General features: G+C 45.6%; 1 protein-coding gene across 1 annotated transcript; it reads right to left on the bottom strand.

Annotated features, from left to right (window-relative positions):
- Positions 1 to 19,751: 19,751 nt before the first annotated feature.
- Positions 19,752 to 55,725, bottom strand: LOC120835931 (methyltransferase-like protein 7B). Its single transcript, XM_040218030.1, has 2 exons — positions 55,201 to 55,725; positions 19,752 to 19,994 (listed from the first exon to the last, which is right to left on the bottom strand). The coding sequence occupies exons 1-2, from the start codon at positions 55,723 to 55,725 to the stop codon at positions 19,752 to 19,754; spliced, it is 768 nt and encodes a 255-aa protein (XP_040073964.1).
- Positions 55,726 to 72,089: the final 16,364 nt, after the last annotated feature.

The raw sequence follows: 72,089 nt of genomic DNA, 5'->3' as shown, positions 1-72,089 counted from the left end.
TAGAACACTATTGAGTCGGCTGAAAAAAATTCAATGGTCGCGATTTTATAGATTTAGGGACACACACCACTCTATAGTCGGCTAAAGCACATTGAATGGTCGGAGGCCTATAGCTTTGGTGACATAAAACACTATAGAGACGGCTAAAGAGAGTTTGATGGTCGCGAGTCTATAGATTTAGGGACATACACCACTCTATAGCCGGCTAAAGAACATTGAAAGGTGTGAGGCCTATATTTTTGGTGACATAAAACGCTATAGAATAGGCTAAAGAAAATTCAACGGTCGCGATTCTATAGATTCAGGGACATACACCAGTCTATAGCCGGCTAAGGCACATTCAATAGTCGCGAATCTATAGCAGCAGGGACATACATATTTCTATAGCTAGCTAAAGAATAATGAATAGTCGCGAGTCTATAGCTGTGTAGTCATAAATTATTCTATAGCCAGGTATAGAAATCGGAATGGTCGAGATTCTAAAGCTTTGAAGACATACATTTTTCTATAGGTGGCTATAGCGTGTTTTATGGTTTCTAATGGCTGACCATAGAGGGCCATAGAAGGTGATAGCTCACCATAGGATTTTCCATAGACGTCCATAGACCATTTTTGTATGGGATTACTGACGACCTCACCGCCGTAGAAACCATACTTAGCTGGATGGTCCAAGGAACGTACTTTCAAGCCATATTTCACCCTTCAAAAAGTGTTTCTACGTTTTTCTATAACATGCGAGCCCGTCTACCCATGTAGTGAATTATTTGATCCGTTAGAAAATAATGGCATTTAGATGCTATTAGGATCTCGGAAGGTACCAGGTCAAGCTTACTCGAACATCCAACAATGCTAGAATTCAACAACCAAATCACCAAGGTGAAAAACCGCTACGAATTCCCCTTCATGATGAAGCCTTCCGGCATCGGAACTGACAATGACAGCAAATCCACCGCACAAACCCGTCTCTTCGCATAGTTACGACCGTTTCGTGCGCATCTCGAAATGCTTGAGCAGCACGACCGCACTATTCGGGAGTATTTTTATGAAGGTCACACAGAACGAGTTGCACTGTCGAAGGAACCACCGGAAAACGTTAACTACCACATCACGCAGTTGTCTGCAAAAAAGCTGTGACGACGAAGCTCCGAATTGTATTTGACGCATTTTCATATCTTCCTGACAAGCCTTCTCTCTCCGGCGTGCTTGACATAGGTCCTAATATTCAGAATAACCTGCGTCAAATACTTCTGAAGTTTTGTTGCAGTCCTGTGGTCATGATCGCAGACATCCGCGAAGCGTTTCTACAGATTGGTATTCGTCCGCAGGACCACGATGCATTTCGTTTTCTGTGAGTGGACCAACTCCCATGCAACACGGAAGGCATATACAATGTGGTGGAATGGCAGATGACGCGTGTCCCCTTCGTAGCGTCTTCCAGTCCTTTCTTGGTATCGGCAACTCTGCAGCATCACCTTATGCCGATGAGAGAAAGTTACCCGGACATCATAGACCGCTTGTTGCAGCCTTTTCCGTGGACGACCTTGTCCATTGGATGCGCGTCCGAAGACGATGCTCTACACGCCTGCGAGCACGCAATGTCAATTATCACAGAAGAAGGGATGGACCTGCGAAAATGGTCTTCTAATTCCCCGCTTCTACAAAAACAATTTCTGTGTGAAGGAATTCCCTATTACAATGCTGCCGAAGACACAGTTTTTCTGAAAGTGCTAGGGGTCGTATGGGAGAGAGCCAAGGAAGAGATTGTACTGGACACACATAATGTAACTGCCTTCCTGACAACACGACCAACCACAAAACGAACAGTCCTTCAAGCATTCACCCGGCTGTTTGATCCTGTTGGCTACTTAGCACCATTTACTCTTCAAGCCCAAATGTTGTTTCAGGCACTCTGGTTACGCAAGCGCCCTTGGTACGAAGACCCCTCCCCTGAAGAACTTACAGTATGGAACTTTTGGTGTTCAGACTTAGCCTATCTTTCCTCCTTCCGCATCCGCCGCTACGTGCTTCCTCCTCATATTATTGGAGACCCAAAACCAACAGTGGACACCCCGAAACCAACAGTCGCTTCATAGACTGGAACTTCTGACTTCTCTCATAGGCGCACGACTACTTAATTTCGTACGTAAGGTCCCTGGTCTGGGGCAACTCCTAGCGCACCATTGGACTGACTCCGAGATTGCGCTGCACTGGATAGCCGGTGACCCGAGTCGATGGCAGACCTTTGTCAGCAACAGAACAGTCGAGATGAGACAATTAACGGAAGGGATTCCGGTGATTCCACTGCTGGAACAAGGACAATCCCGCCGATCTGTTGACATGCGGTGTGCTAGCACCCGCACTTCGACGTAGCGCACTGTAATAAAATGGTCCTGACTGACTCGCGCAAAGTGACGACAACTGGCCCTCTAAGTCACTAAAACCCTCTCCAAGCTGCAGACAACGGCGTGCCCATTGACGACGGTAGACCACGACACAATACACAACCTAGCGGAGCACAACAGATTAACACGTGCTCTACGCTTTACCGCATGGGTGCTGAGATTCAGCAATAACGCTTCTTTGAATCCATCAATATCTGGTCCCCTGACCGCTGCGGAAATTCATCAGGCTGAAATCTACTGGACACGAAGCATACAGACACGAGAATTTTCGGTAGACGTTGCAGCTCTGCAACAACACGAGAAGGTTACCATTTCTTCTAGCATTGCGATCCTTCACCCATTTCTTGACGCCAGCGAAACTCCACGTGTTGGAGGTCGGCTACAGCAACTTCGCGGTCCAGACGACGTGAAACATCCGATTATACTTACGAACAGCCAAAGATTCACGGAGTTGCTTGTACTGACAACTCATGTTTGACTTCTTTACGGAGGAGTACAAGACACTCTCACAGAACTACGACAGAGATTTCGGATCTTAAGGGGTCGTCAGACAGTAAAGAAAATTCTGCGCAACTGTCTTCCATGTCGACGTAGACGACTCCAGCCAGAGGAAGCAACGATGGCCCCCCTACCCCGAGAGAGTATAACAAACACAAGCCTGTTTGACGTTATCGGCATTGACTTCCGTTGACCACTGTAAGTGCGTTCAGCATCGTCAGACAATTCATGCGTCGTCATCTCTCCTTGCGCTGTAACACGTCCTGTACATCTCGAGCTAGTTTCCGACATGTTAGCAACAAGGTTCCTTCTCGCTATTCGATGTTCTATTTCCCGACGCGGGGTACCTTCCGTGGTTTACTCCGATAATGGTCAAACATTCCACCACGCCGCAAGAGTATTGAGAACGACTCAGGTTGATTAGGTCCAGAATAATTCCAGCGGACTCCGCATTCAGTGGAAGTTTAACATCCCATGAGCGCCCTGGTGGGGCGGTTGGTAGGAAAGGATATTACGTACAGTGAAAAGCGCACTGAAAATAACCCTCGGACGCAGGAGCCTCACCTTTGAAGAGCTTACGACCGTATTGTGTGAAGTAGAAGCGACCTAAACTGTCGTCCTTTTACCTACGTCAGTGACGACCCTCCAGAACTAGAGCCACTAACGCCATCATAGGTTATAGGGGTTCGCGTACCGCCACCGATTCGCCGTTTCCCGCGTTGTCCGTCAACAACCCGAGTCCAGCCTGGTTCTTTCACGGGAGCGGGAGTTTGCTCCCCGTTTATCGGTACACAAAAAACAACGCTACAAAACACTCAATCTAAACTACAAATACACGCGACATTACACAAATATTTACAAACGCACGTTAAGCCCAAATTTAAACAAAAAGAGGGGCCCCAGGCCTCGTGTCCCGCGATTACCCTAGATCCGGTCGCCACACACTTGCCTGGGTTCGGTAGTGTCCGTAGTTCTAAGACTCTTCGCCCCCTGTCTACCGAGTATATCTCGATCGATGGGCGAGGATGTTTCTCCTCGCCCGCCATGGCCTGCAGCGCCATCAAGTGGCTAGGTGAGAAAGCGGCACGTCGGGAGCCGAATTCGAGATCCCGATTGACCCCGCGGCGACACGACCATGTGATCGTGTCTGAGGCGAGGCAACTGCATAGCTGCCTCGCAGTCAAGATGACAGAGTGGTTTGATGGGCGCCCTCGTGAATGCACGGTGCGCCATAATGTATTTGTAGCCAAGCGCGTCGTAAGCCTGCCTCGTAACCTAGAATGAGTTCGACTGCTGCACACTTAAGGCGCCGTGTGCGGTATCGCCAGCGATTATCCGTAGAAATATGGAAACACTGGAGAAACGAATACCTATTTTATCTCCACTCCGCACATAAGAGTCAGCCAACGACGTCTCCGCGTATTCAAACGGGAGACATCTTTATCGTAAAGAACGACACGCCACCGCTCCTATGGAAACTTGGGAGAATAACAGCAACATTTTCTGTAAGAGATGGAATACCAAGAGTCTGCGCTGTTCGCCTTTCAAGCGCAAACAGAAATTCGGCGCCCTAGGCAAGGCCTTCTCCTTCTTGAAGGAAACATATTAAACTAAGAATTGGCAGAGAACGATGAACCTCTTGTTTGCTACAAGCATTGCGTTACCACGACTTCACTGGAACTGCGTAGGGATTTGGCAGAGTGTTTATTCAACTGGTTTTGTGTATTTCTGTATCCCCCATTGACCTTTCATGAGTTTGTGCTTTCTGCACTGCTCTGTACCGTCTTAAAGGGGTCCTCCGCCGATTTTTGAGCTACCTCAACTAACTATATTTTCTGACTCCCAGGCCTTTACCCTTTCTGGAATGCTATTTAATATCGTGAAATTCATAATAGTTATTACGAAATCGGCAAATGAAAATGATGCAAAAACAGACATTCAAATATACCCGCCCTTTTCAGGGCCGTGACGTCAGTGGAAGTTCAGCTTGCCAGTCGGGCGATCAGTCTAAAAAATAGAATATGCCAATTATTTGTTCCGTGCTGGAGCGCGGGGACTGGAGCGAGCTTCCATGGCATTCATTTGACACCATGAAACTGCTTCGAATCAGTTGGGAACAAATTCTACAGTCCAAAGAGTGAACCCCTGCACTTCCAATGACGTCACTTTTTCATTGTTGCCAGTAGACACTTTCAGTTTGAAAAACACGGTGAGGACCAAAATTGTAAATTCAATAACTTCGTGAAAAAAAATTATTTTGACCTAATATTTGGGATACTATTTTGGCGATGTTGTTTGGCGAGTTTAGCAAACTTTCAAGCAAATCGGGGACCATGAAGAAATCGGCGGAGTACCCCTTTAAGCTTCCTGATCTCGCGGTATATGAATGCAATGCCTCATCTCCAGGCCGGCGCGGGAAGTTGCTGTAGATTATGCGATCTGGTAGTAGGTAACGGGAGTAAAGGAGGTACAGGAGCGCAGAATCACGAGATCATGAACGGCACGAAAAATAGTGATAAACCGACACCACCGAGACGGACGTGCCCGGGATCTCTTCCTTAGCACCCCACCTTTTTTCTGGAGCTAGAGTGGTTCTGTCAGCGGAGGACTGTGGCGCCAACGCTCGGGACGACCACAATGAACCATTTTTGGAAATTGTAGGTTCGAGGGGTTCCAGTATCAAAGTGCGCGACCACATTTTCATGCGAGCACAGGAACTCCCTCTGCCAACGAAGCTGGACCCTGCTGGCTTTTTTAAGCTTCAGTGACTTAGAATGGGCTTCCCCGAAGCTCCTTCGTTCATCTCCTTCCAAATGCACCCATTGTTTTGTCCTCAAAATCCTCAAAATCCGTTTTCCGCCAGGTGGAGTCAGTTAAAATCTATAGTTCTGATTCTGGAATCCACACCATCTTAACCTCAGTGCGTCAAGAATGGTTTAAACTGGTGCAGAAGGAGGCAGGGAAAGGGGGCTTAAAAACGGTTTGTAGACACTTTTTTTTTTGTATTTCTGGTGTTTCCCTCTTGATCTTCCTATTTCTTTTTGTTTTAATTTAACAGTTTGAGGATACAGGTGTTCTTTCCCGCGTTTGACTAGGGGGATGGAATACTCGTTTTCGGTACTTAATGAGCGACAGAGGCTGATTAACTCCAGTATATTTTTCTCCTGAGGGTGCACGTGTGCCGTCCACTTCCACACTCATCAACAAGCCTGGCTGCCTGACCAACTTCTAGTTCGGGTGTTATAAAAGAAAAGAAACAATTGTCACCTGTATCCGTCTTCATCAATGCCACTTTATATACACATATATATATATATATATATATATATATATATATATACAGGGTGTCACAAAAGAAAATTTACAGTCTTTTTTACCGCAAAAATAAACTAGGCATCGCCGAACGCCCATTTTCCGCCCAAAGGTAGAGCGAAAGGCCACAACCGGATGCCAAAGTTTCAGCCCGATCTGATAACTTGTGGGAGCCGAGATTGAAGGACGAGGCAGAGAGCACGTGACAGGCGGCCGGCGGAGAAGACACGAGCTGGCACGAGACATTGCGAGCTGAGCGAGGCTGGAAGCTGGACAAAGAACGACGGAGCCGGGGCTGCCTAGCCTGGCCCATAACGAACCCCGGAGCGGTCCACCAGCGAGGTCTGGAGCAAGACCGGTGGAAACGGCGAGCCCGGGCCATATGACCTGGGCTATGACGATCCCGGGGTGGTTCCGCAGCGAGACTCGGGCATTGATAGCCCGGGACAGCCGGCCTACGCAGCGCTGGCGTGGGAAAGGCGATCCGCAGGCCTGGACACGGACCCCGACTGTGAGCTCTGATCGACGGGCGACAACAAAGGTCGGCGGGCCTGGACTACCGGCTCTCGACGACGGGCAACCGGGAGGTACAGTAAACCCACTCGCTGTCTTCTCGTTGCAGTGTGTAACTCCCTGGGTGACGGGCGGAACGCATACCGATCGGGCGACGATTATTAGTAGTAGAGGGATCCCCATAAAGAAACCCCACAAACTTAATCAAAAGTTATAACTGATTTTCTGAAAATTTCAATGGAAAATGGCGGCCGACAGAGTTTTCGAACATATGAGGCTCTATGGCACAAGAAACCGAAAACGGGCAAAAATGGGCTCCATTTTCCCATTGAAATTTTCAGAAAATCAGATAACTTTTGATTAGGTTATCGGATCGGGCTGAAATTTGGCATCTGATTGTGACCTCTAGCTCCTTTGGGCGGAGAATGAGCGTTCGGCGATGCCTAGTTTATTTTTACGGTAAAAAAGACGGTGTAAATTTTCTTTTGTGACACCCTGTATATATATATATATATATATATATACACAATCTGTAGTTTTTGCATTAATCCCCTAATGCTTTGAACTTTCTACACTGCTTATATAAAATGTCCCCATACTTTCGAAGTGTCAACGTCTTGATGTCTACAGACAATTTAAAAATTTAGAATAATCTAATAGATCTGTATATGTTCCCCGAGTGCAGCATATAAAGAAAAAGACTCTGCTATCCTAGTTATTTTTGTCCCATGAAGCGCAGCCGGCGTTGTCTGTGACCGCGAAAAACGGAAACTAAAGGGAGTTTGAATGGCTGCGCCGCCCATGGAGCGCAGCCGGCGCTGTCGGTGCGCTCAAAAAAACGGGAAACTAAAAATAACGGCAGTTAAAATGTCTACCACGCGTTATAGTTCCAAGGAACGCCACTCCACAGAGAAGCTCACTCCTCTGGCGCTGCGGACCGTGCGCCGGTAGACATGGGTGATGTTTCTTCCCGCGTTGCCAACCTCCGGGTTTACATTCAGTGTGTACGCGATTCCAGAAGGTTCAAGCAACGAACCTCATTATGTTCTATAGGTGATGGACATTCCCAGCTGTAGAGTTCGATTGACGCGTTTAGCTAAAGACGTTGCTATACTGTCATACTGTTTAGTTATTTTTTGAGTTGCCCATCTGCCTTTGTCGCAATAGACGCATACTCACGTGAGGATTAAAACGAGGCTGTTAAATATGTTGTGCAAATTACTCCTCAAAGGTAACGAAATGATGATACTCGTTACTTGGCCGGAAAAGTAACTAAATTCGTTGCTTGTTACTTTTCTAAAAAAAATAACTCAATAAGTTATTCGTTACCGAAAAAAGTAGCAAGGTAGAAGCAACTCGTTACTGTAAGACGTTACGTACATATCGACACCAGCTATCTAAATTCGCGTTCTGTGGTCAAAAGCTGCAAAGGTAAGGCACACAGGCGCACAAATGGATAACCACGTCGGTAGACTGGGGCATAAACAAGAAGCGGTCAAAAAACATATAGCGGTAGCGTTGGTGTCACCTGAAGGTCTCTGGCCGGTGTCGACAAAGGTGCGCAGCGATTCGTCGTCGCTTACGGCAAGCATACCTTGTGTTCAATGCAGTCGGCATTCCCATTGCTCGTGTAATTATTTCTTTTTTGAGCGTTCTCCGCCGGCGGTAAAAGTACGGCTCCTCTAGTGAGACGCCGTGGGAGCCAGTTGCGGAGATTCCGAGACACACACACACTGTCGTCCTTATTAGATATAGGTACGGTAATGGTGTCTGGAGACGGATGATTAGCGTGTCTGATGGCGCGTGGGAGTCGTCCAACAGGCATATGCGTCCTGTTTGCTCAATTGGCCGAAGAGCCGTGCTGTTTGCTTGGACTTACCCAGGGTCTTGCCAGTCACTTACTGGCCCCCTTTTTGTTTTGTGGGGTCGTTAGTTTTACCCACCGGCTGTCTCACTACGTGTGGGGTCGTCATTCGTACCCTAGGAGTCGTTACATCTGTGGCAACGTTTGACCACCCCAAAGGTAGTCGCATTCTTTTTACAGTGCATCGCGTTGGGTCATTTCAGCCTTCAGTTGCACGGTGTAAACATCCCCCGGTGTGCAGTGGCTTTACAAACACTAGAGGCAGAATTTTAGCTAATTAGCCGACTAATAGTTACAATTAGCCCCCTATACTATGTCCCCCTGGCCTTAAACCCCCCTGCGCAAACCGCATTAATGTAGCTTTCATGTTTTCTTTCTTTTTTTAAAAATTCTGTTAAGCTTAAAAAAAAAAAAAAAAAAAAAAAACACCGCGTACATTATACTATATTGCAGTATTCTCGTTCACCGCTTGTCCGGAGCAAGGAAATATAGTGCTCACATTGGGAAGCTCCACTCTGTCTAATGGTTAAACCCACTCATAGATCCGGAGTGCTTACCAAAACCCGCGAAGGAGGCAAAATTCCGCCCCTTGGGACCCGCTCCGAATCGCCGAGGGAAGATAGAATTGCATTTTTAAAGCGACCTCCCCCACACCTCTCCCCACCGCTTCCCCGCCGTTCAAAATAGCCGCTGCTCGAACTTGACTACACCGTGAACTTGGCAAGCCCACCAAGGCCTCAGCCGACTGATCTTTGCGACGACCAGTGACAACTGTCACTGCTTAGCTGCAGAAATAACGCGCGACACAGGCCGGGCGAAATTATACGTACCACGGCGCCCATGTCACACATAACGAAGACGTCCGCGTTCGGCACCGTCACATACTTTTCGGCCGCCTCGAAGCGGCGGGGGACGGACAGCGATTGCCAGCGGTGGAGTTAAGATTTCTGGTACGACTTTAATAAACAAAGAGGTAACAAACCATCACTTGCATGGTCGTTGCCTAATCTCTTGTTGCTTTACTGCACGGGAAAATGCCGGCTGAATGCAGTGTAAAAAGGTAAACAATCATTGCCTGCAGAAGGAGCAGGCCTAACCTTGCGTCTGCCTCCGTCTTTTCTGACGTTCTTTTTCTCGTTCTTCCTCTCAGATGTCAGCGCTTACGATTTACCACACTCAACAGTCCCGGCTTTGTATCCTCGAACGCCTCTACGCGAGGTAGAGGCGTTCGAGCCGTCACAATCCCGCGTAAACAACCTACGCACCCGAACAGATCCAACTCGACGACCCGACCGGCTCGCCGACCCCTTCAACCTCGCCGCGCATACGCACTGCCGATTTCGAAGGAAATCACGTGGGCCGCCCTGTTAACTTCCGGAAAGATCTGCGAAATCCCGCAGAGCGAGCTCGGCGGGGTTTGAGGCGCTCCGTGGAGCGGGCGCTGCCAGAGTTCTACGAGTGGAAGATGAGCAACTCGAGCCAGAAATCGGCAGCGCATGCGCACTGCCGATTTCGAAGGAAATCACGTGGGCCGCTCTGTCGACTTCCGGGAGTATCTGCGAAACCCCGCAGTGTAAGTTTGGCGGGGTTTGAGGCGCTCCGTGGAGCAGGCGCTGCCAGAGATCTACGAGCGGAAGATGACCAACTCGAGCCAGACCTGCGTGTAGAATATGCGCGCTCCAATGGAGTGCTTTTGGAGCACTCGAGATCTGCGAGCGGAATTCACCATAAGTTCTGCCGGTGCCACGAAACAGGAGAGCAGGAGCAAGGTGATAGAACGAGGCAACATTAAAGTCAACACTTTGACGAAGCACGTGATCTCTCGAAGTCATCCTACTTGCGCTCGCCTCTGACGAAGACTGCTCGGCGTTTTTTGTTCCCTCAGCATTAGTGTTGAACGTGCCCCCCAAGATGGCACAGCAGAACGGCATGTAATGCAATAATTCAGGTGTAATGCAATAATTCAGTGACTGCATCCGTTAACACCGCCCTATTGGAAAAACCAGCATGAAAATCAAACTGGTCAAGCTGGTAATTAAGGTGGTCAAGCTGGTAATCAAGGTGGTCAAACTGGTCAATGTGGTAATTAAACTGGTTTAGCTGGCAATCAAGCTGGTTTAAGCTGGGCAAGCTGGAATTTAAGCTGGTCAGTCTGGTCTAAGTAAAAACCAGCATGGTCTCACTCGAATCTGGTTTTAGATGCAATCTGGTGTAGCTGGGAGCCAGTCTGGTCTTAACTGGTCAAACTGGTTTTCCATGGAGCCAATGTGGTCAAGCTGGGAGACGAGCTGGTCATGCTGGGAGACAAGCTGGTGAATCTGGTCGAAATAATAATCGTGGTGGTCAAGCTGGTCATGCTGGGAGCGCGCACGCCAAGGTCGGCTAGAGATAGCCGAACTGGCATTGCTGGGAGCGCGCGCGACAAGGTCGGCTGCTGGAACGAGGCCACGTCCTGTTCTTTGTCCTCTCGTTTTTGGTAGACCACCGGGCGCGTCAGGCGCGCTGCAAGCTACCTTTGTGTGCGAGAAAAGAGAGAGAGAGAGAGAGAGTGGTAGAAACGGAGAATCGAAGACGCGTTTGGATAGCTTGGGCAGAGGGCAGATCGAAGGGACGGCTGTGTGCGCGTTGTTTGGAGACTAGTTGAACGACGGTGCAAGCGAAGCGGGTTTTGAGAAGACAGCGAGCGGCAGTCCGTTCAGTGCGGGAAGATGTCAGACGTCCCGACTGCGGCGTCGCTTCGTGTCTTCGAACGTGTGTGTGCCCAAGAATGACGGCGGTGCCGAGGAGTATCGCCAATATGCCATCCAAGCCACACGGATTTCCTCGCCTCTGCCGACCACGCAAGTTGCCGCTTCGCCCCCATCGCTGGCGGGACCCAGGTTCGCTTCTCTCGTCCGTGTAGTATTTTCGTCTGCTATTGCCTGTTTTTGGCCTGTGTCTAGTATTTTTTTCGTGTTGAGAGATAAGCAATCTGGTTTTATTAACATTGTAGACAATTTGCACCGAGAATCTGTGCGTCGGTTAGTACTGTGTCAGCGCCGAGGATGTGTAGCATTTGAGTTCATGTGAGGCTGCCGCAAGTACGAAAATAATAAATTGGATGCCGAGTTGGCTTTTCTGACGAGCTTGGCTTTTTTATTCTGTGTATTAATTTAAACAGGTTAAACTGGTTGGGAAGTTCACCAGCATGACCAGTTTAACAGCATGACCAGCATGCCAAACTGGGCATGCTGGGGCAATAACCCAGCTTGAAGCTGGGACCAGATCAACCATCATGACCAGTATGACCAGATCAACCAGCATGACCAGCATGCCAAGCTGGGCATGCTGGGGCAATAACCCAGCTTGAAGCTGGGACCAGCTTAAGCTGGTTTTTTCAATAGGGCGCTTAAATGATTTTAAGTTACAGTTGTGTAGCCGCGCCCGCATTGACTATTTCTGCCTAGATTTTACTGTGATCCGCTTTGCTGTGTCCAATCACAGCATATGTCGCCATTTTATGGAAGCAATTTTGTATAAAATATGTATTCCGACAGCAGTAATTGCTTGGCTCCATGTTTTGAACTTAAAACAATCACATTCTTTTAGACGTCTTACACGCATACCTCGTGCCGTTTCATACCGATTATTTAGCGGTGTAATATTTTGCCCGTGTAATAAAATGTTTTTAGCCCCATTTCTATGTGCAGCTTTCATTATAGCTAAGCGGACATGCATTCGGGACTAAAGGCCCGTTGTTACGACGGTTGATCCACGATTGTTGCCATCGTTTCGGCGCTTCGACGCGCGACATCGATGGCCCTCCTTTGCGACGTCACGAGAAGAGCGCTACGGCCTTAGCTTCTAGGAGGTGTTGGCTTTGCTTCCTGCTTTTTCGCGCCAACGGTTTTGACTGTTTTGACCGCTGGGAGGAAAAACAGGGACTCAGCGGAGAACGTGGGCCAGAGCTGCTTAGGAAATATGGTAAGTCTGTTCGCTTAATTACTTGGTTTAGTGATTTTAGTTGGATGCTTGTGGTTACAGTTGAACCAAGTATTATGTGTGTCCGAGGAAATCAGCGAGGGTCGCGAAACCTTTCTCCGTGGTCGCGCAGATACGATGGTAAGCGGAAGAGGTCTCGGTCTAATGAACCTGGCCTATCTGCTAGGCCGCTTGGCTGGCTGTTATGCTCAACTCAATCAACACATTAAATTAAATTTCTCAGTCCGGAACTGGAAAGAATGTTCCAACTCTCCGTAGAAATGAACTATCATGGATCCTCCACCCTTGGCCCCTCGTTCACCAATTTTAACTTTCATGGTTTTCCTCTCCCATTCATTCCTCTCTTTAGCACCCCCTTATCAGTGTGATCTCGGGCACAGCCGGAAATTTTGAATCCGTAATCAGACGTCGTTGCTAAATAAAAGTTGTATCGTCCACGTCCTTCGTGTCTTTTTTTTTAGTTTTAAGTATCAACATTTTAACACGCTCGCCTTATTCAGATCAACAAAAACTTTTTTTAAACATTAGCACTCCCCTTACAAAGGTCAGCCCTCTAAAAGGAACCCTTAAGGGTGCTTGCAATGGAAAAGAGGGGTCACAACGAAGGACAATACTCCCGTGTGGGATGGTAGGCTGTTTAGCAAACCAGATAAACAAAATAAGTCAGAAAGGTGATGAATGAAGTGAAAACGTTTGTCCCCTTTTCCAATGACGGAGGGTCGATGCGACCATATCTCCCTACCACGGGATCACCTAGAACGAGATGCCCTCTTTGACCAGTTCCCAAACGACCAGTTTTCCTATAACGAGTTGGCTGTGACGAGTGAACTAGAAAGTATTGTAACAGCAAATATGGCCGAAAAAGTTATTAGGGAATTTTAGTAGACCGTTCTTTCCTCTCCGCTAAGCCCTCCCCAACGAAGGAATCGTCACTGCGCCTTCGTGCCGATGGCCCTGGCTGTTGAGTTCCGGGTAGCGGAGGGGCTTAGCGGAGGGGGAAACACGGTCGACTAAAACTCCCTATTAGGCCTCATTCACACAGCCGTTTCTTCCCCCGGCCCGGAGAAAGCGCGTGCAAATACTGTACTAGGGGGGCAGCCTTTCCGCCGAGGGAGAGGGTGTTGGGACCGGTTTTTGACCGTAGTCGGGCCGCCGGACCCGAAATGAGCCCAACGAGGATGTTCAACGTCCCCCGACACCGGCTTTTTTTTTATATAATTTGGGGCATGCGGATGTCGGGTCTGTAATTTTAGAGGGTTTAAAAATGGTGCATGCAAATTGTCCGTTGTCAATCACTGTAAATAAGAACGTAAGTGAAAGTGTACAAGTCCGCTTTTCTGTAAGGCAAGGCTATAGACTTTTACCCTTGCGGCTTCCGATTTACTTGGAACCCTTACGTTTAAAACTTATTAACAATAGACAGTTTTAGTGGACCGTACGCTATAGCTTTGCGTACGCAAGGAGATTGCGGGTCGTGAGTGCGCACGCGCAGAACGCGATAGAAGGGCTAGCGTATTGCGTACGCACGCAACACTGGGGATTTTGCGTTGCTGGCTAGCGGGCCTTGCGGGACGTTCTCGAGAGATCTCGGACCCAACGAGAGCGCCAGTTTCAAGATTGCGGTTGCCTCGACTGGCGCAGCAAGGGCGACGTGGTATTTTCGAAGTTCTGTGTTACGTGAAACTGCGTGGTGTTCAGCTCGGCGATTCTTTCTGGGACCTACCGCGGTCGAATCAGATCGCCCTGCAGCTGAAGGAGTGCACAGTGGAAATGTTCGACGCTCGCAGTGAGCGTCGACGCTGCGATATGCTCAACGCTAAGCCTAATCCCACAGTTCATCGCCGACGGACGAACGACTCCATGGGCGTACCAACCGGGGGGGCAAGGGGGGCACTTGCCCCCCCAGTTCTCAGAGTGGGGGGGCAAGGCATGCTTTTTGCCCCCCCTGAAACGGCCGCCACTGGGCAGAGCAGACACCGGCCGGCGGCGCCCAAGGAATACCAAGGGCATTGCCCCCCGACCCGCGCGGGCATATTTTTAACGCGCAGGTGATACAAACCCTAGCAACGGTGCTCACGCACGCCGGGTTGGCTGGTTTGTGGAGCCTTGCCCCACGAACAAGGCTACACGGTAACCTAACGGAATCTATCCGCGAGACATCGGCCGGACGGGCCGTCCAGACCAGGACGTAGGCCCTTACACAAAATAAAGTTTTGCTTGCTTGCTTGGAGATAGGCGCTGCCGCCGTCAACATAGGCAGCGGATGCAATGCGAGTTTTCGAAGAGGTAGCGTAACTTAGTGGTGAGATGTCTGCCTCATACGTGTCAGACCCGGGTTCTATTTATGGTGTGGGCCGGCTTACTTCTTTTTTTTTTTTTTCTCGAACATTTTGTTTTGTCGAGGCATTTGGCGATATTTACATTTCTTTTTTACCATTAACACTAAAAAAACGAATGTTGTTGACGAAACATCGCTAAACTAAATCGTATCGACTCTATTTACGGAAGTGCATGGGGGGCACCGGGGCTTCGGTTGCCGACCGGACGCCGCAAAGCGGCGTGTACGGGGGGTGGGGGGGCTAGGTGGGTTAATAGATTTGTAATTAGCAGCCGCACACCGTCACCGCGAAGCGGCGTGAACGCAGGCGCGGGGGTGGGTTAACGCGCTTCGAGTGATACACGAGCAGCCCATCCGGCGTGAGCGTCGTTGTTAGGGGTTCTATCGCCTGGACCGTAAAAGGAGCAGTGTGTGCACCTCCTGTAGTGGGCAAGAATTCCTACATTGGAGAGAAGCGGGGACAAGCCCTTTCTTCAAATGCGTCAAGTCTCATTGAGCTTCGGAATACAAAGAAACGCCACTGTTCGGAGCTAATCCCACAGTTACTCGACCTCTCTTGCGTCGTGTCTGTTCGCTCCCCGCGCCTCGTAGCAGTGTTGTTGCAGTGGGGGGGCTCGTTAAAAATTTTGGGGTTTTTCGGACTATCTAAATCACTTTCTTCCTTCCCATCCCCCCCCTTTTCTACTCCGCATGCTTCCCCCTCTGCAAATATCAGCTGACCTTCCGACATCTTTTCTGTGTTGATAGGCAAAACAACCACTAAAATTAGAAAGTAATTTGTAATTTGAGTGGAAGTCACTCGGAAAAGTAGTTAAAGTAAACTACGAATTACTAGAATATAAATGTAATTAAAAGTTACTAAACTATCCAGAAAAGTAGTTAAACTACAGTAACTTGAGTAAAGTAGTTGAACTACGTACAAGTCTGGCCCGGCAGGCGCTCTGCGTAAGGGTTTTCACCTATCTGCCTAGCCCCGCACACCATCACATGGGCCAAGAAAGGTGTAGTTTTACTGCAGAGGAGAAATCAGCAGGGTCCAAGATGGTGACAATGGAGGATGGGGGACTGCTCCAGTGGCTGATGGCTTGAGAAAGGAATGACCAATTGAAAGCGTTAGTAGAGTCAGAAATGTGCTTGATGGTGCAGACGTTGTTGAGGCGAGAAGATGTTCGGTCGGGGAGTAATAACAAAGTGGTTTTGAGGTCGGGAATGTGGTAGTAGATTTTGTGAATAAAGCACAGCTGAGAGACTTTTCTGCGAAGCTGCAAAGAGGACATGGTTAGTTCAGTTTTTAGCGCTGAGACACTGAAAAAAAAAGTCATAAGTGGATGAAATGACTGAGTGACTCAAATCGAAAAACATGCATATTTACAATATTGTTATCTCTTCTGGTGAAGGCTCAGCAACCGTTGCACCCGTTTTCGCGCACGAAACGGCGACTACCAGAGAAAGTAAGAACGCAGTGATTGCCTTTATTTTAACAATGTAAACACACTTGCAGGCGTGCGCTGATGAAGCCTCAAAATCAAAGCTCTCGTAGTGTGATTCGTGACTGTGCCGGCTACTACCCAACCTCGTTGTCACGCCACTTTCTGGAAGCATACACCAAAATTACAAGTAAACACACAAAAGCGACATCGATACAATTATCTTCTAGAATATCACCTTATTTAGTCATAACTCTTTCAATAGGCACTACAAGTTGTATTTATTTTAAGAAGAAGCAAACTTTTTTTCGTGAGAAAAAACAAAATATCAATGTTAAGTCTGGTAACGTTGTAATTTTGCCGAATCATTGCCAAATCTTTAGAAAAGTTGGACAAACGTTGCGCCGAATTTTCGATTTGGGGGGGGGGGGGGGGGGAGGGTCTGGTTTGCCCCCCCACTCAAAAACAAGTTGGTACGCCACTGAACGACTCTAAAAGAAATCGCCGAAGTTCTCGCTATGCACTGGACATCAGGGTCATGAGTTTCATTCCGCGATAGCATTGATAAAAGGTGCCGTTTCCGCGGGACGACTGACGGAGGCTCCGTGATCGAATTTGGCTACGCACTCTTTACTCGTAGCCTCTGTAACCCGCAGAAAAGCGCGCTTGACGAGGCAGCTGTGGCTTGGTTTAATCTGAAATAAAATGATTGGACACTTTTTCTCTTTCAATATTTCTTTCCAGAAGCATGGTTGCACTATAAGCACGCGGAATTCTACGGCTCTAGCAAATTTAACCAAGATTATGCGCGGTGTTCACTCGAAAACGTAACGCACAACTAAATTCGGTCCGAGCAGGTCATTTTTAGCGTACGCTATACTATTGCGTATTGAGTACGTAAGATCCAGCAACGCTATACCAAAACTGTCTATTGACTGTATACGTCTTTTAGGGGCGAAGCTCCTTAAGGGGTATTCACACGAGGGAGAAATCCCCGGGATTTCTCCCCGGCACGCGCGCATCACGAGATGAAAACGCGGGGCTTTTGCACATCGCAAAGCACAACGTTTTCTTCCTGGTATGCGCGTGCCGGGGAGAAATCCCCGGGATTTCTCCCTCGTGTGAATACCCCTTTAGGGGCTAGACATGTCCGTATGTCCGTCCGATGTCCGGCGTCGGGTGCTCGTGCTCACGAGCACGTGAGCACGTGCTCCCGTGCTCGTGCAGGGCAAAAAAAACAACAACTGCATCTCCACGTGGTGAATGATGTTGATTGGGGCGAAGCTCTGGCGGTGCTTGTCTGCGTAGACGCTGAGCCGCAGCATGCCAAGCCTTTCGTTCGTTTTCATCCATGTCAGAAAGAGAATGTGTGGTATGGAACGTGGTTATGTACGCATTTGAGCATTTGACCGCAGCGTGACATGGATGAAAACGAACGAAAGGCTCGGCATGCTGCGGCTCAGCGTCTACGCAGACAAGCACCACCAGAGCTTCGCCCCAATCAACATCATTCACCACGTGGAGATGCGGTTGTTTTGATTTACTCTCTTGTGAAGTAATGGTTCTTTCTTATGCACACGACGTTTCTGTATTTTTTTGTCGACCAAGGACGCGTTCTTGAGGTAACCAGCATTGATCTCTCATTTTTAAAGTAAATGGGTATTGGTGTCAACTAGGGCAAATGCGTAGGTCTCTGTCATGGTAACTGGACCAGCACACACGAATAGTTTATGAATGTTCAGTGTACGGCCTTGCCTGCGAGGTATCTCGAGGTGCCACTCGATACAGTAAGCAACTATGGAGCGAAGATACGGAGAAGGTGAGGGCAAAAGCGGAAGTTTGGAGGGGTGGGAACTTGTCGACGTTTGAGCACGCTACTGTTTATAATATATTTTAACTGAAAAAACTTGGTATTAATCTGTATGCCGCGCTTCAACGTGCAGAAGCTGCAATAAGTTTTTTTTCTGCTTTCAAGAGGAATTCAAGCTAAAAGCGCTCGGCGCGTACAAATATATTCCGTTTTGTTCCTTATGGTTGTCTAGGATTGACCCATTTATATCTACGACAAATTGTGCCTAGGCTTGTGTTTTTACATGGGCAGAAAGAATTTTTGCGTGCTATTATGCAGGTGCAACTGGAGTATGCGCTTCATGGGTTTGTACTGTCCTTAGTGATCAAATATGTGCCAGTGTAAAAGGTTTTTGTGTGCAGTTGTGCGTTCTTTTGAATATTCAAGTGCGTCTTTCCTTTGAATATTGCAGTTAAATTTCCTGAAAACGATTTTATAAAGATTTAGTAGATGTGCGATGGCCGATACCTATCTATTGGTGAATGTACTGTATACCGATCAAACCTTCGGTGAAATCTTTTTTCTTTAAATTGCAGTGCGGCGCGCTGCCTGTTAAACCATGGCTATATTAGAAAGGTATATTTGTACCGTGGTCGGTGAATTCTAAGTGTTCTACTATGGCATTCTTCAACGCACGCTGAAAAAGGACCTACCTTTAACTGAGCACGGGTGCACCGCATTGATTTTTTACCCCTGGAAAACGAGGGGAGGTTCCTTACAATATGTTCATGGTTTTTCGCCTCCACAGTCCATGAAGGACAAAAATGAGTGTTAATAATACTGGTGTGAACATTCGAACAGTAAAAACATTTTAATTGAAACCGTAACGTTTATGCGCGAGGGTTACTGTGCGCTACATGATACCCCTGACTGGTTGCCAGTACTTGAGTAATTGGCGTGTTTAAAAAATATCGACTGTATTGCCGTCCGCCGCTAGGTGACCGGTTCGATATAAAATAGCCTGTACTTGTGTGTATGCCTATGCGCTTAGTCATTTCGTCTAAATTGGCAACGAAGAAAAAAAAAAAAAAGCTCTGGATTACCTGAGTTCGTAAAGCTTCCTTTTTTTTCTTAAGGATTTTACAACATCGACGGCGGATGCCCTACATCTCAAACTACAACAACTACAACTACTACATTAACAGCTGCAACTACTGCTACTACATCGACGACGGACGTCATATAAAGTGGTGGCAAGAGCCCATAGCAGCTATTGCTGTAAAAGAGAGGCAATGCTTTCAAGGTTTGTGGGATGAGTGCGAGAATACATGACTTGGCTCCTAAGTCAAGAAGTGTATTAATTTTGAAGTCTTGGCAAAAATATTAAACGAGGAACCTAACTGAGTTACCCATCACTGTAAATAAAAAAAAAAAAACGTGAGTACGTTATGCGTCAATGTTTTGAAAAAAAAAAACAAAAAAAAACGTAACGAGTATGTTGCTATGTTACCAAAAAAGAATCGAGTAACCTCGTTACATGTGACGCGCAACCATTAACTCTGCTTTTCGTGCAGAACTACCTCCAGCATCTGTAAAAAAAAAAGAAAAAGCGTACGTGCCGACAGGATCAGTCCTTGACTACAACGGCGCAGCCGTACACGGCGGGACTCAGCACTCCAGGCATAGACAGAAACACTCGATTGAGTTCGATCTGCTCGAAGCCTGCATCCTTGAACAGGCGCTCCGGTCTTCTGTTTATGTGGCATCCAAGGAAGGTGAAAGACCACAGCGGATCGACCAGCGTCTGTATTAGAAAGCCCCAGGTCCCTTCTGGATAGGCCACGTGTTCCACGAATACCAACCTGCCGCCCTGCAAAGGAGTAAAATGGCGCATAAGAGTATACTCTAAAATATGCCCTAGAGGATTTTTCCGTCCAGCGAGCGGATTCCCGTTCACCTGCTGATATGTTTTATTTAACCGTAAGACAAACTGCGAAGGCCTCTTCGAGCCAATCAGAACGAAGGGCGCGAAGCACGTGCGTGATAGCCCTCATGGCAGACCAGCGAAATGCTCGACGAAAGTAAGAAGCTAACGCCGCGCCTCTGTTTTGTATAGGTAAGCGTAGTTCTTTCATTTGAACTTCTTGGACTTTTTTCTTGAATTTCGCTGGTCTGCATTTGTTCTTCTTGTCTTTGAGAGCCTTTGAAATGTCTGAATGTATTGCGTACATGAAATCTGTGGCATCAGACAGCCCCAGGTTGAAATTCTCGGAAGGCAAGCACTGCGACCGCAGTGGGAAATTTCTGGCGTGGGAAAAAATGCTTTGAAAGCTTTGCTCCAAGGTAGCCTCGAGGATTGTGTTGCAATACACGCAAAGTACTTACATGCCAGCCGTCAATTAGCATATTCGCAAAAGCCCCTATATATAGGAGAGTGACATCTAGCACAGGAAAACCCAACGGGGAACTAACATCGAAAGACTAATAAAGCAAAATGAAGTAATCGGCCAGCGGCTGACAGACGTTCTCGTCAGATTGCCGGTATTTGAAAAGCGCTTGGAAACGCAAACTAACAAAGTAGATATGTTGGCAAAACTTGATAATCAAGGCGAAACCGTTGAAGGGATAGAGGCATTCTTAAACAGCCTTTCCACGCAACAGGACGAAATACTTTTAGGACTGGGTAGTTTTGAAAAAACAATTCATGGTCTGCAGAAAAAGACTAGTGAATTGGTGGGAAAACATTACCAAAAGGGGTGTGCAAATACTGGAACTAAAAACCGTAGGGGACAAGCCTGAGCAATATTCTAGACGACAGAATATTGAAATCCACGGAATCACTCAACAGCCGAATGAGGATGCAATGGAAGTAATTATTGAATTTGCCACAAAATTACGACTTACCGAACTAACAGATGAAGCCGTCGATGCAGTGCATAGCTTAGAGCAAAGGAAATAAAAATACCTTCCTTCTCGGTAAGGTTCAAGGAGGAAAAAATGAGAGGCATCTGAATTCAAAATCGAGTGGCACTGAGGAAGAAACACATTTATGTCATTGAAAACGTAACCAGACGAAACAGGAGTTTGTTATGGCAAGCTAAGAACCGTCTAAAGAGAAGACCCACAAGTTTATATGGACCAGAAATGGGAAAATGTTTGTACGCCAAAAAGGGGATTGAGCTGTTTATTCAAATCGAAGAATTAGAAAAAATAGGTAAACATGAAGAGTTCATTTGAATCATTGAAACTCTAGGACTTACACACAAACCGATTCTCAAGAGAAGTAAAAGTTGGTGAAATAAAGTTAAACTTACTGTACCTAAATGTGAGTAGTTTAAATAAACACTGGAATCAACGAATGGTGCTTTTATTAGAAAGATTATTTTCCTTGGACGCTCTCATCTTTAACTGAGATTAATCTAGAAGAAACATTATGCCAACCGTTCACCATAGATGATGTCTATGCATGTTATTTATTCCGAGAAAAAAAAAAAGGTGGTAGACTAGTAATATTTTTTTAACGACAAGTGTATATCGGATAGACTTGTAATTTCATGGAAACATTCAGAAGCATGTGTTGTATCCATCCACGGAGACGTATTTTCTTACGTTGACTGTGCTGTGTATAGGCCACCGGGCTTCAACATCAATCTGTTCATCGCAGAACTGTCTGCTTTATTTAGTAAGTTCCATAATAATAAATATTTCGTTCTCGCCGGTGCTCTTAACATGGATGTTTTCAAGGAGGCTAAATACGGAGTCTCCAGTTATCTTGACAGTCTCTCTTTATTTGGACTTGATAATGTAATTAATACATGACTTCACTAGAGAAAACCATTTTGGCGATACAATTAATACAACATCATATATCATATAGTTACCAGAGTCAGTAATTTGCTTATGCTATCTGGCGTCATAAGAAAAAAAAAGTGGCGGATTATTACTTTACTATATTGTTGATATGGGCTGAAAGGCAAATTGAATATTCAGTAGGAAGTAACTGATGTAGAATAATTTTAGATAACAGCAAAAAGAAACCAATTAATTAGAACATATGATTGCATTTTTTTTACTCTCCCTGGGCCACATTTTAGCCTATAATACATTAATAGGCATGTTTCAGAACTGTGGTCGGTTTGCCTTGCGGCATACCCGACCCAGAGGAATAACACGGAGCCAACGGTTTCAACAAGAAGCTACATTTAATTGGACATTGACGAGAAGACGAACAAAGCTTTTTCTTTCGCTCCACCATTTCTTTAAATGGAAATAAAGATTATTATCATTATTATTATTATACTAACAAAAACCAACGAGCACCGGCGGCACTTCAGCCCAGCCAGCGACTGCCTGTCCAGCCTGTGCGCCGCGTCTGATCCGCCTTATCAAGGCTGCGCGCGCGATGTGCGCGAGCCCGGCTTGAATCTGCCGCCAAGCGGGAAAGTTCGCCACCCGTGCCCCGCAGTCGGGCAACTGGGCTGGGGAGCCGCCATGGTACCCACAGAATATATACCAAAAATTTAAAAGGAAAGTACAACTCACACAGCGACGACCAGAAAATGTGGGGATTGCCGAAGAAATCTTAAGAATATGTCACACTAAGGACAAGCTAAGGAAGAGATGTAAATTTAAACCTGAAGACGTGCTTCTCAACAAGGAATTTTGCTAGGTGCACAATAAACTAATACCCTAAATTGAATTGGCAAAAAGGAAGCATTACTGACAAAATTTAGCCAGTCGGTAAACAATTCAGCGGAAACCTGGAATCTTGTCAATCAGTGAATTAGAAGGAAGAAAAAAGTAATATTGATAATGCAAACCAGAAGCATTTTGCATACGCGGATGACTACACGATGTTAGCAGACTCTTCTAATTGTGATTTGATCAAAGACGTTAAATATTTAAGAGAGAAAATTATACCAGTAGAAACAAAATCATACGCTCCCAAGTTAAGTAACAAAAGCTCGGCAGACTCGCCTCTAATGTGCGAGGATGATCTTCTAACCATCATAAATCTTATGTCCGTAACAAAGTTTCCAGGTATAAACAAAATACGTATACGAGGGTTACGTTACAATATAGATCATCTAAAGCAAGTACTACTTAAAATAATTAACGGTTCCATTACTACAGCGAAAATTCTTAAACAGCTAAAAGTTGCAGTAACTTTAGGCCCCTAACAAAGCCGATAATAAAAAATATTTCAGGAGTTAACGGCCGATATCTATATTGCCAGTAATTTCTCATATCATGAAAAAATTAGTTCAAATAAGTATGAATTCCTTCTGTGAAAAATTTCCTCTTATTACTAATTTGCACTACGGTTTTTGGAAAAATAAAAGCACAACATCACTTTTAGAAGATTTTTCGGACTGTATCTACGATACGTTAGATAAGAATAATATTGCTCTTGCTTCGTTCCTAGAGCTATCGAAAGCATTCGATACCATCGATCATACGCTACTTCCAGGAAAACTTGAATGAATGGGCTTCAGATTTTATTATTTTTTGGATGACTACCACACAGTCATATTTCAATTTGTGAAAATAGAAAATTGTGTTAGTAGTAAACTCGGATTCAGTGCGGTGTATTTCAAGGAAGCACTTTTGGGCCCGTTGTTGTTTGACATTTACATAAATGAGTTAACCCTTTTACCGCTACAGTCTAGAATCTTCTTATATGCAGACGGTAGAGTATTACTATTACCATATGACATATACGAAAACGCGATTTCAATATTTCAAGAGGACGTGGACATGTTATTGCAGTGGTTTTCTGCCAATATTATTTCAGTAAATAGCAACAAAACTAAACTTAATTGGTTCCGTTATTCCCATAAACAGGTGAAGCTAACGGTGGGTATTTATTTAAATTTGGGGCATGACAACTCTTGCAAAAGTATAGCACTTCCATACGAAGTGTGTTAAGTACTTAGACATCTTTTTTGACGAACATGTTTTATGGAACCATCACATAGAATTTCTTAAAAAAAACTTTTCGCAAAGTATCCGCGTATCTTTACCGGTTAAAGAGCGTTTGTGGTATAAATTTTAGGAAAGCTGTTTCATGGCCTTAGGACAATCGAGCTTGTGCTACTGTTTTCGGTCAATGTGTAGAAGAAAAAAACTGGGAATAGATGACTACTCAAACGGATTGCGAGTAAGGTTGCGTACGGAACCACATATGAAAACCTAGTACAAATATATAAAAATAAAAAAAATAAATATAATGTGTTTTTGTAAACTTATAAATATGTGTATTATTCACGAGGAATTTTTGAAAAGATCTCCGAAATTGAGGTCAAAAAGAGAAATCTGAGATGCATAGAAGGGAACGTGATACCCGGAATATCTACGAGCCTCGGAAAGAGAATAAAGCGGCATTATATTCCTTCCCTTTTTAATAAATCACCCGAGAATTTGATTAGTATATCATCCACGCTAACGGCAAAGAAAGCGCTTAAAAAGTGGTGTCTAGAATTTAAATCCTGAAAAATTGGGTTGTTTGTATGTTTATACAGCCTAGAACTTGGTCTGCCTCAACGGGCGACGAGTCTCCCAGCTGTAGATGAGCAATTTAGCCAGTGCAGTACAACCGCTAGCCCGGGGTCCTTAACGTGCACCACGCAGTAGTGATACACGACCGCACGCCGGTAGGATGCTCATCCAGATCGAAACGGGCAGGGTTGGGGATTGAACCCAGGATCCCAGGGTTCTGCAGCGCGAGCTTTGGCTCCACGTGCTCCGAGCTGGTTTGCGCTAGCCCACTCGACCACCGATCTCAAACAGGGAAACCTGATTTCCCTGTTTGTGTTTTTTCCTGACTCATTTTTGTGTTACGCGGTTTTGATGTTCATTTATTGTTCATTGTATGTTTCACGTGAGGTCGTACGGTGTTTAGAATCTGTTAGTATTTCAGTGCTCAGCGATTTCGTTTTCATTTGCATGTGGAGAATAGTTCCTTTTACGAGGCGCAAATATTCTTGTGTTTTAAAATTCGGTTTAATTACTCTGTTTATTCTGTTACTTGTAGTACTGTGTTCTATTCCTTTCATTTGTAAATGTTTTTTGTTGGCCTGGTCTCACGGATCAGCAGTCTTCTTTGCTTTTGTGGCCCAGTTACTGTAAGTGTTTATCCAAAGAAATGAAAAAAAAAAATTTTAATACTATCAAAGGTATAATGGCGGGACTGTAACCTAACAAGTTTGAGAAGAAGGGAAGAAGGAACTCCTCTCCTACCTGGACCCTCCTCTGTGTGTCCCAGAGGTGTTTTTTTTCTTTCCAGAAGAATAGCCTGCCACTCAAAATTCGCACAAAAGCGGCTTTTCTCTCTCTCCCGCCCGTGGCTTCCACTGCACTACGCGTAACTAGTGAGTCACGTGTCTCCCTCTGACGCACTGATTGGCTCAATGTCTCGTTTCGCAGCTTGCCAAGTAACGGTGAGACGGAGTATAATTATACGTGAATATCCCGCATATATACACTTGACGAGATGTACCGTTCAAAATATTCCTCCTCCCAGGCTGCTCCGGCAAGCTCCGCTCAAAAATGCCGTCGTGGAAACGGTGAGAAAGAGAGAGAAAGAGGCCGAGAAAAAGACAGGGAGGTGCGCCGATCAATCATGGCGGACCGGCGCCTTCGCTCAAGAATGATGTCGTGCAGGGAGAGATGGAATGGGGAAGGCAAATTGCGCTTCGCGTATCCATTTACAGGGATTTTCCAATACCCATTTTCACCTCAAGAAAAAAGCAAGTTTTGCGCACTCTTCATACGCGGCGCGAAGTAGTTTTTACTAGATTTGGTTATTGAAGGAAAAAGCGATGCTTTTGGCGTTCGGAACCTGTAAGTCTTGATAAGATAACAAATATATAATCGAACATTTACCTGCACATATCTTAATTATTCACATGAAGGGAGAAATTAGTAATGCTCCGCGAGGAGCAGGATTTGGTTTACTGCGGTGCTCGAGGTGAAAACGGTTATAGGTTTCCGTGTTTTGGGGTTTTACCTTTTTAAATTTGTTGCTCTTTTTTGGGGTTCATTTTCTCCGCAGATTAGGTGTTTTTCGGTATCTACACTCTGTTGCGAAAAAAAAAAAAAGAATCGGCTTTAAAAAGGGTTTACATAAAAAAGAAGTATTGTGGGAATACAGGACCTTAAGGAAACAGTCGCGTTACAAAAGTTATTAATAAAGCAAAAATTAAACATCCTTGCACCGATACGACAAGTATACTTGTGGCGCCATCTCCCGATAGGTACAGCTAGAAAACAGAGTGCTTCATTTTCTCGCTGTGCCAACCGGTCAGCTGATGTACGGGGCGGCGGAAAAAAGCTCACTGGAGAAAAGCTCACTGGAGAATAGCTCACTGGAAAAAAGCTCACTCGAGAATAGCTCACTGGAGAAAAGCTTACTCGGGAAAAAAGCTCACCGCAAAACCGGCAGATGGGGAGAAAAGCTCACCGGCCTTTGAGCGGATGCGCAGAAAAGCTCACCGATTTCTTTTTTTCTTAGCTAGCGGATTGTGGGTCGCACGTGGCAATTTAACACAATTAGAATTCGTCACTTCATTAAAAAAATAATTGTCCTTTTTTTGTCATATTCTTGAAGTTCATTGGGCATATTTACTAAATCCTCAGGAATTAGTAATCACCCGTTGTTTATATTAATTACGCCGCAAGTATAAAATCAGAACATCGAACACTCGTAACAAAGACAATAATTTATTGACAGCTTCACAGTTCGCCGTCGGTAGCTTTGTCAGATAAAGAGATTTGTTTTTCGCGAGCTAATATGAATAGCGGTGTGTGAACCGTTTAAGCTCCGAAGATTGTGTGGTGCCTGACAGATAAGTTGGTGTTTGTTTATGCTATCAGTGTGGCTACGCTATTTTCTTTCTGTTATTTTCATTAATAAAACTTAAGTTGGGAGAACAGCTTTGTCCTTTCGTGTTTGTTGGCTTCACTCCGTCTTCGTCGTCTGAGCGGTTTTCATCATGTATCACGTTTAACAACTCGCCCAATTCGCTACCTTACAGAACACTAAGTTCGTATATGAGTCACAAGAAACAACGCTGACAGGGTGCAGCTCTGGAGGTCATGGGTGACAAGCCGTAGAAGGGCACTATCACACAAAGGTAACATGTGGAAAAACCAGCACGAACGGCTAGAAAACGGGTATGTCCGTGGAAGAAAAAAACATCAATATCCTACTGATCGTTGTATCCTGTTTTTAAAGGCTATCAAAACCTTCAAAGAAACTTTTAGGCACAGCGTTGTTGCGCATGCACTTTCGGATTTTCAGAAATTATCGTTTTGCTCTTTAGGTTTTAGCCAGACATTATTAAGTTTTCGAACTATTTCCTGTTCTTCAAGTTCATCAAGTTTTCAGTTAAACTTTCGTTGCCTAGAGAGTAAAGCAGAAAAACACTCGCCCGCAATTATTAATTTGGGAGCAATATAACCAATAAGCTTAGCCAATATTTCAAGACAGGGCATTTTCCTTTTTACAAAGTTGACGAATTTGAATGATAATAAATTGATATATGCTACGCAAGATTCAACAGCCGGTTTTGTGGTGAGCTTCTCTCCGGTGAGCTTTTCTCCCGGATTCAATGTACGACGGAAGCGCCATGTAGGCATATATGTATTACAATGTCGCAGCCGAGGGAGTGCACAAAGTCTCGCTTGCTTTTCACGATCCAATAAAGAACGCGAAGAACGTGCACTCCACCCAAGTGTTCAGCGTAAAAAAAAAGTTAAACTAAATTCAATCAAAGCTTTTATCAAGGAGGCGCGCGAACATTGTAAACATGAAAAAATCCCGGACTTCGAAGATTCCACTAAAGCCTTAGCCGAGTGAAGAAATAGCAGCAGCTTAAGCCGAACTGTCAAACTCATCACCCAATTGACTAGGGCACACACACCCCACAAAGTGATGTAATGATGATGACCCTTGGAAGTTAGCAGCGCATGAGCTATAGACCCTTTCAGGCAACATTTCATGGGCGCCGCCATCTTGACGTCAGGTGACCCTGCCGCCATAGCCGCCCTTCAGTTTCTCGCCGTTCCTCCGCGTTGTGTGCTGCACCGGCCACTGCCGGAGCTTTGTTATCGCGTTCTTTTACGTTCCCCGCTGAAATCGTGTGTTTTCTTTAGTTCTTTTCGATATTTCGGGCTTTCATTTAATCATTTGATGTCTATATTTCAACATAGCTCTTGTATTTTCTTATTTATGAAATGGAATCGGACAGCGAAGGGACCGACGATACAAGATTATGGCTTCAGAAACCATGTAAGTTCATCGAATTCTAACGTTTTTCTCGCTAATAAAGGGCAGTCAGCACCATCGCGACATATGCAAATTTCAACTGACGCAGAAAGGCTATCCAGTCGTGCTTCTTGCTGCATGTGCGCGCTCGTTTCCGTAAAGCCGACCCGCATGTAAGCGATTTAGCCTGCGACGAGACGAGCGACGGCGACAACGACGAGAGTCAGCGACGAAGATTTCTCACTGTCGCCTGTTACATCGCTCGTTTTTTTGGGTTTCGTAGCTTACCGTCTTGGTCGCTTGCTCCCGTCGCTTTCATGCGGTTTGCCTCGTCGCGCGACTGCCCAAGCAACAGCCAAGCGGGTCGCTTGTCTCGTTGCTCGCCGAATCGCTTGCTTGCGGTTTATACGTAATATGGAGGCGCCAATGGTTCAATGCTGTGTGCATCGAAATTAATTGAGTATAAACCGCATGTAAGCGATTTGGCGAGCGACCAGATAAGCGACGGCAACCCGCTTCGCTGTCGCTCAGTCAGTCGCGCGACGAGGCAAACCGCATGGAAACGACGGAGCAAGCGACCAAGACGGTGAGCTACGTTTTCCAGAAATCCCAAAACCGAGCGATGCGACGGGCGACAGTGAGAAATCTCCGTTGCTCGTCTCGTCGCACGCTAAATCGCTTACATGCAGGTCGGCTTTACGGAAACGAGCGCGCACATGCAGCGAGAAGCACGACTGTGATAGCCTTACTGCGTCAGTTGCAATTTGCATATGTCGCAATAGTGTTTACTGCCCTTTATCAGCGACAAAAACGTAAGAATGGGATGAACTTACATGGTCATTGAAGCCTCATAATCTTGTATCGTCGACCCATTCGCTGTCCGATTCCATTCCATAAATAAGAAAATACAAGAGCTATGTCGAAATATAAATATCAAATGATTAAATGAAAGTCCTTAAAGGGAAGCTACGGAGCTTCTTGGAAAAAATGAGTTAGAAGTGAATTCTAGTGTATTTTTACCCCGTGAACCCGAATACCCAAACCATTTGCTGCGTAAGTATTGGTAAACGCGAGAAAAACGCGAAAGACAGTCGCTGTCCGTGACGTCATCGACGGCTCTTTTGGCTGCCCAAGGCTAGGGGGGCGGGGCTTCAGCCCTATTTTGAAATTGCTCTTGTGGCTCTCCGGCGCGTCGCATTGAAATATAATTTTGATATCTGTTATTCTAAAGGCCAAATGAACGCAATTCATGTGTTTTTTCTCAAATGTAGAAGTGCCCCATCTTCCCTTTAATATCGAAAAGACCTAAAGAAAATACAAGATTTCAACGCGAAACGTAAAAGAAGACGAAAATGAAGGTCTGGTAGTGGCCTGTGCAGCACACAACGCGGAGCAACGGCGCAAAACTGAAGGTCGGCTATGGCGGCCCGGAAAGCGCGCGAAGGGCGCGCCGACTGGTGGCAGCTCGAGTAACTGACTCGCTGAAAGCGTCTATAAGGCCATCTGAGCTAAAAAAAAACACCCAATATGCATTGGGGAGGGTTTCAGAAATGTGTAACCTTTTACTTCGTAAAGCTATAGTTTGTAAAGAGAAGTCCAGGGCAACACGAATCTTAAAGAACATCTGAGGTTTATTTTACAAAACACAACCTTAAATAGACAACCAAGAGAAAGAACTCGGACAGACCAAAAGAAGGCGGTGATAAAAATGTTGGCGTCACGAGTACCCAAACCAGGATACACGCTCCTATAGAAGGTACAGATCAACCCCCAAACCAAGATTCAACAACAAAAGGATGATTCACACATTTGCGTGAGTGCGATCAAGTGCTGCTGCAACGGCTTGCGACGTACCGGGTGCTATGACAACAGCTGCGTCGGCTCCAACAAAACGGCGTCAAAACCAGTTTTGTCGGAGCCGACGCAGCTTTTGGCATAGAAACCCGCACGTCGCAAGCCGTTGCAGCAGCATTTAGTCTGACTCGACGTAACTGTGTGTGCATCGCCCTTAAGAGATGGAAGTTTTTTTTTACCGTGTTACGCATAAGATTAACTGACAACATATTCAATGTGAACATCCCAATGACCGCTTCGCAACAAAAGGAGAGGCCAGCCAACAACAAACAAAAGCACAAATAGACAATTATGTCAACACTTGCGCATGCACCCCCCAGAAAAAACGACGATAAGGTGAACAACGCTGACGCCACGCGTACCCAACCAGGAAGGTAAACAATAACCACCTAACCAAGCATCTGGAACAAGGCTGTGGTAGACTGCACCTTGAGAGCACCGGACCCTGTCAAGTCTCCTCATGGAGGCTTTTTGTCTGGTGTCCTCGGCACAATGTGGCAGAAATAAATTCAATTCAATTCAATACTGATAACAACTGAGGCATAGTCATGAAACGGAAAACGAACTAATTTGTAATCCGTGTCTTGTACCGCTGTCTCAATCTGTCATTCGTGTATTTGAAAATGGGCCTAAGTTCTGTCTAAACATAATGTACTTGAAAGTGGACATTGTCGCTAACATTTGGGAAGTGGCACACAAAATCACATCTAATAATGAATGGTTGACTTTTATTGATTAGTATATGAAAATGTCGAGTAATGTGATGAACAATTTGTGTAGATATGAGAGTAGAATTTTTGGAGCCGTTCGGAGGATGAGAGACGAACCGGATAGCTCTGGTTGAGTGCTGATACAAACACATACGTCGGGTAAGTTAGGGCGTCATTCAAGTTCCGATTATCAAAGAGAAGGTGCAGTCTGTTGTTAATTCTCTTTTCCAGCCTTTTGAAGGTTCTCTAAAATTGAGTCGTTTAGCGATTACGAAAAATGGGAAGGATTGTGATTTTCCGTCTCTGATAAAGAAGATAAGTAGCGAGAAAGTAAATTCGTTATGTGTCAACTTGTTACTGAAGGACCACAATGTTGATTTTTCTTTGAGAGTGATAGCTAAAGATGATCGCTTCTGGAACAAAATTGTTTCTTACTTTTTTTCCGAAAGGTTTCGCGTGTATTTATACGTCTAGCTCACTTGCGTTGAGGAATGCTGTCCAGTTGCTGACTTAAATTCTTTTTTTTTTTTTCGTTTTAATTCGGATGGGATTTTTTCTCTGCTTCAAGACGTTTTTCATTATTCGGACGAGCATATTCTTCTTCAGGGGTAGAGGAAAATGTTTGAACTGAATTTGGTGCGGTTTAAGTCAGAATCGGGCATCGACATCGGTAGCTTTATCAAACTTGCTAAGTCTTATTGGGGCCTACCGTGACTAAAATTCAGGATAAGTTATATATGCAAAAAGTGGATTTACTTAGGCTCTCGAATAGCTCCTGTTCTGTTCTACCTTAAAGGTATGGACATTCTTGTGTCTCAATCAACTGAAGCGGTTGCGGACGGTGCAGTACCTGTTCGCAGGTATGTGGACGATATATTCGTGTGTTGTCTTGGTTCATCTGTTGGTAAAAAGATCAGGGAAGTTTTTTTGTTTTTTTTTTTTACAAACTGAACCTGAGCTGAATTTTTCAATAGAAGTTCGTAATGGCTGGTTGTAGCTTGTGGGTTTTTGTTTTCTAATTAAGGATGGCCTTTGTTTGAAATTTTGTAAGGCAGATTCGAAGCTATTGCTCTCTAGGTTAAGTTGTCATTCTAAAAACTTAAAACAGGAGTTGTCAAGTCTGTCCTAATGAACTCTCTCAAGCTTGCTTGCTCTCAAAATATTTGTGCAGGCTTAAAGAAGCAGCTCAGCAGTTTTTTCTTTGCTGAATATAGCAGGGAGTTTGTGACTGCGGTTATCTATTGTTAACACATTCTAAACTGCTGAAATATGGAATAGAAAAGAGTAGAAGAGTAGCGTTTTCTTTGTACCTTATTTTCATGATGTCTCCTGTGTCTTTAAGGCGCTAGTTGCAAATTTTTGTGTGGCAGTAGTTTATAAACGTAATTTTGTGTCTCGAACGGCTTGTGCATTTTCGTCAAAGTATGCGGGTTGTAACAAAAAAAAAAAAAACATACACACCCTTCCCTGGATTGCGATCTGGGTGTAGTGTACAAGATATCTGTAAAATGTTCTTTCTATGGGTCAGACGGCTAGGTGTCATAATGACAGTTTAATTGTACTCAGATGAGCGGTAAAAAACAAATCAGAGGATTTATAATTAGCAAAATTTCTCTCTTTCTGAAGCAGTTGTGTGGTTTTTGGAAAATACTAAAGTGCTCCACAGGGCAAGGGTTTGTCACAAACATTTAGTAAAAAGTCATTTATAATTTATAGGCATGCTAATTGTTTTAGCAATATGTCCCTTTCTATTGGCAACAGCATGAACGCGTTCGATAATATTTAACAGTTTTTTGTTAGTTATTTTACCTTACACTTTTGTTGCTTAGCGGTCGTCTGAGTTTTTACCTTGACTATATTCTTATTTGTTATCAGGATGAAGATTCCATCTAAAATCGCTCTCTGGCGAAGTCTTGGTTTGGAGGTTATTTTATACTCTTCTTGGCTAGATGTCTTCTGGTTAGGTACGCGTGACACCAATGTTGCACCTCTTGTGTTCCTTCTTTGTGGAGGTTATTGTCGCGGTTGTCGATTTGTGGTTTCCTGAGTAGTTGGCTAACCTCTTTCTCCTTGTTGCTAAGCGATAATTCGGATGTTCCCCTTGACTATTTTCTTAGTTGGTCTTATACGTATTGCCGTGAAAACGACCATCTTCTAGTTGCGCAGTCTTGATTTGGGGGTTGATGGGTGTTCCCTTTTTGTATGCGTATATCGTGATTTTGGTACGCCTGACGCCAGCATTGTCATTGCCGTCTTGTTTTTGCCTGTTAGGGCTCTCTCCCTTGGTTGTCTATTTAATTTTGTGTTGTGTTAAATAAAGCTCAGCTGTGTTTGGAGATTCATGTTGTATTGCCCTTCTATTCCCCCACTCACCAGGGTTAAAAAGGGGAAGTTCTTAAACTGCTCGGTGCATACTTGTATTAACTTTAGAGTTGGTGTAAATAGCCAAGGCTAGTAAAAAAGTATTCCTCGGCTAAAGAGACCACGGGATTCTTTCCCAGCAGTCGAGCCGGACGAAATGAACCCTGTTGTCAAACAACTCGGGAAAATGAACGATGCGCTTTGGCTGTAGACCGGGACAGTACCACAAGATGTGCTAAATGGGGAGAGTATAACTATGCTGATCACAGAGCGTCGAAGCTTGCACCCAAAGCACGGACTTATAAAAAATAAAATAGGGCATGATTCTCAGACGGCAGAACAAGGTTTTATGAAAACGATTTTCGCATGAACAGTTCTCCCAAGCTTCAAGAGCAAGCTTGGTAACATAGAGGTAACATTTTCAGACTCTATTTTTCATTCCAACTACCATTAACGAAAAAGCGATGATTTTACTAGTGGCTTTTTTACCCTGATATAGTAAAAAAGAATCCGATTGGAGAAGGTTCCCTGCAGACCGTCCAAGCTTGTCGGCCTTCTTCCCTTTTATGCCAACTTGACTATGTACCCAACAAAATGCTATACTTTGGCCGTCATGTAGAGCAGGGTCGAGCTTCCACTGAATTTGTGATGCACGCATGTTTTAGTATCTTTAATACAGCAAATTGCAACAATCACACTCCGAGGACCAAGAAACAAAGCCTCCCTTATTAATTTTTTAATGAATAATGCAGCAAATCGCCATTGATATTGCATGAAGCTGCACAGTAGAACGCTGACAATCGAATTAAGCTGCCTACATTTATAGAATCGGTTTGAAAACACAGCGCAGCCAACTTAAGAAGGTGTTTTGGCGCCATCTGTGTAAACATGAACATAACCATCATACTTGACTTGTACCTTTCAAACCCTTGTTCAACTGCGTGTGAAATGCAATGTTTCTTAACGTTTGTTGGGGACCAGTCGGAAGCAACGGGCATTGTACTCCTGGGAGGAATACGGTCGTCGGCTTTCCGAACAAGGCCCACTAGCTCTAGTGAGAGATGCAGCGAAGTGCAAAGATGCCGAAAGGTGGGAGCTTAATGGTGCTATGATGCTTATCTAATTGTGAAAGGCGAGGAAATATCGACCTCGTGAGTGAAGAGTAGGTCGGTTGTTGAGCCAGAATCTTGTAAGCATATGTTAGGATAAGATAGCTAGCCCTAAGCGAAGATAGCGAACTGGGTCTAACATCATGAGCAAAGATGGTCTGGCCGATCGATACACTACTACACCGTAGTAAAGACAAAATCGTACAAGGGCATTGTACAACCGCGCAGTAGAAATGTTTTATCAAAACCCTATGACTTCTGAGATATAATATTCACTAGGTTTATACATAGAAGTATATTTGTTTTCAGAGTTTTTAGGCGGGAAATAACACTAAGCTATGTATCAAATATCACTCCAAAAATATCTGCTCTTTTGTGACAGGGAAAGGATTCCCAATTTGTTCCAGGGATAAATCCGAGGAGAGCCCTCGGTGCGAAGGAAAACGTTCACAGGATCTTTCGGACGAAAGAACCTACATACATTCTCGATCGTCAGCCCTATTGGAAGGTTTGTTTATGGCTATCTTAAACTGGCGCTCAGAACTAGAAGGATCACAAGAGGATGAAGAAATCTACATGATCAGCATAAAAAATATATAAAATGGAAGGTGGCAGCAGTCGTGCGAGGAAATTAATTTGTAGCACAAATAAAGTCAGGTTTGAAACGCCCCCCGTATAGACTCCGTTTTTTCGAACGAAAGTATCAGAAAGGTCACCTCGAACACGACCGGCCGGGAGGATAGCAGACGATTTGGGCGAGGAGACACACGAGCTCGTCTGGTCCCTCCCTTCCCATGCCCATGACGTTCCTTTGTTAGAGAACATGATTGCACTTGAAGACAGGTACATGGGAAGAACAGACACCACAGAGCGCTAACTTTCAACTGATTTAATTCAAGAGCCTCAGCGTAGAAACAGACTGCGTCACCGCACCACACCTCAACCAATCCATGGCCCCGCCACGGACCGCAAGTACGCTAACTCCTTATCCGCCAAGTCAATTGACGCCACACTGACAGAACACGTGCCGGAACTATTTATAGCGTCAGCCTCCATAATCTCTCTAACAGTCTTATCTTTGTGCCTAGCGAGAACAGTGGAAGCGTTCAGTTCACCCGCTGTTGACTCCACTTCACTCCGTTCTTTCGATGAAGTGTGATAGAAGCAACAGTCCCGTCAGTTAGTGGGTTGGCGCAAGCAAGCGTCAGCACCACCCCACAAACTAGCAGCAACGCTACGTCCACTGAAGACAAAGCTGCGCAGCGAAGGGCACGCGACGCTGAGCGCAAACGCTTGAAGCGAGCGGCAGACCCTGAACTACGGCAACGAGAAGCGGCGTCCATTCGTCACGTCGAGCGGCGGATGCTGAACTACGACAACGTGAAGCAGCGGCGGTTCGAGAATGTCGAGCAGCAGAACCTGAGGTTCGGGACCGTGAAGTTCAACGTAAACGTACGAAGCGAGCGGCGGAACCCGACCTTCGAGAACGAGAAGCCGCGTTGGTTCGTGAACGTCGAGCAGCAGAACCTGAGGTTCGGGACCATGAAGTTCAACAACGTTACTAACACCGTTAATAACACCGTTAATAACGATCCGCGATGCTCCGCATCACCCCATGGTTCCCCTCGGGAAAATGGTGTAATTTTACCTTCTCTTTGTGTGTGTGGTGTTCGTTGATTTTCTAGAGAAAATTTAGGGTATACTTCGAGTAAATACATCAGAGTAAGACACACAAGGCGCTTGAGTGTGTATTTTTTTCTATATTCGTGCTTGTGTGCTGTTCTTTTCATGTCTAAATAAAACATACAATCATTTTAATCTGGCAGAGCACTTCGGCTAAAATATTTGCATATTTGCCGAAGTTCGGCAGTTAGGGTTGGTGGTCATGGGGGTCTGCTGTGGTGCTGAGTAGCCAATGTGGTGCAGCGCTCTGTGGTGTATGTTCTTCCTCTGTCCTTGTCTTAAAGCGCAATCGTGTTTTTCGATGTACAATACCAACTCACCCAACAATCAGCACTTGTATATACTAAACTGCTACAGTAGTTGTACCCCTTTGACTAAGATTTGTTAGTCGCCTAAGTAAATCGGGGTGACAAATTTAAACATGACCGGTAAATACAAAGTGCTTACTAATCTACGGTTACCATCCGCCATGTGATAATTTTGATCAGTGGTGGTTAGTCAACAGTTAAACTGGTCACGTCTGGTAACTATGGCTGATGCTTTATAATGCTGGAATCAGTGGCCCATCAAATGCTCCAAATACGTCTTAGAAAAATCTAATATTTCTTCCCAGTTTCTTTATATAGGGGATGATATGTTTCAACTTCATATCACGTGATTTCCATATTTCTTTGGTTCCAGGCAGGCAGTGCACTCTACCCAGTGGCTATCAGCTCAAGCCTAGTTAATCCTAAGGCGCCCAGCTATGTGGCAGTGGAGGGAGACCTCGAAGCCGCGTCGCCTGCTGAGGCAGTCCTGGTTGCATTCTGCCTCTACTTCATCTTTAGCTACGAGTACCATCACCAGTTCAGGCGCAGATTCATTGCACTCGAGTACTTAATAGATCTGAAACACTCAAATGTGGAGTCACGTGCAACACATTGCTTTCAAACCTAAAGGAAATGCCATAAAGTGTTTTTAACGACTTTTTATGCCGGTTTAGGGTTTTTTATGTTGTTTGTTTAATGCTTTTTGTTTCACCTAAGGCAGGATGGTTGATTCTGAGAGTTACAGGAGGTCAATGATATTGCTTTATAGTCACATGTTTGTAATTTCCGAACTCACAGCTTTTTGCTTTGTGGAGCATTGGCATACTTAATTTATTTCAGTCTACTTCATACTTGGTGCCTGAAATCATTCGAGGGTTATGGTTCTATGTTCACAGTGATTTGTGCTTGCAAGGTTTAAATACAAGATGGCCGAAACCGATTTTCGCGATTCATTTGAAGTGGGTTAGATCCCTTTGGCCCTCGCGATAGTTTGTTGCAGCTCATTAGCAGCAGGAGAAAAGAGCCCTTCTTTCCACATTAGAAGAGCAAATCCCGGAGTCTGCTTTCCTCTACTCCAGCGTTCATGTTAAGGAAGAGATCCCGGGCACGTCCGCTTCGATGGTGTCGGTTTATCGTTCCTTCTCGTGCCGTTCATGATCTCGTGGTTCTGCGCTCCTCTACCTCCTTTTCCTATCGTTACCTGCTACCAGATGGCATAATCTACAACAACTTCCCGCGCCAGCCTGGAGATGAGACCATGCATTCCCATACCGCGAGATGAGGAAGTTTAAAACGGTACAGAGCAGCGCAGAAAACACGAACTCATGAAAGGTCAGTGGTGGACACAAAATACACAAAACAAGCTGAATAAACACTCTGCCGAATCCCCCCACAGAGCTTGAGTCAAGTCATGGTAACGCAATGCTTGTAGCAAACAAGGGGTGTCCATTGTTCTGTGCCAATTCTTAGTTTGATATGTTGCCTTCAAGAAGGAGAAGACCTTGCATAGGGCGCCTAATTTCTTGTCCACTTGCAAGGCGAACAGCGCAGACTCTTGGTATGCCGTCTCTTCCAGGAAATGTTTCTGTGACTTTTCCAAGTTTCCATAGGAGTGGTGGTGTGTCGTCCTTTATGATAACAATGTCCCCCGGTTGAATACGCGGAGACGTCGTTGGCTGACTCTTATGTGCGGAGTGGAGAAGTAATAGGTATTCGTTTCTCCAGCGTTTCCATATTTCTATAAATAATCGCTGACGATACCGCACACGGCGCCTTAAGTCCGTAGCAGTCGAAGTCAGCGGGAGGGATTCTAGGTTATGAGGCAGACTTACAACACGCTTTGCTATAAGAAGATGTGATGGCGTTAATGGCTCTAGTTGTTGAGGGTCGTCACTGATGAGGGTAAGTGGACGACAGTTTACGGTTGCTTCTACTTCACACAAGACGGTCGTAAGCTCTTCAAAGGTGAGGCTACTGCGTCCGAGGGTTTTTTTCAGAGCGTTTTTCACTGTACGTGTTATCCTTTCCCACCAACCACCCCACCAGGGTGCTCGTGGGGCGTTAAACTTCCACTGAATGCAGAGTCAGCTGGAATGATCTTGGACCTGATCTGCCTGAGTCATTTTCAATACTCTTGCGGTGTGGCGGAATGTTTGACCATTATCGGAGTAAACCACGGAAGGTACCCCGCGTCGGGAAATAAAACGTCGAAATGCGAGAAGAAACCTGGTTGCCGACATGTCGGAAACTAGTTCGAGATGTACAGCACGAGTTACAGCGCAAGAAAAGATGACGATGTATGCCTTTTCCGACGATGCTGAACGCACGTACAGCGGTCCACAGAAGTCGATGCCGGTAACGTCAAACGGACTTGCTTCTGTTATGCGCTCTCGCGGTAGGGGGGCCATCGGTGCTTCTTCTGGCTGGAGTCGTCTACGTCGACATGAAAGAAAGGTATGCAGAATTTTCTTTACTGTCTGACGACCTCTTAAAATCCAAAATCTCTGTCGTAGTTCTGTGAGTGTGTCTTGTACTCCCCCGTGAAGAAGTCGAACATGCGTTGCCACTACAAGCAACTCCGTGAGTTTATGGCTGCTCGTAAGTATAATCGGATGTTTCACGTCGTCTGGACCACCAAGTTGCTGTAGCCGACCTCCAACACGTAGAATTCCGTTGGCGTCAAGAAATGGGTGAAGGCTCGCAATGCTAGAAGAAATGGCCACCTTCTCGTGTGATTGCAGAGCTGCAACTTCTACCGGGAATTCTTGTGTCTGCATGCTTCGTATCCAGTAGATTTCCGCCTGATGAATTTTCGCAGCGGTCAGGGGACCAGATATTGATGGATTTGGAGAAGCGTTATTCCTGAATCTCTGCACCCACGCGGTAACGCGTAGAGCACATGTTAAACTGGTGTGCTCCGCTAGGTTCGGTATTGTGTCGTGCTCTGCCGTCGTCAATGGGCACGCCGTTGCCTGGAGCTTGAACTCTTCTCTCGGGAGATAGCTTGGACAGGGTTTCAGTGTCCTAGAGGGCCAGTTGTCGTCACTTTGTGCGAGCCAGTCAGGGCCATTCCACCACAGTGCACTACGTCGAAGTGCGGGTGCTGGCACACCACACGTCAACAGATCGGCGGGATTGTCCTTGCTCGGGCAGTGGAGCCACCGGAATTCTTCCGTTAATGGTCGGATTTCGACTGTTCTGTTGCTGACAAAGGGCTGCCATCAACTCGGGTCGCCAGCTATCCAGTGCAGCGCAATCTCGGAGTCAGTCCAAAGGTGAGCTTGAGGCTACCCTAGACCAGGGACCTCACGTACGAAGTTAAGTAGTCGTGCGCCTATGAGACAAGCAAGAAGTTCCAGTCTTGGGAGCGACTGTTGTTTTAGACGTGCAACTCGTTCCTTGGCTACCAAGACTTGCGTTGTGAAGGAACCATCTGGAGCCCGTGCACGTAGATAAATTACTGTTCCGTATGCACGTGGGCTGGCGTCTGTGAAAATATGGAGCTGCGGCGAAGGGTTTCCATTAATATGAGAAGGAAGCACGTAGCGGGGAATGCGGAAGGAGGAAAGGTAGGCTAGGTCTGAACACCAAGAGTTCCATACTCTAAGTTCTTCAGCTGAGAGGTCTTCATCCCAAGGGCGCGTGCGTAACCAGAGTGCCTGAAACAACAATTTGGCTTGAAGAGTAAATGATTCTAAGTAGCCAAAAGGATCAAACAGCCGGGCGAATGCTTGGAGGACCGTTCGTTTCGTGGCTGGTCGCGTTGTCAGGAAGGCAGTTACATTCTGTGTGCTGAGAACAATCTCATCCTTGGCTCTGTCCCATACGACCCCTAGCACTTTCATTAGAACTGTGTCTTCGGCAACATTCTCATAGGCAATTCCTTCACGCAGAAATTGTTTTTGTAGACACGGGGAATTGGAAGACCATTTTCGCAGGTCCATTCCTGCTTCTGTGATAATTGATCTTGCGTGCTCGTAGGCCTGTAGAGCATCGTCTTCGGATGCTCATCCAAGTACAAGGTCGTCCACATAAAAAGGCTGCAACAAGCGGTCTACTGTGTCCGGGTAACTTTCTCTCATGGACATAAGGTGATGCTGCAGAGTTGCCGAGAGCAGGAACGGACTCGAAGACGCTCCGAAGGGGACGCGTGTCATGCGCCATTCCACCACACTGTATATGCCTTCCGTGTTGCATGGGAGCTGGTGCACCCACAGGAAGCGAAGTGCATCCCGGTCCTGCGGGCGAATACCGATCTGTAGAAATGCTTTGCGGATGTCTGCGGTAATGACCATACGACTGCAACGAAACTTCAGAAGTATCTGAAGCAGGCTATTCTCAATATTAGGGCCTTTGTCAAGCACGCTGTTGAGAGAAGGCTTGCCAGGAAGATGTGAAAATGCGTCAATTACAACTAGGAGCTTCGTCGTCACAGCTTCTTTGCGGACAACTGCGTGATGGGGTAGATAATACACATTTTCCGGTTGTTCCTTCGATTGTGCAGCTCTTTCTGGGTGACCTTCATCAAAATACTCCCGAATAGAGCGGTCGTACTGCTCGAGCATTTCGGGATGCGCACGAAACCGTCTTAACTGTGCGAAGAGACGGGTTTCTGCCGTGGATCTGTTCTCATTGTAAGTTCCGATGCCGGGAGGCTTGATCATTAAGGGGACTTCGTAGCGGTTGTTCACCTTGGTGATTTTGTTGTTGCATTCTAGCATTGTTGGATGTTCAAGTAAGCTTGACCTGGTACCTTCTGAAATTCCAATAGCATCTAAACGCCACATTTCTGACGGATCAAATGGCTCATTACATGGGTAGACCGGCTCGCATGTGAGGAAAAACGTAGAAACGCTTGTTGAAGGGTGAAAGACGGCTTGAGAGTATGTTCCTTGGACCATCCATTCAAATATGGTTTCTATTATGGTGAGGTCGTTAGTCATGCGCTGGATTCGTCCCGTGACGACTTGCCAGTAGAAGTCTGAACCTATGAGAACGCCGACGTCGTTGTCCACTCTGCCTTGAGCCCCAGCAGGGACGATATCTGCGGCTTGAAGTCCGCGGGAATGAAGTTGCCTCAGTAGATTGTCATCTAGCTGCTGGTGAGATACTGTGCACAGGTCTGGGACTTCCAGTGCTTCAAGTGATGTCTTCTGGTTGCTTTGATGGCTATGGAGGGTCACAACCACTCGTCGACAGGACCTTTTGGTGGCTGTGTTTCCAAATGTGTATATAGTCAGCTCCTCCTAGCCCACGACTTCACAGCCCAGTTTTTCAGAAATGTCCTGCCGGATAAACGTGCGCTGACTCCCACTGTCCAGTTACAGCCTCAGTAGGAGGTGTCTTGGTGTCCCTAGGGCCCACGTTCTAGCAGTTTGCAGCAAGACAGCAGAAGAGTGGAAATTGGTGGTTGGGGCGCTCACGACTGTTGCGCTTCCTTCACGAAGTCCTCCTGGGTGTGGGTTGTCCGATGCGGCTGATGTGGGACATGATAGATCGCAGAGTATAGTCACGTGGTGACCTCCACAAGTGACACATGTCAAGTTCCTGCACGAACGGCAAACACGAGCGATGTGATTTCGCTTGCCGCATTTGAAGCAGCAGCGTGCTCGCGCAAGCTTGGTTCGTTTTTCTTGTGTTGAAAGTCTAGCCTGGCAGTTTTGCAACGTGTGCTGGGTGGTATCACACAAAGGGCACGTGGCCGCTCGGTAGCCAATAGTCTCAGTCGAGAGCGCGAGTGCGGAAGGGTGGCTCGCCTGTACGGATTTTTGACGTGGTATCGGCGATGACCCATACTGGGGAGAGTGACTTGGGTGTTCCATTTGGACATCTTCTCGAATCTCAACTTGGGTCTGTAGAAATAACATGATGACTCGAACCTGCTCTTCCGGGCGCATGTCAGGTGTGTCGGCTGATGGTGTCAGTGCTGCTTTCCTTAACTTCTGTCGGTATAGTATAGCCAGGTCAGCAGGAAGGCACCGCATGAGAACACGATGTAGGACGACAGCGTAGTTGCTAGGTGGTACTTCCAGCCCTTGAAGAGATGTTGTTCTGAAGCGTATCGCATCGTAGAGTTTACGAAGCTGTACTGCGTTGGTTGAACTGTTGACCGCAGGCAAGCTCAGAAGCCGATCAATGTGATCATCAATTAGAATGTCCCGTCGTCCAAATCGATCTTGTAGCGTCTGTACCGCGAGGTCATAATTTTGTTCTGAGAGTCGGATTCCTTCCACGGCTCGCTTCGCGTCATGTGTGGGATACGTGAGAAGGTATTTAAACTTCTCGATTGGCGGGAGTTCGGAATTGGTGTGTATCGTACAATTGAAATGATCCCAGAACCCCTGCAGTCGCGACGGCTCCCGGCAAAGGTCGGTACCTGCAGTTTTGGTAGGGCGACCGTCCTGTGGCTCCTTGAGGTCAGAGTTGGAGGAAGACCGCCGGACTGGGCTCTGTCGAGAGGGACGTTGGGCGTGATATTCGTGGATTGCGGCACAAAGACTTGAGAGTCGAGGGCGTGTCGGACGCGCGTGAGGCTATGACTGATGCGAAGACGGTACTGCTCTGCTCCCTCAAGCTCAGCCTCAAGATCGTCATCTGAGGTGGACGTCTGGATGTCACGGTCAAGGCGGATTAGGTCGCTTTCTTTCTGAAGCAGGTAGTCCAGTTGTAGTCGGAGGTCTAGCTCTGTCGTGTTCTCGTCTTGCAGAAGATTGTCTATTTGGGTTAGTGTTCGGCTGACGGCTGAGCGGACGATGCCGCGGGTTCTTCGGCTGCGGTCCATCTCGTTTCCCGGGTTTCGGCACCAATGTCAAGGAAGAGATCCCGGGCACGTCCGCTTCGATGGTGTCGGTTTATCGTTCCTTCTCGTGCCGTTCATGATCTCGTGGTTCTGCGATCCTCTACCTACTTTTCCTCTCGTTACCTGCAACCAGATGGCATAATCTACAACAGTTCATTCCACTACTGTGGATAGGACGGGCATAGTGCACTGCTATCCTTGAGTTGCAACGCACTAGTTATTGCTAGCCGTGTCTTGGCTTGTATTGCTGTTGGCAATACGCGTGATAGACAATCTGTTATATCACAGTGCGTTCATTTTGCTTCTGGTTTCTACAAGACTCAGTCATTTGAGTTCACCCTGGTGAAGCTTCGCTATTCCAAGCAGTGTTCCAAGCATTCACTGTTATTTTCCGGGAAGATACTGTTTGTTTATGTACTTTTCGTGATAATTTTATTGACTGTCGCGAACTAGAGCCCCGAAAGTGTTGTTCCAGATGCCTTTATTGTGCTTGGTGGTTTCATTTTAGAACTTTTATAAGATGTCTAGTCATGCCATTGATTTTTTATGCCATTTTGTTTGTGACAGCCACAATAAAACATTGTCATTTACTTTCAAAACTAGGCCGTCTTCATCTATTATAAGGCCCACCCTTGAAGCAGGTACTATCACACCCACAAAGGGCCATAGTACCTTTCTTTAGGGGGTAAACGTGATTCCAACAAGTGTACATTTAACCTGTAATAAGGTGGTGAACTGGGCCGGTTAGTTGCTGTTATACGTGATGGGGAAAACAGCTCGGAAACCGTAGACTACGAAGAACAAACACGACAGGACAGCACTGTCCTGTTGTGTTTGTTCTTCGTAGACTGCGTTTTCTGAGCTGTTTTCCTCATCGTGTACATTTAACCCTAAAGTGGATCATAGTTCCCTCCAAAAAGAGGTAAAAGCAGCGCCCTCAATTATGTCGTCTTACCTCTCAAAAGGGTTGAGGATCCCCCCTAAAGGAGGTAAAGGCTAACCCTGAAAGGATGTACTTTAACACCAAAATAATTAAGGTTACCTCCAAAAGGAAGCAATGTTGCACCCTAACCCAGGGGGTAAGTTTGCACCCTCGTTGGAGGGGGTAACGTTACCTCCAAAACGGGTTGCCCCGTGTGCAAGTTGGTAACCCCCTTAAGGAGGGTAATGCAGTACCCTTTTTTTTTAAGAGTGTATATTACTCTCTGGTTTATACTCACTATGTATATTGTCATCTAGTTTGGGACCAAACAACAAAACATAACTTAACAAGACTATGACTAACCCAAAAGAGGGCAATTGTTTCAAACGTTTCTTTTTTGCAACCTTCTAAGGAACTCTTTTTCAAGCATCGTGTAATTACTATTGAACAGCTGCACAGATTTCGGTTGTTGGTGACTTATGATGTAGCCTTAAAACACAACAATACTTTTTTCATTCCTGCATTGTCACGTTTAACTAAGTTAGATCATAAATACGTTATCCGCCATGGCGAGACCTGGAATGCTTCAACACCCCGTACCAATTATGGTTTTACATTATTAAAGCATCTGTTACCATCTTTCCTAAATGAACTTGAAGCAAATGATGTGTGTATATTTGGAAAGTCAAATCGAATGTTAGCGGACATACTACTACAATCCCATTTTCTATATGATACCGTGTAGTGTCGCGCATGAGCTCTGAAATTGTTTCTACCTGAGTGTCATATGTCTTGTAGTTATCTTTCTAATGGCAAATTCCACTGGGTGTTTTGGAGCGCGCCGGGAGCAGTTGACCAGATCCGGAATGGAGCACACGATCCGAACAGAATCGCGCCGCCTACGGATCCCCTGTGGAATATCACCGCTGCTCCGGGATCGGCGGATGCCTTCCCGTTATTCACCTGCCCGGGAATCCCCTTTCCGAGGCCGCCGCGGTCATTTTGAAGACGTTTTCGCAATCGCGGCGCTAACACGTGTTCGACGCGCGAGCGACAGGAATGGCTCAGGAGCTCCTAGCAAAGATTGCCGGAATGCCGCAAGCTGCTCGAGCAACTTGACGACGAACTGTCGTCAAGCAGCACAGGCGGCACCTCCCGAGCGGCCATTACGAATTATTCTGAGGCGAGATGGGCGAGATCAGGCGGGATACCCCGCGAGAAAGGAAGTCACGTGTGTGCGCCGGGGGCTGGCCCGGCTCGTTTCCGGTTGAATCCGCCGAAGTCGGCGGAGCGACTTTTCTCGGATCCAGATCGAGATCCGGAGCGGGAGCTACTCCAAAACGACAAGTTGAACACGTCTGTCTCGATCCCGATCGCCCTGTGAAATAGGATCGCTCCAGAAAAGTCGATCCCGGCGCGCTCCAAAACGACCAGGGGAATTCGCCATAAGTATAATGATTGGAGTGGTGTGCTGGTGTATAAATGATTTGTTGGGTCTAGTGTACTTTTATTTTACGCTGTTTTTCCTCCAAGGTGAGTATGAGAACTAGGGCCTCGTCAAGCTGCAGTAGCAGCTTTTTGCCCTCTCTTCCACCTTTTTTTTTCATTTTGTAATGGAACAAGAAAATAATAATACTAATTATTATTATTATTAGTAGTATTATTATATTATCATATAATATTGCAGTATAAATATATATTAGAATCTCTCTAGAACCGACAGGAGGCTAGTTATTGTTACCATGTAAGTGACTGTTCGACCATCAGCCTATTTGGCACCATGATGTTCAAGTGTATATATGCATTTAAGTGTATATTTACGTGTAGATCTAGGCATGCACGTCTGTATGCGTTGTGGTGCACTCGATGTTGTATATAAGCCCAAGTACTCATTTAGTTGTGTGTGTAACCCGTGAAACAACTTTAAATTGTGTATAAATGTCTTGTATTCGCGCTTGAGAACAATCAGTCTCATCACCACGGTGTCTAGTCGCACAAGCCGACCCTGGCCTCGACTGACCCGCCTCGTACGTGCTGAAGAAAGAACAAGCCGAATAAAATTATTATTATTATTAATTTTATTATTATTATTTGTTGGGGTGGGTAGCGATCGGGTACTGCTGAGTTTTTCAAGGCGCCGTAATCCCCACAAGGTCGCCAATCGCCCAGGGTCTTTTTCGGCACTATGTATAGAGGGGAAGCCCAGGGACTTGACGAGGCTCGTTATATTCCCGTGTTAAGCATATGGTCAAATTATTGTGCTATTGTGTAATAAAAAATCGTACGCGTGTTTTATGGGTCATTAATGCTAAGGATTCGTTCTAAGCGTATTTTCGCAAAGTAAAAAAAAAAAAGTGGCATCGCACTATTCAAGTAGAATAATGGTCTATCGCTCGCGGGTCGAGAACGAGATCTTGTACCTCGGTCGCAATTTAGGGTGAAAGAGCGGCCTGAGAGGTGACCCTTTAGGTGGAGAACTGTCCTTTTACATGGGCCAACCATACCCACGTATCGGCGGTCCAGTACTTTGGAAATGTATTCATGAAATGGCGCACGTATGACGCAAATCTTTATTGGTGAACATGAGCGTTGAGGTTATTGTGAAGAGGCTTGACCCGGGCCATCACTTATTAAATCATTTCATGATGATTAAACAGAGGTGTCTCCTGGTTGACAGCTGCCAAGGCTCTGGCCGTGGAAATATCCCTCGAGCTCTGTTCCCTTGCACAGGCGCCAGTCACCTTTTTCACTCGTCGTCCTAATCTTCTCTTGGCCGCTACAGCCTCCTATCAAAAATGACTTTGCTGAAGACGTGCTTTAACAGTGCTTCTGGGAGACTATACCCAGGTGTGAGTCTAAACGGAGGTCCATCGCCACTCAACGTCAACCCTTGCCGCCAATGAAAGTGAAGGTGGAAAAAAGAAAAGAAGAGAAAACACAAAGAAAGAAGAGGTGAAGGAAGGCAACTCATTAAATTATCCTTGCCGGGCCTTACCAGGACTCCCGTCTATGAGAACCTGGGGCCGAAGTGGTGTAATGCCTCACCCAGGGGGCGCCGAGCAGTCCAAAGGTTCCCGGGCTTGTCTCAACCACCAGGATGCGCTTTTCCCGAGGCACGGAAAAGGCACGCACAGCCAGGCGTAGGTGGGTGAACCCGCATGGCGCGGCGTTCGCGGAGATCAAAATACAGCAGGTCTCGGGGCACTAAAAATACCCGGAAATGCGATGCTCCACCAAGCTTCCAGAAATCTAATCCATTCACACTCTCTCATTCCCAGCACTGTTTTCACTCAATCTAACCAAACTAGATATAACCCGTTCAATGGAAAGGTTAAAACAAGACATACGAAGCAAAGGCTAAATATCCTTATACCTATATGCGAATACCCCCCCCCCCCCTCGGGTTACAAAAGGATGAGCAGGGTAAGTATACAAAAACTCCCAACTGCACGGCCATGACTTCCATGCTCAGAAAAAAAGAATACACGAGGTAAAAAGCTTAAACCTTCACAAGACAACCGATGTCACGACAGACCAGCCACGTCAGTCGTACACGACACATTTTAGAAATTTCATAAACACCGTCAGCACAAGGAAGAACATTTCAAGGGACTCTCCAGTGCCTGACGAAAAAAATGAAAGCCGTTTACAACTCCCTGTAACGCCGAATTAGAGCGCAGCTCTTGAGGAGGAGGGAAGGGGGGATCACGTGACCCCAGAAAAATCTTTCCGCCAGATTTAGCGGGGAAATTTTTCCGCTAGATTTAGCGGAATATTTTTTTCCGCTAGATATAGCGGGGAAAATTTTCCGCAAGATTTAGCGGGGAATTTTTTCCGCCAGACTTAGCGGGGAAATTTTTCCGCTAGATTTAGCGGGGAATTTTTTCCGCTATTAGCGGGGAATATTTTCCGCTAGATTGAGCGAGGAATTTTTTTTGCTAGATTTAGCGGGGAAATTTTTCCAATAGATTTAGCGGCAAAACTTTTCCGCTAGATTTAGCGGCGTATTTTTTCCGCCAGACTTAGCGGGGAAATTTTTCCGCTAGATTTAGCGGGGAATTTTTTCCGCTATTAGCGGGGAATATTTTCCGCTAGATTGAGCGAGGAATTTTTTTTGCTAGATTTAGCGGGGAAATTTTTCCAATAGATTTAGCGGCAAAACTTTTCCGCTAGATTTAGCGGGGAAATTTACGCATAATGCGCCGCGCGGTTACGCCGACGACGACGCCGACGCCGAGGGCAATGGCGATGCCGCTCAAGCCAGAAACGGGCGCCTAAAGGCCCTGTCACACTGAGGCAACATGACGGCAACAGCAACACAACACGTCGTCCAACAGTCGGGCAACTTGTTGCTCGCTCCCCATGTTGTCCGACAAACCTGTCACATCGCGGCAACAGCGCGACAACATGAACGACAACTAAAATGTTGCCTCGGTATGACAGCTTTCGGCAACAAAATCAGCAGCAACCTGTGTTGGACAACGTGTGTTGCCCTGATCGCTGGCTGAGCGAATTTCGGGCCGGCAACATGACAACATAGATAGCTTCGATGGTACAGCTAGACCCTATCAATAACGTCTTACTCAAATAAAGGCTTGGAAAACGTTATTTAACAATAATTAGGGCTGGAAAGTAAACATATTCGACAGATATCTGCCTGGTTGGGTGAGAGTTAAAGTCTGAAAATATATCTCCAACCAAAAAATGAAAGGCAACCCGACGTTTCAAAACCAACACGGTTTCTTCTTCAGGGGTGACTGAAGGCGCGCGGACACAGCAGCAGCTCCCAACCTCTTCGTCTTCAAAAAAGGAAAGAAAAGAAAGAAAGAGAAAAGAAAAAAATTAAAAAAGAGAAGTTAGGAAATTGGAAAAATTCTAAAATAACTTGTTAGTTATGAAGATGGTCATCTCTTCAGCTTTTCCGTCAGGTCACGGAGGCCATGTGCGTACACAGAGGGCAGAGCGCCCAGCGACCTGTTTAGGTTTTCTGGGGTGTGCTGGATGTGCCACGATTCCAAGAAAAGTCTTCTTCGAAAATTGGGCTTTGTGTCCACCACGTACGCGTTCGCGAAGTCAATGCGATGGTCTAGGGTATCGCAATGTTCGGCGATGGCGCTGCGCTCACTGTCAAACTTCCGCACGTCGTTCTTGTGTTGGCGGATACGCTCGGGAAAGCGTATCCGCCAACACAAGAACGACGTGCGGAAGTTTGACAGTGAGCGCAGCGCCATCGCCGAACATTGCGATACCCTAGACCATCGCATTGACTTCGCGAACGCGCACGTGGTGGACACAGAGGCCAATTTTCGAAGAAGACTTTTCTTGGAATCGTGGCACATCCCGCACACCCCAGGAAACCTAAACAGGTCGCTGAGCACTCTGCCCTCTGTGTACGCACATGGCCTCCGTGACCTGACGGAAAAGCTGAAGAGATGACCATCTTCATAACTAACAAGTTATTTTACAATTTTTCCAATTTCCTAACTTCTCTTTTTTTAATTTTTTCTTTTCTCTTTCTTTCTTTTCTTTCCTTTTTTGAAGACGAAGAGGTTGGGAGCTGCTGCTGTGTCCGCGCGCCTTCAGTCACCCCTGAAGAAGAAACCGTGTTGGTTTTGAAACGTCGGGTTGCCTTTCATTTTTTGGTTGGAGATATATTTTCAGACTTTAACTCTCACCCAACCAGGCAGATATCTGTCGAATATGTTTACTTTCCAGTCTTTACGCCTTGACTTCGGACCGGAAACAGCACAGCTAGCGAAGCGGTTTGTCAACGTAACCCGCAGCATTTCAGCCTACAAGTCTCATCTCGATTTCACGAGGTCCTGCCGGGATATGAACCTTGTTCCCCGAAGCCTCCGTCTCAAGCGCCTTGTCCACACAGAGGAAGGGCACAAGATCGTGGCGCAGGCAGAGAAACGATTGGTAAACGCCAGAATTCACGGTTGCCAGGCCACGCTAAGAAGAAAAGAACTGGACCTCTTCTTCGCACGCCGGCAACTCGAGCACGAGCACCGCATCCCGGACGTGTTCCCGGCTTTGCAGGCTTTTGCCACAAGTGTCGCATCTACTGCTTTGGATAAACGACGGACTTCTCAGAAAGAGAAGATTTCAAGGCTAACAAGATCGGACCGTTCAGGTCGAGGCACCAATGACACAAACTTTGTCAAGAACCTCTCCTCTCGACAGCTCTCGCCATGCGAGATTGCGGTCTTGGCAAAAGGCCACGGATTCAACATGACCACGCAACGGCCGCCTCTTCCAAAAATGGTCGCGGCTGTGGAGGACGGAATTATGCGCTTAGACCCTAGCATCCGGGATGGAGTGCGGCTTGAAGCGGTGGGCATCCTTTCCAAGCTCCCACAACGGCAACGACTCAACCTGCCGGCCGAAGAAGTTACAGCGCTTCGGAAACTTCGTGAAGATACGGAGATTGTGCTTCTGCCGGCTGACAAAGGGAAGTCGACCGTCGTCCTGGATCGAGAGGTATACGAGGAAAAGGTACGGGATCTTCTTGGAAGCCATGCTTATGTAAAGCTCAAGAAAGATCCGACGCCACAGGTTCAGAGGAACTTGAACAAAATCCTGGCAGAGATTTTCAAGAAATACCCTCAGTCAAAGAGCCTTTACTTGCAACTTATTTGCAGGAATGGCTCCGCTCCAGGTTTTTTACGGCCTTCCAAAGATGCACAAACCCAACGTGCCTCTACGACCTATTGTGGACTTTACAACGTCACTGCTTCGGGCGCTATCCAGTTATCTTCACTGGACTTTGGCTCCCCTTGTCGGAAACACGTCGACCCATGTAGAAAATGCTGGCCACTTCGTGGAACGCGCCTCGCAAATACATCTCAGCGATGGTGACACCATGGTGTCTTTCGACGTGGTGTCCCTCTTCACCAGTGTCCCAGTTCCCCTTGCAGTTGCTGCAGCCCGCGAAGCCCTCGAAAAATACAGCTCCTTGACCACAAGAACCAACCTCACTGTGGAGGAGCTGTGCCGTCTGCTCGAGTTTTGTCTCGGCAGCACATACTTCACCTTCAAAGGGGAGCTTTTCAAACAGGTCAGTGGCAGTGCAATGGGTGCGGCCATCTCGGTCACAACGGCGAACCTCACGATGGAGGCAATCGAGCAAAAAGCGCTGAGGTCTTTTCCCAACAGCCCCAAAGTATTCATGCGCTATGTAGATGATTGCTTCTGCATTCTCAAGGAACGGGACGTGAATAATTTTTTGGCGCACCTCAACTCTATCGAGCCGGCCATTAAATTTACCGTAGAATATGAGACGGATGGCACCTTGCCGTTCCTTGATGTGCTGGTGAACCGACGAGGACAAGATCTGGCGTTTGCGGTGTACCGAAAACCAACACACACCGAACGCTACCTCGATTTTGTCTCCAACCATCCAACGAGTCATAAGGCCTCAGTGATTTCGACCCTGCTGCGTAGGGCAACGACTATCTGCTCGTCGGAAACCGATAGAAAGAAGGAGAAGAAGACCATAATTGAAGACCTAAAGAAAAATGGTTACTCTAGCAGCTTTATTGAGCGCATCGCCCGACGGCAAGGTCTCGCCGGACAAAACCGGATGCCAGTAGAAGAACGACAGCCCCATCGACTCGCGCGCATAAGCGTTCCCTACGTAAAGGGAACCAGCGAAGCGCTCGCACGAGTACTGGGAAAGCAAGGTATTCTGGTGGCCCACAAGCCCACGTCCACACTGGGAAGGTTTATGCCAAGACCGAAAGACCGTCCACCAAAGGAAAAAGCACAGGGCGTGGTTTACACCATTCCTTACGCAGAGTGCCCCGCAACCTACATCGGCGAGACGAAGAACTTTCCCGAGCGTATCCGCCAACACAAGAACGACGTGCGGAAGTTTGACAGTGAGCGCAGCGCCATCGCCGAACATTGCAATACCCTAGACCATCGCATTGACTTCGCGAACGCGCACGTAGTGGACACAAAGCCCAATTTTCGAAGAAGACTTTTCTTGGAATCGTGGCACATCCAGCACACCCCAGGAAACCTAAACAGGTCGCTGGGCGCTCTGCCCTCTGTGTACGCACATGGCCTCCGTGACCTGACGGAAAAGCTGAAGAGATGACCATCTTCATAACTAACAAGTTATTTTATAATTTTTCCAATTTCCTAACTTCTCTTTTTTAATTTTTTTTTTTCTCTTTCTTTCTTTTCTTTCCTTTTTTGAAGACGAAGAGGTTGGGAGCTGCTGCTGTGTCCGCGCGCCTTCAGTCACCCCTGAAGAAGAAACCGTGTTGGTTTTGAAACGTCGGGTTGCCTTTCATTTTTTGGTTGGAGATATATTTTCAGACTTTAATAATTAGGGCTGGCGTGCAGCTACTTTTCGATTAATGTTTTTGCGGCGTAGTTACGGAAAGCGATTTTCGAAATTGTCACAGCTACTGTCGTGAACATTCAGACTGACTTTGAAATTAGAACTGCCGAGAGATTAGCTCACATTACTGATAGTAAAATAAAATGGCATGCCTGCTCACCCGCTGATGAAGTATCATAAAAATAATCCAGAAAACCAAAGATTAAAAAATCGAAGCATTAAAATGACCATTCTGATCATGATTGTTGATGCTTGGAACTTGGAAACAGCCGCTACCAGACACCTGATTTGATTCAAAAACACCCAGGACGTTTTGGCGAAATGAAGCGATCATATAGCAGGAGTAGGGCAAATAGACAGCGTTGGAAAATATTTATTCCACCGATTGTTATGAAGGACGATCGTGCCGGTGACGCGGTTTTGAAGCACTGTCAGTTCAGCTCAACACCACGCTACAAAAGACGCTTTGGGCTACTGCCGGGGCTAACTCAAATTTACGGTAGACATAGGACATCCCGAAAATATATCAGCGATGTTACTTTCCTCGGTTAGGGCTATCTGCTTTGTCAGCGAATGAAGTACATTTCGATAAAATAGAGAGCTGAAAATACTCCCCGTGTCAAGCTTTCTAATCACAGTCACTGGTTGATGTCCTACCGTGGTAATTCCCGGCCCTTCGAACGCACTAGCACTTTGTAGAGTCACATTTCCAGCGATAGCGCGCCGCACACGAAAGAAGGTAAACAATCAAGATGGCGGAGTGTTTCCCGTGTTGTCCTCGCCGTCAGCGCGGTGTGACAGGGTTGTCGGACAAAAAATCGGGCAACGCGGTTGCCGGGCGGCAGCAACATGTTGCCCGACTGTTGTTGTTGCCGCGATATGACAGGGTCGCCGGCAACACGACTTCTTTGTTGGATAGAGTTCTCCAACTGTTGCCTCAATGTGACAGGGCCTTAAGAGCTGCGTTCTAAAAAGGTATGAATGGATCATTTCAGTCGGGGAAGTAAAGCACCGTAATGCAGCACTCGGCTCCCTGAAGAACTTGTGTATGACACAGATAATGTGCTCAAGAAACTGTATTTCAACTACATTTGATAGTAATTTGTATTCTTGCAAATCAATTAAATCAAAAAGTATTTACTACTCTATCTTAATTATATTACTTTGTATCTTGTACCCATTTCAATTTAATTTTGTAATGGTTGAAAATAATTGTCGAGAGAGCTTTTTTTACGGGAATAGGAACCATCAATTGCGCAAAGCTGACTGATTGAAAACTTGAAGCGGTAGGTACCAGACACAACAGGAAACAACAAGGACCAAAAATGCCGGCTCAAAAAGAAGTTTAAAGAACAAGTAAAAAAAACTTAAGACTAACCGCAAAAAAAAGGAAATATTTCTTATCTATGACCCTGCCATGGCAAGAATTTCAGTTTCTCAATATGCAACCAAAGAGTACTCCCAGGTTGTAAGCCTTTCTGAACGCACTTATACAAAAAAAGAAGTAAAACAAAATATAAAAAAATCAACAACCCGGAGAAAGAGAGGAATGCTTTTTAGCGTCCACTTGTGCCTTTTTTTCGCCTTTTTTTTTTTTGAAGTTGCCATCTTTAGCTGTAGCGTTTGGGCAATCTACTTAAATACTTGTTTAACCTAAACTCCTTATATATGTCAACTTGGGCTCTTAGTAAACCATTGCCACCGAACTGCGCATAATAATACCACTACAAGGTGTGATTTTCAACGATGTGACTATACGTAGAGCGATCTCCTTTTCATTTTTGTAGCATTCAAAAGTGTGTCTGTTTTCTTTGCTTGTGTGGCTTGCGAATATAGCATTCTCGTGCCGCTGAAGTCAATATTGCGCAATGCAGAAGTATATTCAAAAGGGAATAAATATATTTTTATGTATTTGCAGTCTACTCAAGGTACTCTGCAGTGAAAATTACTTGTGTAATTTCTACAATTACTTTTTGAACCGTGTATTTAGTAAATTAAGTACTGTTGTCGAGTATGTGGAACAACAATGGCTGCTAGACCTCGAGTCGGCAGGTCATGGCTTCTTTATCTAGATTCTACGCTCCCTGCCTCCCTCCTCTCCTCCCCCCCCCCCCCCCCCCCTCCGACCCAGCTGACTCGATGCAGGCCAGCCACTATAACGTATGGTAATAAACATTTATTCTTTCATTCATTTTCACCAACTCGCCTCTGTTGCCTCTTTTGCCTCCAAGGTCGCCTTTGTCGTCTCCTACATTCAGCTCCATAAAGTCAGTTCCCACAATTTGTTTCTGGAGCCCCGTAAAGTTATGCACGCTTTGCAGCAGGTGTATTGAAGACTTAAGCGTTTCTGTTAGACAAAAGTAGTTGAAGTGTACAGCAGTTACGCAAACATTCAATCATTCCCTGTCCAGATGCTTAGCCAAACTTAACCTAACCTTACTTAGCACAAAGGAGGAACATTGTGATACCACCGGTGATCTATACCCTCATATTTCTGGTATTAAAGTTAAATAAGCATTTCATCGTCACATGCAAGGTAAGACAAACTTCATGGAGGCCCAAGCCACGATTGTGGTATGGCTTCTGAAAGTTTCCTCTAAATAACCAGCCTTGACAGTCGGGCTTTCTCACGACCCCTGCCATATCAGAGTCAAACGACAACAAGGGAACAGCGAAAAAAAAGCAACGAAAAAGCCCCGATGTAACGTACCTTGGCCAGGACCCTCTTGCACTCAGCGAGGACCTTCCTCACTTCGGTTACGGAGCAAAGTACGAAGGTCATCAGCACGGCGTCGAAGTGGTCATCGGGAACTCCTCGCATGTCTTCGGCGTACTCGTGAACGCAGCGCTCCAATTCCACGTTCCGGCTCTTTTTCAGGTTCTTCCGCAATCCGTCGTCGAACTCTGCGTTAGGGTCTAAGCTCCAGTATTTCACGTTCCGCTGCATGTACTCAAAGTTGGCGCCGAAGCCGGCGCCGATCTCCAGGACCCTGATTGTGCCCTCCTTCTTGAGCGTGCCGTCGTGAGACACCAGGTCGTCTAGCTGGGACACCGCTTGACGGCGTACCGCAGTCAATCGGTCTCCCGAAAAGTACATCGCCAGGGGGTAGACTAAGCGTGCGAAGAACGCTTCGTGCAGCTTCTTACTCATCTTGAACGGCACAAAGAGGAACACACTAAGCGTCACGGTCCCGTAGGAAAAACAAGACAATAGAAAGTCGCCAAGCCTGGCCATCGTAGGAGTTCCCGATCCGGTCTGCCTTCTAGAAGACTAACTCCTTGAAAGCTCCCTCATAAGGAGATAAATGTGCACAGTCCTTCGTGGTATCAGTACTATATTGTCTGTGATACAATAGGAGATAGAGATTTCAACAATAAACGCGCGATTATCGCACGTCTCTCTCTATCTTTTTCTTTTTTTTCTTTCCTTTTGTTGATACGGTATCCTGCCAACCGGTTGGGGCCTCCCTCTTTGTTTCTGCTGGCTTTATTTCGCAGCAGGTCTGTGGTTGTGAGCGTGACGCACAGGGCCTCTACGGGTCTCTATAGAATTCGACAGTTTCTAAGAACTTTTCAAATTTTAGAGATTGAGAAAGTACTGGATTTCAGAAAGGGAACCATTTAGGCAGACTAATTCAAGCATCAGAAGTCTGTTCGAGTTGCAGTATTGATATTTTCAGATTTTAGGTACTTGACAAATAAGATTGGTCTTCACGATTTCATATTAACTGCGTGTACACTTCGCATCATTGCTATGAACGCTCGGTACGTGTTTGAGCCAAACTTGCCGCAGCTGCAAGACAAACTATGTCGTAATTCATAACAAAGAAATTGAGTTTGCGGTGCCTTCTTCTACAAACAGCGATATGCTCCCAAAGGGCTATAGAGTTCGTCCCATTATTAGCAGAGGTGTGTCCCTCCGCCGGCGCTAATAGTGTTCGTAGATGCGCTTAAACAAATAGAAATATAAAGCGACAAAGCCATGCTGCAAACAACTGTACTTGAAGTTTAATTGTAAAGTTCAGAAACATATAACCCACCTAGTTCCACAGGTTCTCCTTTTCTATTATTACAGACAACCCCTCTTTTTTAATATAAGCATCTTGAAAAAGTTATCACTATATAACTTAATAATATTCTTCCCGCGCATGCGTATTTATGCGTGCAATTCTACGAGAAACTCATAATAAATGAATTCAGGAATAGCGTCATAGAGAGATATCATAATCCAGATACTTGTTTTTGACTACGTCCGTAAAAAAACAATATCAAGTTTTTTTGGCGGTTTGCATTATATGTATTTCGAGTTTTTAATGAGAGTTTATCTGGGTATTCTGAGTAAATGCCGAACCTCATTCAAGACATTCAGCTCGTAGTTAACCTGGAAAGTAAAACCGTCTTCATTCACATTAAGGCTTTCTGAAATTGTGACTCAGACGGGATGCTCTTCTGAGCATTGGCATCTGTGTGTAATCAAGGCAAGCGTTTTCTGTCTGTCTCCTAGACCCAGTTTTGTACACGCTCCTCAAGAAGAGTCAACGACAGTTCGTTCGTCGTTCCTTCTGATTTTTGGAACGCGTTCACGTTAAAGTTCCACCTGTGAAAAAAAAACTCGTCCGCGTTACTGTTTAAAAAATTAAACATATCGTCACTTATACGTTGTTTCTTTGTTGTGATAATTACCATACTTAGTTCAAACGAATATTTTTTTAATAAAAATGCCCCATCAAATCTCAACACGAATTTAAATGCCATGATAAAGGAAGGCAAAAAAAAAAAGACAACAACCGGGACCAAGGTTCTATTAGTTGATATATTCACCTTTAAAACTATTTGGGTTTTATCATATTCATGTGAGTAGTGGGCGAAGGATCGGTGGCCGAGTGGGCTAGGGCACACCGGCTTGGAGCACGTGGAGTGAAAGTTCGCGCTGCAGAACCCAGGGTTCCTAGGTTCAATCCCCACTCCTGCCCGTTTCAATCTGCATGAGCATCCTACCGGCGTGGGGCCGTGTATCACTACTGCGTTCTGCACGTTAGAGACTCCAGGCTAGCGATTGTACTGCACTGGCTAAACTGCTCCTCTACAGCTGGTGGAGAAATCGCCCGTTGAAACAAAGTTCAGGCTGTAATAACATACACATAATTTTTGTGTTATGCGGCTCAGACGAGTTAGATGTACTGTGAGCCGGGAAGGAGGAGCGGGGTAATTTTATTATTTTTTTTGCTAAAGGGTTACCCCACATTGCACGAGCGTTTCACAACAACCTCACACGTTTCGATCCAAGTCCCTTGTTTGAACTTAACAGCAGAGTCTTCTCGGGGTAGCTGTCCGCAAGACGGGCGAGTAGGGAAGAGGGTAAGGCTTTTGCAAGGTCAGTCTTGAAAACTACCAGTCGTTCTTGGTGAAGGTCGGATTTGTTGTGCAGTTTGAAGGTGAGCGAGAAGGGGAGTGGAAATAAAGGTTAATTTTGTGTATGTTTTAAGTGACCAATTTTCGAGCTAAAAAAGTGCGTTCAATTTCCGGTAGCCTGCTTCTGCTGTAAGTGTAGGTCTCTTTGGCGACGTTAAGGGATGGCTGTAGTCGGCCTTAGATTTCTGGGTGCATGAGTATTCGTGAAAGCAAAGAAAGTAGCTTAGTTCAAAAGGTCCTCTTTATGTGTCTTTTCCTTCGACTAAAAGTTTTGTTTTTCGTGCCACGGTCCCAGGCACTGAAAAAAGAATACATGTCCACCAGCTCGCCTGCGCCGGACTGCTGCCAAGCGAGGACCCCACAAAATAAAGCCTAAAATAAGTAACACAAAAGTTAACGAGAACCTGCTCTTCGCAAAGTAATTGTTTCTACACTTTTTTCAAATTTCCTTCTGCAAAATAAACTAAAAATTGCTCTACTGGTCAAAAAGAAAAAGGAACGGACAACATAAAAAGGCGGAGAGCTTTTGAGGGAAACGAGACAAGAAATAACTAGCTATATTTTCAAATTTTCAATAGAAAAACGGGCTTTTGACTTTGTGCCCTCCTTCCTTTAGCTCATTAAAAGATATTCAATTTGTAAACTTTTGTTCTAAAGTAATTTATCCCAGCCAAAATTAATTGCATGATCCCTTTACCGCCGCGATGATATTGGCCGCGAAGCCATCATAAGATTCCGGCACTCGCCACACGCGCGTTTCTTGAAGCTGTTAGTCACTTAACCGGTTTTTGTTTATGCACAGTAGCTCTCATTAGAAACTTTTAGTTGACCCTGCGCTGCGGATTGTCGGTCTAACGGGCGAGAGATCAATGCATGCTTCGAAGTCTCGTACGAGCCCCACCTAGCTACGCGAAGCTCTAGCGTGCAGCCAACTAAAAGTCCCTAATATAAACACCAGCACCTGGTGTAAAAAAAAAGTAACTTGAAATCATTTTTGTATCTAACCGCGCGGTGCACTCGAGCACCAATAGACTGCTGCCTGCTTTGATCAATATGTCGCCTCTCCGTCCGGGCTCATTCCCTTGATTACTGTGTGTACCAAAATAGAAAGACGCTGAAAAAGTCTACATCATCCTCCTGTCATTCGTCACCAATTTTAGTATCCAAATCTAGAAAACAAAATGCCTCACAGCTTTTCTTATTTATAGTAATTATTTACTTACTCAGTAGATATTGATTTTACAAGAATTTATTGCACTATAGAAAGGACCGAATAGCAATACGAGCGTTCGTCACTTCGCTTTAATGGAGCAGTATACAAAAAGGATTTCTCTCCGATTCCCTTGCCTCGTGTTAGTAAAGCTTTTTTTTAAAGATATCTATCGAGCTAAACAAAATAGTACGCCTACCATTTCATCTTAACGCGTAAGTTATATGTCTTTCTAAAGGCTTACGAAGGAACGATTCCAAAATAATATTCAGTAAAAAGAGTACGTTATCGTTTTACGCCATTGACAACCACCAGGACCCCAAGTTTCACACATGAAGACTTTGTGTAGCAAAACACGATCGCACTGCTTGTGCTAAATAGTCCGTAGCGAACTTCTTGGCGATTTGTTTTTTAAAGAAGAATTGAACAGGATTCCTGAGCAACTCTACAAAACGTATATAAAACAAATTGAATATTAAGCCAACGATTCTGTTTGTTAAACTGGGTCAGAAGGAATATCTTTCCGATTTTTGACATCGTTCCACCAACAAAACAAGACAAGTCAAAGATAATAGCGTGACATTTATTCTCCTTGAGAGTCTAGTGAAACACGAGGTGCACTTATCAGATAAAACACAGAATGGGAATCCAAGTTCCAGTTGTCTTTGGAGCGAGATTATCTTTGGTGATCTTCCGTGAACTGGAAGCAAAGCCTCAGAGTATCATGCCTAAACACGAACACATTATTTTGCTGGAATTTACACACGTGGAAGTTCATAAACAGTATTTCTTGATTGCGTAAACGTTTTATTGAACCTCGTCGCCCATACAACTTTCAAACATTCGGACTGCCGCGTGGCTTCTTCGTCGCCAAGACGTAGCGTGCATTCATTACTATATCTCGACGAGCCAAGTCGACAGCAGAAAGACACGTAGCGACTGTAGAAGGTGGGTCTTCCTGCTGCAGTCACCATTTTATTATTTTGGATGAACTGTTTCAGCAAACATTTCACACATTTCAAATACCCGAGGACTAACGGGTATGGAGAATGATTTCTTCAAGCAAATCGGGCAAGCATGGTCTTTAACTATCGGCCTGCATTACTGACCAGTATGTTATGTAAAATCATTATTCATGTCATTTACTCTCTTCTTGCAAGCTTCTTAAGGCTCAAATTAGTTTCTTAATGCTGGTCAGCTTGCAGTTTAAAAGTCATATTCATGCAAGTCACAAATGTTGTGTCATATCATATTTGTAGGGTGCTACTCAAAAAATAAACCTGATTTTTCGGCCATCAAAAATCAAACTAAACGTCGCAGTAAGCTGAATCTCCACTAAAATGTGAAGCTAGAAGTGGCGATAGAAAACGAAACTATGAGCACATGACGTTAACTGCCTGAAAAGATACCAAAGAAAAAACAAAAATTCAGTATGAACCGACGTCTCCATCCAACTAATTTGCATCAAACCATATCTTGAGATTGTAGGTGTCTGCAGCAAATATGTCAATAAAAATAGCTTGTCAACATAAAAGAAACGGCATCGTCCTTCTCAATGGCAAGACTTTTCACTGAAATAATCGCCACAGGCGCTCAGAATTTCAAGTTACGGTTTCATGAATCTTATGTTTTGGTGGACGTCGGCTCATTGAATAACGTCTTTTTTATGTAGCATCTTTTGATCCAGGTAATATCGCGTACTCAACCTTTTACATTTTATCATCACCGCTAGCTTCATGTTATACCTGAGTTTCAGCTTTCTTAGATTGCCTACTTTAGTTAAGGGGGCCGAGAAACCGGGTTTTATTTTTTTAAATCAGCTCAGTACATGACATTCAGAGATGGCCATATTACTTTTCAAATGTAATTAAATTACATTACTCGTTACTTTGCTCAGAAACACGCAATTGTAAATCAATTGCATTACAAATTACCGTAGACAAAGTAATTACAGTAGATTACAATTTGTTTCAAAGAGTAATAAGATTACTTTGAAATTACTTTTAAATTCTTCAGGCAGTAATTTGTGCTCGTGACGACGGAAGTCTTAAACATAATTTAGAGCTTCTTGAGATATGAATACAACAACAGCTCCCCGGTTTCGTTGTTCATTCAACGGTGAAGTTGATCGGTTAATTTGCTGATGTGATTGCGTCCTGTAGACCTTGGAGAAGCCGTCCACTTCGGTTGGTCAGGCCTTGGTTTGCTCTCTTTTTTACATGACGTCGTAACGACTGTTGTGAGGTGTGCTGAGCTGTCCCTTATGGAATCTTTGGTAAACGGGATATATGGTTCCCGAGTTCATTTTTCAAGATGTTGAGAAAATGCCTAAGATTTGTTTTTTGCTGACTCAGACGCAGTCGAATTGTTTTCTTACAAGAGCACTGGTCGACGCATTTCCCAACACATTCTTCTCGAGGAGTCCTGCTTCTTAACGCCAGAAGACCCCGAATTATCGCGCGTGGTCACGCGAGGAGGCCGAATGTTTTCTGGTGACAAACTCCAGAGAAGGAAAGGGGTGGTGGCTACCTCAAGAAATGTGTCCTTCCCCCAAAAATGGCTGTATCTGCGCGTTTGCTTTTCCCTGACATAACCTCCCAAGGTAAGCATGCTTTACTCGATTTTCGCCGTTTCCGATTATATTCCGCTCACCTTAAGCTGAAGTACGGTAGTAGCTAGGCGCTCGTCGGACCAGCCAACCGCCCTCCCTTTTATCACCTTACTTCCCTCTCCGCCAGTGGGTATTGGCGGGGCCGTGATCAAGCGGTGAAAGATCAACGCACAACTGTTTCAAAGAGACCGCAGCTTCCACCGCACTGTGAGCTTAGGCGAGAACCGGAGCATACTTAAGTCTCTTTACTTACCAAGCACAGTGCTAGTCACAAGAAATTCGGAATTCTCGGCAAGAGATCTAAGATTAACACCTGACGTCTCGTCACGCGTTTTGAAACGTGTTGATCGTCGTAGTTGCCGTGCCCTCGACGTTCTAGCCTGGAACAGTCCCCAATTATTTTTCGCCATGATTCCGTATTGACTAAAGTTTCGTGAACCGTAACCTTGCATATATGCCGTCACTAGAAAGATTTTCCTCATCCGCTTCCCCTTCCGAACCCACTCTTGAATGTTTTTTTAGGGCAAGGTTTTTTACGATGTAGAACTGCAGATGATGTGGTGATGTGTTTTACAGAACGAGGGAGGAGGTTGGTCCTTAAGTAAATCATTTCTGTGCTGGGTACTGCACGGTGTTGTCCTTGTCCCTTCTGTTCCTTGTCTCAAGGTTACTCATAATGGAAGTGCATTAGAACGCCTGCGTATTTACTCCAATTTAGTTGTCTGTTTGCCTTACTCTCGTCTCCCGCGTCACCGATTTTGTTCTCAGATGGGCCTTTGGAAAAGGAGATTACCGAAGTAGGAGTAAGTTTCTCAAAATTATTGCGTGAAAGAAATTAATTACATTGCTACATTACCAGCGTAGAAGAGTAATTTATTACAATAATTATTACAGCAACAAAGTAATTTAATGTCAGTAATTTTATTGCAGTAATGTCATAACTGCCTTCTCTGATTCCATTCATGACGAAGGGTCTATGACGGATTTTGTATATCTTGATTTTTTAAAGGCACTCGAAAACTTATTTCAAAAACAACTTTTCCTTAAATTGAGCAAGCATAACTTAGATACTAACGCTCTTACGTGGCTGCATTCTTTCCTTTATAGCCAGTCTTAATTTGTAACAGTTAACAATACTGATTCTCGTCCTTTCTAAATTTGTTCAAACGCACCCCACGGTTCTGTCTTAGGGCCCTTCCGTTTCCGCACCTATATGAATTGCCTGCCAGGCAACGTACGTTCATATCTAGTATTCTTGCCGATGACTGTGTGACTTATCGGGAACTTAATAGTGATTCTAATGTCTATCTCCTACATTAGGATATTCATATTTTCGAGTGGTGCAATCTCTGAAATATAGAACTGAATACCGATAAGTGAGATATTATCAGTGTTTCTCGTGTTAAAACTATACGTCCTTCTTACCACCAAAACAATATCTCTATTAAAGATTAATTGACAACAACCCCACGGGATTGCAGGAAGTCAAAACGACAAAGGCAGGCAGGCAGGCAGGCAGGCAGGCAGGCAGGCGGGCGGTCGAGCGGGCGGTGGACAGGCAGGCAGGCAAGCAGGCGGGCAGGCAGGCGGGCAGGCATGCGGGCAGGCGGGCGGGCAGGCAGGCGGGCGGGCGGGCAGGCAGGCGGGCGGGCGGGCGGGCGGTCAAGCGGGCGGGCGGGTAAGCCGGCGGGCGGGCGGGCAAGCTGGCGGGAGGGCGGGCGAGGGGGGGGGGGCGGACGGGCGGGCAGGCAGGCACGCAGGCAGACAGGCAGGCAGGCAGGCAGGCAGGCAGGCTGGCAGGCACGCACGCACGCACGCACACACACACACACACACGCACACAGACATACACGCACACGCTTGCACACATACACACGCACGCACGCACGTACGCACACACAAACGCGCGTGCACGCACGCACGCAAGAACACACAGACAAGCACACACAGAACCACACACACACATGCACAAAGTTTATGTGTGTGTTGTTTTTTTTTTGCTTTCTGCAGTCTTGGGCTGTTATGTTTACTAATCTCCACTGCGCCAGCTCTTTCTTGTCGTGACTCTGTTGAACACTGTTGAAACTGTTTCAGCATATAAGTATCAGGGTGTGCATGCGGCGTCTAAACTTTCATTGATGCTTCACGTCGATTATGCTGCGAATAACTCTAACCGCCAGCCTGAATAACTTAATAGACATCTTTATGCTTCTTTCAGTTTATTCAAATACCAATTTCTAAATCCGGGCTCGCACTGGGCTGGAGTATGCAGTTCTTGTCTAGGATCCTAATCAGGAATTGCTTATCTCAGAAATAGAAGATTTACAAATCGCACATCTGGCTATATCATTTTTAACTATAATCGTAGCTCAGGTATAACTTCAATAAATAAACTATATATTTCACAACGTAAAGCAAAAATTCGTCTTTGTTTATTTTAGAACCTATATCGTAACTATTTGATTATTAAAGAAAGCCTAGAACTTGCACATTTCTGAAGAAAACAAAATCGACCACCGTCAAAGTAGTCATCCTGTCCGGTCAAACAAAATATTTTTACGAGTCTCTTTCATGTCCAGCACTTATATAGTATGAAATCACCTTCCTCTAGCCGTCACCGAAAATCCCCGATAACAAAAAATTATGAACTACCGTTGCTAACCCTTTTTGTGAAGAGCAATATAACTATTGTATAATATATTTGTCGGTGCAAGTTTGCCGCTTTTTTTTTCTACTGTTGTTTTTTACTTATGTCACCGGCTCCCTTCTGTAATGCTTCTATTGACTTGAGATTTAAATAACTAATTAAATAAAAAAATACAGTTCATGTTTCTGGATTTTCAGTATTTATTTTTGACAAAACCTAATGATTCGGCAGTGTTTGTTGTTGTAGTAATGTATGCCCTGCGCGTTGTTTGGCTCGCTTGCTAGAAAAGCTTTTACGGTTTGGGCCTTTGCATTCTGGCGAAATTAACACAGCTAATTTGATAGGAGACGAAGATGGCATCCCTTAGAGGCGACAAAACACGCAGACTATAAAAAAAAAAACCACAAAAACAGCAGGTAATCGCTTATCGGCGATCCGATTTAGGACGGTCTCTATAATGAAACTCACACAAGTGCTCGCAAACATTCACTATAAGAAAATGCTGTAAAAGACAGTCCAAACGCAGAGGAGAAAGCAAGTACAACCGACGCGGGAGAGGTGCAAGATTTAATCTTCACATCTGTACATACCTGTTGAATTGGGTCACAAAAGAGAGAAAAACGCGCTCTTCAACAAGTACTGTCTTAAAAAATATAAAAAGACCCATTAAACAAAGCAGTTTCAGGTGGCTGTGGAGGCTTGAAATGAGGAAATAAATTAAACTCTGTTCTAGATTTTTTACTTAATATAGAAAGTGTATATATGGCTAAAGTGCGCTTACCAGGCCGCATGAACTATGTAGGCAAAGGATTATTATATATATATATATATATGTATATATATAACGAAGTGAAAAACTCGCGGTGAGTAACAACAGCGAAAGTTTAATCGACAGTTTCGCCGAGAAACTGGGCTTCGTCAGGAGATGACTTATATATATATATATATATATATATATATATATATATATATATATATATATATATATATATATATATATTTATATATATATAGATATATATATATATCCAGCCCAGTGCGACCCCAGTGCGAGCCCGGCTTCCTGACGAAGGCCGGACTCCGGCCGAAACGTCGAAGATTAAATCGTCCGTTGTTGCTGTTTTTCACTAAGGGTTTTTTTCTTCTCAGTTTTATACCCACGCCTTCGGCCTCCCGCCACCATGCCCGTTATATATATATATATATATATATATATATATATATACAAAGGGCATGGTGGCAGGAGGCCGAAGGCGTGGGTATATAACTGAGAAGAAACAAACCCTTAGTGAAAAGAGCAACAATGGACGATTTATTCTTCGACGTTTCGGCCGGAGTCCGGCCTTCGTCAGCTTGCTGACGAAGGCCAGACTCCGCTGACGAAGGCCGGACTCCGGCCAAAACGTCGAAGAATGAATCGTCCGTTGTTGTTGTTTTCACTAAGGGTTTTTTTCTTCTCAGTTATATATATATATATATATATATATATATATATATATATATATATATATATATATATATATATATATATATATATATATATATATATATGTGTGTGGGTATATAATGTTACGAATTACGAAGCCGACGACGCACATCTTTTGGAAATAGAGGCGCGCGCTGCATGTTCGCCACACGAGTTGGAAGCGATTCGGCTGTTCCGCCGTGGTTCCGCCATTGATCGCCTTCGTCTTCCTACATCGCACATCAAATACGTCTCTCATAAACACCCTCACAAGCGGTGGAGGTGCAGACGATTCCCAACCTCTTGGTTCCTGTGCTATCGTGATCGGCCCTGGAGCTTCGCAGCGGACGTTCAACACACAACGCAATGCCGGATGAGGCGGGCGATGCCAACGGACAACGACCACCCACTGCAACGCCCATCAAGAACCGCCAGCGAGATTTACCAGTTTTCAATGGAGCACCATAGGCCGATGTCAACGACTGGCTAAGAAGTTACGACCGGGCTAGCCTACATAACAGGTGGGACGATACTCTCAAGCTCGCGAATGTGGTTTTCTTCTTGAAAGATACCGCACTCGAATGGTTTGATAATCACGAAGGAGAGATAAATTCCTGAGACGGATTCCAATCGGCTTTCGCGGAAATATTCGGCGAACCCGAATGCCGCAAACAACAGGTGAAAGATAAACTTGCCCGAAGGTACCAAACTACAACCGAGTCCTCCACGTCCTACATTGAGGACGTCCTTCGCCTGTGTCGGCGCGTTGACACTAACATGACCCAAGTAGACAAAATCCGGCATTTGTTCAAAGGGCTTTCACACGAGCTATTCTCAAGCGTAGCTCCAAAATCGGCTCCAACTGTTCAGCACCTCATTACAGAGTGCAAAAAGTGCGAGGAGTTGCAGAGCACCCGCATAACAAAGGAACCCTTCGAACGCCTGCCCCAAGTATCCCCACAGACCGCAACGGCGTCCGACTTCCCACAATTAATTCGGCAAATAATCCGCCAGGAACTGCTGGCGTAGTTCGGCACACCACGATCGTCAGCTGTCACCCCAAACCAACGGAGCGACACCGAAACTATACAGAGGGTAGTACAGGACGAAGTACACCTGCTCTCCAACCACTCGCTCCGCCTACCCTTACGTACGTGCCAGCACCACCAGCACCCACACCCTGCTGCCCAATGCTGCACGACACACAACCCCGCTACCAGACGTCCTTCCTACACCACCCCCAGCCCCCCCCCCCCCTCCCCCCTTGACGAATTTATGGACAACAACGACGCACCGACACTTGGAGAACAAAAAGTCCAGCGCCCGGTGCGCTTCTATTTTCACACAGCTGGTCACATCGGCCGTTACTGCCGTCGACGAATTGATAATAACTCCTATTATCATGTACCTGGCAATCCGTCCTGCTATTCGAGATATTTTGACGACAGCCGCTCCTCCGACGCACGCCGTTCTGCAAATGATTCACAAACACCTCAAGACCACCGCGGTCGATCACCCTCGCCGTACACCAGACGTTGCCGATCAGTGTCACCCTTCAACCACGCAGCCGCAGCATCGACGCTGTCGTCAAACTAAGGAGGGCAGCCTGTGTTGCCACCGGAGGTCAGGCTGCACTGCCACAAGTTGCCGAAAATCGTACTTTTTTTAAACCGACGACACTCAACGTTCATATTGCAGGAGAAACATTCGTCGCTTTGGTCGACACAGGAGCCGCCAAATCATGCATATCAGACAATGTCTGCCGTCGCTTACGTAAGGTAATTACTCCAGTCAACAGGCACCTGTTGCGCATGGGTAACGGCGAATTGGTGCAACCTCTCGGATGTGCATCAGTGTCCATTCTCATTGCAGACATATCCTATATTGTCGTATTCCTCGTCGTTTCTAACTGCGTCGCTGACTTTATTTTAGGCTGGGATTTCCTGACGTCCACAGACGCCTTCATAAACTGTGCTAGAGGCGAAATAGAGCTGAGCTGCATCGACCTCGTCACTGATCACTCCCATTCGACAAACATGACCCTTCCTACAAACGACAACCTTCTTTTTGCCATCACTGTCTGCCGTTGCCGTAGCGCTCACAGCCGACGCGTCGTTTATGGGCACATCTGGACTAGTGGAACCTGTTGAATCACTATTTGCGAAGAAAAGTACTGTCGTCCCATGCTGCATCGTGTCCCTAGTAGAAGGCAGTATGTGTCTTTGCCTCACCAACGCATCTACGGAGTCGCAAATACTTCCCCGGAACACTCGTGCCGCCAATATGACCATGTATGAGGAACACCACATCGTCACTCTTTTGGAACATTTCTCCCCCCCCCCCCTCCCACTTGTCTACCCGCTTCTGCACGCGACATGAGTGACACCTCCCGAGGACCAACATCGTTTAGTCACCTTGTTTAAAGCTTATTCTGATTTATTGGACTTCAGCAGTCAAGCCCTTGCTCAAACATTCGTTGTCCATCATCACATTGACACTGGAGGGGCACGTCCACTGAAAAGCAGACCGTACCGAATTTCACCCACAGAGCGCAAGGTCATCCAACAGCACGTCACCGAAATGTTGGAGACGAAAGTCATCCAGCCTTCCTTTAGCCCTCGGTCGTCACCCGTAGTCATCGTAAAAAAGAAGGATGGGTCCTGGTGCTTCTGTGTAGACTACCGCCGTCTGAATAAAGTAACCAGGAAATATGTCTACCCGCTGTCCAGGATCGACGACACCCTAGACGCGCTACAAGGGTCATCCTTCTTTTCATCGATGGATCTCAGAACCGGCTACTGGCAAATACCAGTCGCTGATGCTGACAGACCAAAAACAGCGTTTGCCACACCTGACGGCCTCTATCAGTTCAACGTAATGTCGTTTGGTCTGAGCAATGCCCCAGCGACCTTCAAAAGGATGATGGATACATTGCCCCGCGGCCTCACTTGAGATATATGTCTATGCTACCTCGACGACGTCGTCGTTTTCTCAACCACACTTGATGAACATATACACCGACTGAGGCAAGCTCTTGGTTGTTTTCGCTCCGCACACTTACAATTAAACTCGAAGAAATGTACGTTCGCTGCTCGACAACTGAAAGTACTTGGCCATGCAGTAGTGCCAATGGCACCAGCTCGGACCCCGACAAACTCAGAGCCGTTTCTGTATTTCCTGTTCTACAAGTTCAAAAAGACGTCCGTGCTTTTCTTGGACTATGCACATACTTCCGAAAGCTCATCCCTGGCTTTGCTGACGCCGCTAAACCTCTCAAACAGCTCCTTCGCAATAACACCGCATTCAAACGGGGCTCACTCCAACGCCAATCTTTTGAGTCCCTTCAATCGGCCTTGACGAACAGTCCCATTCTTGGCCACTTTACTGAAGGAGCCGAAACCGAAATACGTACAGACGATAGTGGACATGGTATCGGTGCCGTCTTGGCTCAAAACGTTCCAAACAACCAACGTGTTAATGCCTACGCGAGTCGCACTCTTACCCAACGTGAACGGAATTGAACTATAACTGAACACGAACGCTTGGCTGTTGTATGGGCTGCGTCAAAATTTCACCCCCACATATCTACGGCATTCACTTCCATATAGTGACCGACCACAACGCGCTCTGCTAGCTCGCCAGTCTGAAAGACCCCTCAGGACGCCTTGGGTGATGGTCCCTCAAACTGCAAGATTACAGCTTCACCGTCCTCTACAAATCTGGAAAAAAAAAAACTCGATGCCGATGGTTTGTTTCGATGCCCTCTACCGCTCGTCGCTCCTCATCAAGACACAAAAAACTTTCTCACGTCAAAACCTCTGACACAAGTTAAAATTTCTGCAGCTCAGGCGTCTGATCCTTACCTAAAACCGATAATTGATTACCTTCTTGGGATAACCGCACATGTCTCACAGAGCACAGCACGCTCAGCGCGTTTTTTCGCCCTTCAGAACGGCACCCTATTCAGACGAAATTACGAACCGGAAGGACGTCCTTGGCTTCTTGTCATTCCACGAGAGCTGCAAAAAGATGTTATTCGTGCAAACCATGACGACCCAACGGCCGGACATCTAATCTTCTCCAAAACGTACTTTCGAATCCAAACCAGCTACTTCTGGACCGGAAAGTACCGTGCCATCAACAAATATGTCCGTTCTTGTCACCAATGCCAAACCAGGAAGAGTCCAACGACAAAACCCTCTGGTACATTGCACTCCATGTCCCCACCACATCATCCCTTTCAGAGAGTCAGAATTGATTTCTTGGGCCCGTTTCCCGTCTTCACCAATAACAACCGGTGGATCATCATAGCTGTTGACTAAATGACCCGCCATGCAGAAACCAAATCTGTTCCTGAGGCTACCACAAGAGAAGTTGCGAACTTTTTCCTCACCTCCATACTACTACGCCATGGCGCTTCCCAGTCCATTACCAACGACCGTGGCACCCCTTCATTGCAAAGCTCCTGAACAAGGTCCTCAGGCTTGTCAGTACGATTCACCATGTGACAAGAGCTTATCATCCGCAGGCTAACGGCCTCAGCGAGCGGCTGAATCACACACTAGCTAACATGATGTCCATGTTCATTGCCGACAAAAAAACCAACTGGGATGAAACCCTTCCTTACGTCACCCACGCCTACAATACGGCACGTCACACAACTACAGGATTTTCTCCCTACTATCTCCTCGACGCTCACGACCCTCTCACTACTCTCGGCACTGTATAGCCACATATTCACACACCTCTCGACCCTTTCGCCGCTGAGATCATTCGTCGAGACGAAGACGCCCGTCGACTCGCCCGGCTACAAACTCTGAAATCGCAACAACGACAACAACTTCCTCACGCGGACACCCACATACCAGTGTCTTATAATATTGGCGACCTTGTTTTACTTAAGGCACCAAATCGCCAGACTGAAAAATGTGAAAAACTCCTAACTAAATTCACCGGTCCATATCGCATCATACGTCGGCTTTCCGTCATAAACTACGAGCTGCTACCAATATCTCCGCCCCGCGACCACCGCTCCAGACCACAAGACATCGTACACGTCTTTCGCGTCAAGCCTTACTCGCCCCAACCCTAACGACCCTACAGTACCGGATGACCGGCACTTCCGCCACCGGGGGGAAACTGTTACGAAGACGACGACGCACATCTTTGTGAAATAGGGGCGCGCGCTGCATGTTTCGCCACACGAGCTGTGAGCGATCCAGCTGTTCCGCCTTGGTTCCGCCATTGATCGCCTCTGGTCTTCCCACATTGCACCATCATATACGTCTCTCATAAACACCCTCACAATATATATATATATATATATATATATATATATATATATATATATATATATATATATATATATATATATATATATATATATATATATATATATATATATATATATATATATATATATATGTATATATATATATATATTAGGAAATTGTACATACATCTTGGGGGAGGAGATGTGAGAACATTTAGGCCGCCACGCACACGAGATTTGCAATTACGCAATATCGCGAGCTACTCCACGGCTCTGCAACTTCAGATGTGTGGTGTAGAGATAGATTTTATTTGAAAAAACAGTATGTCCAGAGAGCGCCAATAATATATTAAAAGAAGCGAAAAAATGTAAATGCAATCCAGGCGTTAAATAAACTAAATACTAACTTAAATAAACACTTCAAAGCTAAATACTGAAAAACTTAATGCTTAAGAAACACCAACGAATTAAGAACTAATACTATCACAACAATGTATTGCGCTTTATTAAGCACAGTATGCAAATAATGCGTCACTTTCAACGTCAACTACTTTACTTAACTGACGATTTACTTAAAAAATAACGACGTGAATCTTTTACGTTTAATGTAGGGAGTCTGCAGCAGGAAAACCCGTATATTTATCTCCTTATAGAAAAATAATATTTTTTCTTATTTTTGGTAGTTAATTAACCGAACTTACAAAATTTAGTTACGTTTATTCGGCTGTAAGCCCATTACAACCACCGGCCGGTGCACGATTTTTGTGTGATGCTATTTTGTAATCTTATGCTTATGTCATCAACGCCTGCTTTATGTAATACTCGGCGCTAAAAACACAAGTGGCTGACACTGCGTGAAAAGAAAAAAATTAAATCTTTTGTTCAACGCAGGATGTTTGGCACCTCGCTGTTGAACGAACAGGCCTGCCTTCGCAAGATATTTATCCTCTGCCCTTTTATGCATCTTTACTTATAATTGAAG

This window comes from Ixodes scapularis, unplaced genomic scaffold (assembly GCF_016920785.2).
Source record: "Ixodes scapularis isolate PalLabHiFi unplaced genomic scaffold, ASM1692078v2 PGA_scaffold2__306_contigs__length_199485367, whole genome shotgun sequence".
NCBI lineage: Eukaryota > Metazoa > Arthropoda > Arachnida > Ixodida > Ixodidae > Ixodes > Ixodes scapularis.
The sequence above is the reverse complement of the archived record's forward strand: the minus strand, read 5'-3'. Positions and strand labels throughout refer to the sequence as shown.

Excerpts from the sequence above, each read along its gene's own strand:
- LOC120835931 (XM_040218030.1), bottom strand. The coding sequence starts at position 55,725 with ATGGCCAGGCTTGGCGACTTTCTATTGTCTTGTTTTTCCTACGGGACC. Across the intron at positions 19,995-55,200 it reads GCAAGAGGGTCCTGGCCAAG|GGCGGCAGGTTGGTATTCGT; the intron begins GTACGTTACATC and ends ACTCCTTTGCAG.